The sequence below is a fragment of the Panicum virgatum genome, chromosome 7N, assembly GCF_016808335.1.
Source record: "Panicum virgatum strain AP13 chromosome 7N, P.virgatum_v5, whole genome shotgun sequence".
NCBI lineage: Eukaryota > Viridiplantae > Streptophyta > Magnoliopsida > Poales > Poaceae > Panicum > Panicum virgatum.
In genome coordinates, this window is record NC_053151.1 from 47,398,146 (window position 1) to 47,467,488 (window position 69,343).

At 48.0% G+C, this 69,343-nt stretch overlaps 6 protein-coding genes, 1 long non-coding RNA gene and 1 pseudogene across 9 annotated transcripts; 3 read left to right on the forward strand and 5 right to left on the reverse strand.

Annotated features, from left to right (window-relative positions):
* Positions 1-2,844: 2,844 nt before the first annotated feature.
* Positions 2,845-9,724, reverse strand: LOC120681770 (annotated as a pseudogene). The gene is made up of 10 exons (XR_005678079.1): positions 9,381-9,724; positions 9,031-9,260; positions 8,817-8,871; positions 8,010-8,386; positions 6,563-6,822; positions 6,150-6,466; positions 5,845-6,068; positions 4,932-5,757; positions 4,609-4,850; positions 2,845-4,286 (listed from the first exon to the last, which is right to left on the reverse strand). The product of XR_005678079.1 is annotated as an ABC transporter B family member 19-like (transcript).
* A 13,376-nt stretch (positions 9,725-23,100) lies between these two features.
* LOC120681353 (microtubule-associated protein RP/EB family member 1A-like) lies at positions 23,101-25,017 on the forward strand. Its single transcript, XM_039962854.1, has 6 exons — positions 23,101-23,312; positions 23,524-23,592; positions 23,727-23,813; positions 24,426-24,532; positions 24,619-24,740; positions 24,959-25,017. The coding sequence occupies exons 1-6, from the start codon at positions 23,193-23,195 to the stop codon at positions 25,015-25,017; spliced, it is 564 nt and encodes a 187-aa protein (XP_039818788.1). The 5' UTR covers positions 23,101-23,192.
* A 9,122-nt stretch (positions 25,018-34,139) lies between these two features.
* LOC120682861 lies at positions 34,140-36,586 on the reverse strand. Of its 2 annotated transcripts, none has more exons than XR_005678625.1 (3): positions 36,010-36,586; positions 35,286-35,922; positions 34,140-34,258 (listed from the first exon to the last, which is right to left on the reverse strand). It is a non-coding gene; the product is annotated as an uncharacterized LOC120682861 (long non-coding RNA). The 2 variants fall into 2 exon arrangements; XR_005678624.1 differs by lacking the exon at positions 34,140-34,258 and having other exon boundaries at positions 34,528-35,389; positions 35,785-35,922.
* Positions 36,587-42,591: 6,005 nt separating this feature from the next.
* Positions 42,592-45,816, forward strand: LOC120680644 (V-type proton ATPase subunit D-like). Its single transcript, XM_039962147.1, has 2 exons — positions 42,592-43,778; positions 45,443-45,816. Exon 1 carries the CDS (start codon positions 42,944-42,946, stop codon positions 43,751-43,753), a length of 810 nt encoding a protein of 269 aa, XP_039818081.1. The 5' UTR covers positions 42,592-42,943; the 3' UTR covers positions 43,754-43,778; positions 45,443-45,816.
* Positions 45,675-50,693, reverse strand: LOC120680643 (glutamyl-tRNA(Gln) amidotransferase subunit A, chloroplastic/mitochondrial-like). The gene is made up of 10 exons (XM_039962145.1): positions 50,055-50,693; positions 49,342-49,653; positions 48,484-48,663; positions 48,270-48,364; positions 48,110-48,185; positions 47,366-47,443; positions 47,162-47,255; positions 47,036-47,085; positions 46,768-46,881; positions 45,675-46,332 (listed from the first exon to the last, which is right to left on the reverse strand). Exons 1-10 carry the CDS (start codon positions 50,595-50,597, stop codon positions 46,249-46,251), a joined length of 1,626 nt encoding a protein of 541 aa, XP_039818079.1. The 5' UTR covers positions 50,598-50,693; the 3' UTR covers positions 45,675-46,248.
* A 2,246-nt stretch (positions 50,694-52,939) lies between these two features.
* LOC120682599 (3-oxoacyl-[acyl-carrier-protein] synthase III, chloroplastic-like) lies at positions 52,940-57,864 on the forward strand. Its single transcript, XM_039964564.1, has 8 exons — positions 52,940-53,412; positions 54,110-54,258; positions 55,504-55,640; positions 56,197-56,299; positions 56,387-56,505; positions 56,693-56,757; positions 56,844-57,060; positions 57,129-57,864. The coding sequence occupies exons 1-8, from the start codon at positions 53,219-53,221 to the stop codon at positions 57,348-57,350; spliced, it is 1,206 nt and encodes a 401-aa protein (XP_039820498.1). The 5' UTR covers positions 52,940-53,218; the 3' UTR covers positions 57,351-57,864.
* Positions 57,865-66,946: 9,082 nt separating this feature from the next.
* Positions 66,947-67,672, reverse strand: LOC120683944 (1-aminocyclopropane-1-carboxylate oxidase 1-like). Its single transcript, XM_039966033.1, has 2 exons — positions 67,403-67,672; positions 66,947-67,310 (listed from the first exon to the last, which is right to left on the reverse strand). The coding sequence occupies exons 1-2, from the start codon at positions 67,655-67,657 to the stop codon at positions 67,041-67,043; spliced, it is 525 nt and encodes a 174-aa protein (XP_039821967.1). The 5' UTR covers positions 67,658-67,672; the 3' UTR covers positions 66,947-67,040.
* Positions 67,673-68,633: 961 nt separating this feature from the next.
* Positions 68,634-68,975, reverse strand: LOC120681355 (gibberellin 20 oxidase 5-like). Its single transcript, XM_039962856.1, has one exon. The coding sequence runs from the start codon at positions 68,973-68,975 to the stop codon at positions 68,634-68,636; it is 342 nt and encodes a 113-aa protein (XP_039818790.1).
* Positions 68,976-69,343: the final 368 nt, after the last annotated feature.

Below are 69,343 nucleotides of genomic sequence, written 5' to 3' on the forward strand. Positions count from 1 at the left end.
GACCTGCGGGGGTCCGGGTCCTCGGCCACAGGTGCTGAGCATTTCCACCTCTGGGACACGTGGTGACACCGGACCCGCTTCCCGCTCGGGGACGGGTCCGGGATCGTTGGTCCGGTGAGATGGAGTCGGACCCCAAGGGTCTGGCGGCTCAGATCCTTAGGGCATAGTTACGGATAACTACGCGAGTCTTGGCACAGTATGAGTGGGTACCCCAGCTGCAGGGTACCGACAACTACTTTCATATATATGCTTTGCTAAAATCTTATGGGTTCCATATACACGATAAAACAATAAAAACAGACAAAAAAACCATTCTTTGCCGTGTACAAAAACCAAAGCACACGACAAAGAATGGCTATGGGCCTGGCTGGAAAACACCTTTGCCGTGTGCTAAATCCAGGGCACACGGCAAAGGCGCCTTGCCACCGTCAGCTGCCGTCGTCTCCTTTTTTTTGCCGAGTGTCAAATATTGCACACGGCAAAGGCTTTGTCGTGTGCCCGATAAAAAACCCACAGCAAAGAAGACCTTTGCCGATGCTTGGTTGTCGTGGGGCTTTTGCCGTGTGCTACACACGGCAAAGCCTTTGCCGTGTGCAAACCGAGCTTTGCCGTGTGTTTTAGGCACACGGCAAATAGCCTGTGTCCTATAGTGTGTGCGGCGGGGACGCGTGCGCGCTCAGCTCGGATGACGGATCGCCATCGGCGGCGTGCTCACCGATGGAGACGACGGGGCTGAAAGCTAGCTAGTTGCTCCCGGCCGTGCCGGGGGCGTGTTAGAGCAAGGATAACAACGTCGCCAGCAGCGGGCGAAAATAATGACCGGCGTGGCAGCAATAAATGCTGCAACAGTAAAGGTAGCAAGCGGTGCAGTGCATCCAGCTAGTGCGCAGCGAGCGCAGCAGCATAGCGAATGGGAGCTGCCGCGCGCCCATCCGCCCGCTTTGCGCCGGCGACTTGTAACTCGCCCGGGCCCATTTCATTCTCTTTCTTCATTTCTCGCTCCTCCACGTTGGATTTAGATAACATGGCTGTTCATTTCTCCAGCTGACTATGTCCTATTATACTTGCTCTTAGCTGGCTGGACGGAGCAAAATAAAACAAGGGAAAATTCGATTCATGCCACCACAACTCCGTGAAATTGGGTGTCATGTTGAAAATCATGCCACTCAATGGCGTGATTTTCAACATGAGATCCAATTTCAAGAAATTGGTGCGGCATGGATCCAACTGACCCATAAAACAAAGCGCGTGTGCCCAACGAGAGCGTCGCCGCGAACTTATTGGCGTACGTACAGGTGCTGCGTGCATTGCCGTCGATCGTCCATCGCTAGCTGTACCTGTACGGCGCACGTATGGGCGCTGCTCTATTCACCATTGATCAGGATCGTCTTCTCTGCTATTCGTGTACGTGTCCCAAGGAGAATCTCCAAGATTTGTAGCACTGTGCTGTGCATGTGTTGGCGTCAGGGATAATGGAGCACGTACGAGTATAGAAGGCTTTGGTACGGTAGAGTATGTCCGTGCATGTGTGATCAGCGCACACACTGTACTGCCTAGCTACAAAGTACAAACCGGGGCCCCGTCGTGATACGCGACGTAGTACGCACCACGAGAGAGACCACCCTACCAAGTGCCAACTCATTAGCGTAACCAAGCGCGATTCGCTCGCCGGAGCCTGTAGTGTAGCAGGGCGCGGCGCTGAGTCCACCCCCGTCTCAACCACCGCCCGGGAGGCCGGGACCAGTGGCCACGCGCTGCTGGGGACTTGGGGAGGCCTCGGCTTCCGGCCTCCCCGTCCGTCCCCATCCAGCCGCGGGCGGCCGCGTCGCCGACCTCCGCCGCCACAGTGCGGCGGACACCGCGCGGATCGGCCGAAACAGTCGCCGCTGCAGCAACCCGCCGCCAACCGGCCGGTCAAGCGGCCGCCGGAGCCCAGCCCCCTCCCCCATCAATGCGCTGAGCCCGACCGCGCGCTGCTCCGCCATGCATTCCGTGCGTACGGGCGCCGCACCTCCCAAGTACGCCGCGCACAGGGGGAACCAAATCCATGGCGCTCATCCGATCCGGCGGGCCCGCGGCGTCGTCGTGCCGTGCGGCGGGCGACGGAGGAGCCCCACGCACGCACAGCGCGCGCGCGCCAGGTTACGTTGTTACGTGCCACCTACCGGAGGAACCAGGTGTACCGGCAGGGTGCGTATGGCGACTGCACAGGTACTGGCACCGGGCGTACGGCTGCTACGACCGGCGCCCCCCGGCGGCCGGAGGAGCTCGACGTGCCAGCGGCCGAAGACGCCTAGTTTGGCTGGCACGCAAAGTGCAGGAGGGCCCACCGAGCCTTCATTAATTGCGGGCCCAATTGTGCTGTGCTCAATGATTATAGATGAGCGGGCAGTGAACAGTGGAAAATTAAGTACGGTTTTTGTTTTTTTAGTGTAAGTACGGTTTTTGTTGACGGTGTATAAAGACCGGAAACGGACAAATCAACTTGGACCCTATATTAATATTAGGCCCACAGGATGTATAAGCAACCTTTCAGCGTATGGGCTGAGATGGGCCTCTTGGAAAACACAATGTATGGGCCGAACTCTGCTGCCTCCCCCCATCCCATTTCCGGATCGACCCTAAAAAAAAAATCCGGATCGAGCCGCCATGCGGCCATGCCCGCCAAGAGGACTGGCGCCGCCGCGCCATGCCCGCCGAGATGCTGACGTTGGCTCGGCTCCGACTGCGACAGTGCTCGGGGATCATACGACCTGCGGCCTCCGCGCAGTTAAGGAATCTCGATTGATTCCACTCCAGAATCACATCACCATTGATTTCACGACGCACCTAAAGAAGAATGCGGGAACAGAAAGGGGGGAGTTAACAAAAAGAAGAGTCGCATCGTACATTCCGGGGAGAAGATACAGATCGCAGGTTCCAAGTTTAAGCTTGCGATCGACAGCATTAAGAACATACACGGTTGCCCTAGTATCTACATCCGCACGACCACCGCCAACCGAAAAAATTCTGGCCATCCCAGTCTCCAAAACGAAGGTGTCATCATGTATTAATCAGAGGATGCGCCTGCACTTCGCCGTCAGACACGGTGGTGCTGCAACTGCAGCAGCCGCGAGTACGCGCCCTCCGGCCGGGTCAGGAGCTCCGAGTGGCTACCGTGCTCGACGATCCGCCCGTCCTGCACCACCGCGATGCGGTCCACGCCTCGGATCGTCGAGAGGCGGTGCGCCACCAGGACGGTGGTCCGCCCCTTCATCAGCCGCTCCAGCGCCTCCTGCAGCACGCACTCGGACTCCGTCCAGGGCGCTTGTTGCCTCGTCCAGCAGCAGGATGGCCGGGTCCTTGAGCACTGCCCTGGCGATGGCGATCCGCTGCTTCTGCCCACCCGAGAGCTGCACGCCACGCTCGCCGACTGCAGTCTTGTAGCCGTCAGGAAGCTGGCTGACGAAGCCGTGGACATTTGCTGTCTTTGCCGCCTCGATCACCTCCTCCTCGGTTGCACCATCCTTGCCATATGCAATGTTTTCTAGTATGCTCGCTGCAAAGAGGACCGGCTCCTGCTGCACCAGGCCAATCTTGAGCCGCAAGGACTTCAAGTTCAGCCTCCTGATGTCCTTTCCATCAATACTAACTTTTCCCCCAGTCGGATCATAGAATCGCTCAATGAGAGCAATGACAGTGCTCTTCCCTGAACCGCTGGCTCCGACTAGAGCTTGGCTGCGCCCAGCTTGGATTTTCAGGTTGAAATCCTTGAAGATCTGAATGTCCGGGCGTGCTGGATAGGCAAAGTCCACATGCCGCAACTCAATGTCCCCTCGGATGGCGGTGACACGCTCCGACTCTGGATCATCAGGCTCAATTCTTGTTGCCCTGTCGAGGATGCCAAAGATGGATCGGATCGATTCACCTCCGCGGACGATCTCTGGGGCTAGGCTCACTGTCTCAGCTACGGAGTTGGCAGTCACCACAAGGACAACAAAAACCTTGATGACCTTGGAGAAGGTGGATCCATGTGACCGGACGAGATGAGAACCATACCAGAGAATGAGCGCTTCTGAGGAGTACAGGCAGAGCTGTGAAAGGCCAAACAGAAGACCTGATGTCTGGCTACGTCGAAGGATTTGCTGCTCTGGTATGCGCAGTTCATGGCTGAAGAGTGACAAGATCTTGCTTTGAGCGTTGAAGGCAGCCACGGTGCGGATATTGCTCACTCCTTCACCTGCGACCATACTGCTCTTGGCATGTGCCTTTGCTGTGTCACCAGCGAAGCCCTTCATTGAAATTTGCTGAAAGCATAAAAACAAACAACATTGTCATTTTAGACACATGAAGTTGCCTTCATTCTACATTTCCTACACAGCTGAGCAAATCTAAGGATTATTCTCATTTTGACAGATTTTTCTAAATTAGCTAATATATGTTCTTATGGATGGACTTAGTATATTGGGTGCATGGACTTAGTATAGATGCACTAGTATATTAAGTTTTAATAGCTAATATATGTTCTTAGTATATTGGGTGCATGGACTTAGTATAGATGCACTAGTATATTAAGTTTTAACAGTGAAAGGAAGAGATAGATCACTGAAGGGTAGACCAAGAAATTACCTGGGCAAAGTTGGCAAGCACAAGAAGCGGGAAAGTAGCCAGAATAAGGAGTGCCACTCTCCATTCAATGATAAAACCGACAACGAATGAAGTCATAAGGGACGTCATGTTCTGCAGGATGACTGATATTCTCTCAGCTATAGCCGACTTCACATCTGCTGCATCGACTGCTAGACGAGCAGCCACAAGACTTGAGTTGTTTTCTTCTTCGTCAAACCAACCCACTTCATTCCTAAGTATTGCTGCAGTAAACACAGTCGTTATTCATACTATATTCAAGTTAGCACCACAAAAACAGATTGTGGAATGGAGATGATACATACCGGATAACATCATCCTCCTTACCCTGGTTGTAAGATTTTCTCCCATGATGCTGAAGAAGTAATGCTGCACAAGATAAGCAACAACAGCATATATGCCTGTGCCAATATAGATGAACACATATAGCTTTGTCTTCTTCTCCATTTCATTGGGGTCCCTGTAGTAGAACACATCAAGCATTTCACCCATAACAATGGCAAATGTTGGACCAATAAATCCTGAAAGGACAGAACCAATGGCGCCCAACACAGCATAAGGCCATTCAGGAGCATTCAATTTCAGGAGCTTCAAGAAGTAACCACGTGGTGCTGGGTATTTGCGGTCATTATCTGCATTGGAGATCATCTCGATGCGACCATCTGCTCCAGTACTGTACTGATAGCTCAAGTTCCTTAGACTTCCAGACCTCAGGCTAAGAGATTTGGTGGAAAGTGAGCTTGTCAAGTGCATCGATCGTGACCTGCGGGTAGATGCACCTCCAAGATCCCTATTCCACGTTGATTCCTGAAAACGGACCAGGGAGGCATATGCTCCAGTGCTGCCTTTTGCTAGGAGTTCATCATGTGTCCCAGTCTCAACAACTTGGCCTTGTTGGATCACAGCAATCATGTTCACGTTTCTTATAGTGAACAGACGGTGGGCAACAACTACAGTCGTCCTCCCAACCATTAAGCGGTCAAGAGCTTCTTGCACAATGCTTTCTGAGTCTGCATCTAAAGCGCTGGTAGCTTCATCAAGGAGCAGAATCTTCGGGTTCTTCAGCATAGCACGAGCTATCGCTATACGTTGCTTCTGACCACCAGAAAGTTGGATGCCTCGCTCACCTACCTGTGAACAATATTATGATAAAGTTAATATTTGTTGATTACACTCAACTACATGCACAGAGGGACAGAGGGAAAATATTAGACACACCATTGTGTTGTAGCCATTTGGAAGAAGAGATATGAAACTATGAGCATTGGATGCAGTCGCTGCAGCCTCAACTTCTGCAATAGTGGCATCTGGCTTTCCATACAGTATATTCTCTAGGATAGTGGTTGCAAAAAGAGCAGGTTCTTGGTTTACTAGACCAATCTGATCTCTCAGCCACCTCAATTGGAGTGTTTTTATGTCAACATTGTCAAGCAAAACCTGGCCTGCAATGCAGTGAAGTTTAAGTTGGATCTATACATTCACAAAGTGTAAAAACCAGACCTCTGAGGCAAAGCATTTGTTACCTTCATTAGGATCATAAAACCTTTCTATCAAAGCCACAACAGTGCTTTTTCCAGATCCACTGCCTCCAACGACCGCGACAGTTTTACCAGCAGGGAAGAAAAGAGAGAAATCCCGAAAGATCATAACATCAGGCCTTGAAGGATAACTGAATGTAACTTCCTTGAATTCTATGTTTCCATGGACCTCAGCCAACCACTTCCCATCCTTGTGATCGTTGACTATAGACGGTTTCTGGCGAATGACCTCAAGCAGTTTGTAACCAGCAATTTTCCCTTTGCTGAAGGCTCCAAGGTTTGAGAAAGCCTGCCCAAGGCTCCTGCAGAAACAAATGAAGCATTTATCAGCTCATGGACAGGCGAAAACAAATTAAACAGAATCATCATAACATCAACATCCCTCTTTTCTCACTTACATGCCACCGACAATTGCAGAAAAGATTGCTGTAAAAGCATTTCCACCATCAGTCTGCCCATTCCTGATGAAAACACCAGCATACCAGAATACCAATGCCCAGGACATGCATGCTATCCCATAAGTACATCCGATCCCAAGACCTTTAGCCATCCCAGCTTTGTAACCGAGCTTCAGTGTGTTCTGAATCGCCTCAGAATAGGAATTGAGTGCTTTGCTCTCTCCAACAAAAGAGTAAACTGTTCTTACTTGGGCAATTGCCTGTTCAAGAATGTTTCAGTCAGCATTTAAGTAGAATAAACTACTTTTGTATAAATTGCAAGATGGTTCAATAGACAGTGCCAAGCAAAATAATTTGAACATTACTCGATAAACAAATAACACCTATTGCTGGTAGCAACATAGTTGAGAGAAGTACTCCATTATAAATAAAAGTTAAATTGCGCAAATCCTAAGGCAATTGGGATTTGCGTAGGAACATATATGTAGTTTTGTTCTATAAAAGATATATGTGTGGTTTCCATATGGAAAGAATCAAATAAACAAAATCATGCACACGCTTTCTTGTTACAAACAGTTGATCATCTGCATCATATGGCTAAAAATTGTAACTGAACTCCCATATTCCTCTAACACTGCATGCTACATGTTTTCCAGTGATTGTCTGTTACCCACAACAGAATCAGAAGATCTTATTATCCCAACAAAGTTGCATCACTAGATTTTATTCATACAGGGCACCACAATTGACACCCTGCATAAGAGAGATCGCAGTGGAAACTGCACGCAGAACTATTATGCAGAATTTTCCAACCCTCTGCTAATATTAACAAGTAGGTCAACAGTGTGTTCTTCACACAACAACTTAAAGTCACTTTGTTAGGCTTAGGCATAGCATGCCAAACCTTCTTACTTGGTAATAAATTATTAGTCAGGAAAAAGTCTTTTTACTATTTTTTAGTGAGCCATCAGCCTAGTGCAAATAGCCACTCCTGATCAAAATCCATATATAGAGTCGTAGAAAATGGGGCGACAGCACCACAACACCAAAAGTTGAGCACTCAAGTCCCGTGGAAAAGAGAGAGCAGCAAGCACTGCCCCACCAAGTATTCGACTGGCTCATAGGATTCCCAAAGCATACAAAGTTGAAAAAGAACAAATCGCATGTTGGTCAGTCCTCTTGCAGCATAAAAACAAGATTTTTGGCTCCTAATCAGCAGACAGCACCAATAAAGACTACCTACCCACCAGTCCAATTCCCCCACAAGTCCAACCGCGCACTACGGAAATATATAGACTAATCTAACATGAACACTTATCCATCTAACATGAACACTTATCCAAGAGAAATATATGTGATGACACTAAGCAACAGTGCAAAGAATAGCAGCTGCCAAGTTCCACACGGGAAACACGACAGGAGGCAAAGATGCCAAAGAGTCTGTTACCTGCTCCGCGACGACGCCGGCATTGGCATAGGACTCCCGGCTCTTGGAAGTGAGGCCGGTGAGCGTGTACGCGTACAGGCCACCGGCAAAGGCGATGGCGGGGATGACGGCCACGCTGAGCAGCGCGAGCCGCCATGCCGCTACGAACCCCACGACCAGCCCGGCCAGGAAGGTGGCGATGTAGTGGATGAAGTTGCCGACCTTCTCGCCGATGGCGTCCTGCACGAGCAGCGTGTCGGTGGAGACGCCGAACACGATGTCGCCCGTGCGCGCGTCCGTGTCGAAGAACCCCACGTCCTGCCGCAGCACGGCGTCCAGGTACGCCTTCCGGAGCGCGATCACCTGCCGCTCCCCGGTGTACATCCAGCACGCGATCTCTGGAAAACGAAAGAGTGCAGCTTCAGCCAGTGTGCAGGAATGAAGAATGTGCTGAATGCACAAGGTAGCAACTTGAGTGCCGAAGGTCGCAACGCCATTGTGTACGGATGCAGCAGGCACGCCGCCGGCACCCGGCATGGACGCCGGCGAGCTCGCTCGCCGGATTCGTCGACACGAAAACGAGACAAACATGGTACAGTTGTAAACTTTTCCCCGTCTGGTGTGATGTCGACGGGACTTGTGTCGTGAGTGGGGTGGTCTTCGAGATGCCCCACCGGCCAGGACCAGATCCTATTTCGCAAATAGGCCCCTGTACTCCACTACTAATGCTTGAAAAGAACCTTGGTGCGTCGGAGAAGACAGCAAGTGATGGGGAATCGTACGGAACTCGAGGGGGTGGAGGAACAGCGGATGGATAGAGGTGGTCACCTGCGTAGGAGGAGACGCAGACCACCAGCCCGAGGTAGACGAAGTAGAGCGCATACTGCAAGAGAGGACGAATCGGTCTGTTAGCACCATACACACTGCTGAGTTGCGACGAGAAACGGCGATCTCGGCGGAAGAAGGCTTCTATCCGAGATAGACGGCTGGTAATGGCAGGCAAAGCTGTTTGAGTGAGCGAAGGGAGGAAGAAAGTACGGACCTTGGCGACTTCGTCGGTCATGGTGCGGAGGTCGGTCTGGTTCTTGCCGAAGCCGTTGATGAGGTCCCCGAACAGGAGAAAGAAGAGCGGCATGGCGGCGCCGTGCGCCAGCGCGCCAAGGCTGCCCGCCGCCATGAGCATGAGATCCCACTTGTCGGCGAACCAGAAGAGCTCGTGGAACGCCACGGCCTGGTCGACCCTCTTCTTCCCGTCCCCCGCCGCATCACCCCCTCCCGCGCCAAGGCTGCCCGCCGCCATGAGCATGAGATCCCACTTGTCGGCGAACCAGAAGAGCTCGTGGAACGCCACGGCCTGGTCGACCCTCTTCTTCCCGTCCCCCGCCGCATCACCCCCTCCCCCTGCTCCGTTCGCCGCCTTCCCGTCCGCCGCCGCCGACTCCGCCATCGCAATGCGCTCCCCCGCCCGACCTCGACAGTCGACAGCGCGGCTCGCCGTCCGCCGCTCTCAGGCCGCCGCCGCGGCGCCCTGAGGCATTGGAGACGGCGTCGCCGCTTTTGCTTCTTTCTTGGCCTGCGGTGGCCGGTGAGGGCTGCAGAGCGAGGAGGGGGGAGTGTGCCTGCCTGCCTCGGCTTCGCCTCGGTATCGGTGACGTGCAGGCGAGGTTTGTGGGTTGCGGTTGCGGTTGCGGTGGTGGTGAGCTTTTGTGTTCGGCGCTGCGGTGGTCAAGTCAGAAGCTAGCGCGGCGTCGGGGGTAGGAGTGATAAAGGCCCTGTTTGGTTTACTGCTAGTACTACTTAGCACACATTTCCCGAGAAAAGAATCTTCAATGCATGGAGAACTAAATGAAGTTTATTTGCAAAACCTTTTCACGGATGGGTGTAACTTTTCACGACGAATCTAATGATAGTAATTAATCGATGATTGGCTACAGTGATGCTACAGTAACCATCCTCGAATCGTACAGTCAAAGGCCTCATTAGGTTCGTCTCGCGAAGTAGAACACAGCTGTGGAGTTAGTTTTGTAAATTACCTTTATTTATTACCCTTAATTATTGGTCAAATTTTTTGTGCTACTTGTGCTAACCTAAACCAAATAGGGCCAAAAGAGGGGAGGCAGTGCAGTGTGGGGCGCGGGGTCATGAGGCAGAGGCGGCAGAGCCCAGCTACGCTCACTTGCGGTGAGCTTTACCACCCGCTCTCCTCTTTCGGCTCAGCAGGAGCAGGATGCAATTTGAATATGTTTAACCTGACTGTTAGTCCTACGGCAGTTATTATATAACGGTAAGGACAAGAGTTACATACAATGGCGTTGAAGTAGGGAGATGCATCAGTTATAAGATAGTACTATTGAAAATTGAGCTTGTTTAAGGTTGCATGAGATGATGTTATATGGTGGTGTTAAGTAGAAAAACGGATAAAAACAGAGTATGGGTGTGTTTAGTTGGTGAAAAAGTTTGTGTTTTGGTACTATAGCACATTTCATTGTTATTTGACAAATAATATCCAATTATGGACTAATTAGGCTTAAAAGATTCAGCTCGTGCTAATCAGTTAGACTGTGTAATTAGTTATTTTTTCAACTGCATTTAATGCTCCATGCATGTATTCGAAGATTCGATGTGACGGGTACTGTGTGAAATTTTTTGTAACTAAACAGGGGCTATGCATAGGCTTGAGATGATGTTATGTGATGATATTAAGCAAGGAGGCTATGCAATAAGGTGGCATGAGATGATATCACAGAATGATAGAGTAAGAAGATCCGGTCGTCATGACGCGCGGCCCGAAACAGACCATGCAGTGAGGTGGCACGAGATGATTTCGTAGTATGCGTTTTTTCTAGAAATATGTTCATTGTACATGTTGCTGGTATATTTTTCCTCTTGGTAACATAGATATTTCTTTCAAAAAAGGAGTATAGGTATTTATTGTCAAATATCAATAGTATTGAACTCACCTCCCATTTCTTTCTTAGGCATATAACATCTTCGAGATTGATGGACAAAAATGATACACTCTAGTTTTGCAATGCTTATCTAGCTCACATGCCTAAGCGGCTTATTAAATATTTTATATTATTTAATAGAATGTCATATCATTAGATACATCAATATGTCTTCTGTATCTAATAAAGTTCATTGAAATTCTGAACAAACATTGTTTAGCAAGACAATTTTTAGATATATCACAAATAGGCCCTGTTTGGTTCCATTCTAGATTTCCTAGAATATATATTCTAGCCTCCGCATGAAGAACCAAATGAAGTCTATTTGCAAAACCACTTCAAGAATGGGTATAACTTTTCGCGATCAATCTAATGACGGTAATTAATCGATGATTAGCTATAGTGATGCTACAATAACCATCTTCAAATCACACGGTCAAATGCCTCATTAGAATCTTCAAGATTCCTAGCGCAGGGTTTTGAAGTTGGTTTTGTAAACTGACTTTATTTGACACTGTAATTACCAGTCAAAGTATTACTATTCTTTTGAAAGAACCAAACCAAACAGAGCCATACAATCCAACCAAATATAAAGTAGTTACCGTCTAAAAATATTTAATACCTGTAAACATTTGGGTGGTGACATAAATCGATCACCGGACAACGGTCATACTCCACTGCAACGTGTATACCTAGGTCAGCGAACAATCAGACGAAAGAAAATCTCGTTGATGGGCCCGGCCTGTTGACCTTGACCGGCATCCGTAGCTCCCAGCAGCTGAGCAGTGAACCGTGAACGGCGCCTTGGGGTCACTGGCGGTGACAGCACCCGATGCCGAGAGGGGGGCGCATGGGGAGGAGTGAAGTAAAATAAAGAGGTGAGAGAGAGGAAGAGCCGGTGGACCAGCCCCGGAGGCCGGAGCAGTGCAGAGCAGCACAGGCAGGAGTCTGCGTGCCCCAGAGGCACAGGTCGCTTGCCTCTGCCTGCTGCTGCGTCTGCGTGTGGCGTTGCGATTCCTCATGGCGCTCCGCCCATGTGCCATGCCTGGCTGCCCTCCGCTCCCCTCCCCGCCGTTCGGTCCCGTTTGGGTCTGGGCGTCTGGCCTATCCGCCTATGGCAACTCGGCGAGCCTGCAGCCCCGGCTGGAGTGGGCGGCTCTGCGCGGCCGCTGCGGCGCTCGAAAAGCTGCTCGGCGTTGAAGGCGGCCGCCGGACTGGACGGCCAGCGGCCGTGCCCCCCGGGTGGCTCCGGTCCCGCCGAACGGAACGGGAGGCCATTATTGGCTGGCGCACGGGATACTCGGCCGGCCGAGTACCCGGGCTGCTGCATGTGCCGCGGCCGCACAGGCCCCTGGTCCTGGGAGCCGTTCGCTAGAGCCGGTCGTGTTGGTGGTGGTGTGCCCGTTCGGTCGTAGTCTAGAGGCCTGCCCTAGAGAGAGCCGTTAGCTAGCGCACTGTGGACGACGATAACTCCCGGTCGTCCGATCGATCCAATCACGCACGGTGGAGGCACGCGCCGCCATCAAGGCTAGACGGACCCGCTCGTCCGCCGCGAGCCCTCGCCGTCGACGGGGAGCACGGGAACAGCTCGAGAGGTCGCCGTGCGGCGAGCGCACGTCTCTGTTGCGGCTTCAGTTGGATGGATCGCGTCACGTCGGATCACGATCATGCTCCGGTTTACCGACGGAAGACAACACGTACGGCACCCCGCAAGTTGCGTGCGCCGAGCCGAAACGATGAACATTGACGCGACCCTGAACCTGGAGTTGAGCTTCGTAGTCGTAGCGAGCTACTAGAGGTTAGAGCTGATTGATGATGGCGGCTCGGAGAAAAAGCGTGCCCTCCACCAGTTTGCACGCGAGCAAAATAATGGGGGCGCCACGTGGGCATAAGTGTACTTTACACTAGACTAATCGCCAAACTCCCAATCAGAGTGTGAACCCAAACTTTGACAGGCACTGAAAGGTGATACTGATGCCGTAGAAACAATGGCCACGGCAGCTCCAGAATATAATAATGACTCAATTTATTTCAAAAAAAAATAATAATGACTCAAGCTTTCATTCAAAAAAAAAGAGGAGAAAGGAAATAGTGGCATGGCACGATAACGAAGAGAGGTTTAGTAAATGTGCGTTGTACAGCGAAGGCGAGAAAAGATGAACAGCCGCCTTCTTTCCTCGCTCCGAGGGATCTTTGAACCGGACGAAAGCAAAATTTGACACAACACTTAGCACTCGCTCGCTCACTCACCGCAGCAACTGACGATGGAGACCCTTTTTGACCGTCCGTGCCATGCGTGTGGGCTGATCGGTGGACGACGTACATGGAGTCACGATTCGGATTTGGTTTCGTCGATCAGGACGCTGACGGCGGCTACGTTAGCATTTGGCAACCGGGCCGTGCTATTCCTCGCGGTGACAGCGATTCTGGCCTGTCGAAATCACCAACCGGTTGGTCCGTTGGTGGATCGGTGATCGAGTTGCGCTTCCAGCACTGATTTTTTTTGACTGCGCGCTAGCATCACTGTTGTTCGGTGTTGAGCAGACGTGGGTGCCTTCATGGCTTCAGCCCTTGTTTAGATGCAAGCACTTTCGCTTGTATTTGGTAATTATTATCACATTATAGGTTAATTAGGTTCAAAAGATTTGTCTCGCAAATTATAAACAAACTGTGTAATTAGTTATTTTATTTATTTATATTTAATATTTCATGTATGAGTTCAAAGATTTCATATGATGGAAAATCTTATAAAATTTTAAAATTTTGAGTGCATCTAAAAAAGGGTCAGTAGGAGTAATTTACAAGGGGATAAAACCGGCAGGCGGGCGTTTCGACCGAAGACAAAAGGGCGGTGAAATAAACAATAACCACCCGGCTGTGCAGGATGGCTGTGGCAGAAGTGTCAGATTGCAGAAATGATTGGAGCAGCCGGCAGCCACCAAATGATTACTACTACTACCTCCGTCCTAAAATATTTGATCATTCGTCTTATCTAAAAAAATATATAAAAATATTATTTATTTTATTATGATATGTTTTATCATCGTATATATTTAAAGTATATCTTAATTGTTTTTTATTTTTTTTTCAATTTTTTTGAATAAGACGAAAAATCAACAAATACTTATATTTTGGGATGGAGTTAGTACAAAATTTCCAACTCAGTGACAGTATACATGCTGCGGCACAGTGGCATCTTGTGGAGGGCCTCGCTTTCAGTTTGTGATCGTCATTACACTGGGTCAGTGCCCCGCATGTTTCCGAGCTGCTCATCGCCACGCTTTACAGGGAAAACCAGATACGCTCATGGATAAAGCCTCTTTCTTTTCTTTCAGGTCATCAAAGGGTGGCGATGGCGATTGAGGAGTAAACAAAAGGCTGTGGCGCTCCGTGCGCGTCCTGGACGACACACGACACCCTGCCTGCCTCCTCCTGCTGCCGCCATCAAAAGCAAGGAGCCGATGCGATAGTTGGGCCCTCCTTTTGGGAGGGCTCCGGCTCCACACACACTGTAGCAACATTGTAGTGCACTGTAGCCGTCCGGAGACCGAGCCGGTGGAGTTTTTCCAGCTCCACCGGCTCCACTTGTTCTCTAATTCATTTTGGGTCTTGATTTGCTACAGTGTTATTTACTATATCGTGGAGCTGGAGCCGTTTTGGGACGGAGCTCTCCCAAACAGGATCTTGTCGTGACAGGACTGTCCCAATTCCTTTCCGTCCCCTCTCCCCTGCCCCTGAACCCCTGTCCCGTGCAACTCCTCAGGACGTTTCCTGGATCGCCTATCTCCCGTCGTCAGGGCTGGCTGCTCAGCTCAATGGGTGTTTAGTTAGTGAAAAAGTTTGGATTTGGGTATTATAGCACGTTTCGTTGTTACTTGATAATTAATATCATTATATTCATCTCGTGGGAATCAGTTAGACTATGTAATTAGTTATTTTTTCCAACTTTATTTAATTCTCAATGCATGTGTTTGAAAACTTGATGTGACAAATACTTTATAAAAAAGTTTGGGAACTAAACGCTGCCTCAATTGTGGCTCGGATACTTCTCGGAACCCACTCCCATCGTGTGCATCTGCTTGGAAGTTAGCAGCAAGCCAGCAACAAAGCATACGCTAGCATAGCAGTACAGCACGAACGATGAGAAAAGGCGAAGCATTTTGCAATAAAGAAACGCTCCGGTCATGCGCTTGACAGCTTCGTGCTGGGCAATCCTCCACGATTCGCAGAATGTTTTAGGGCCATTTGATCGATCTGTCCAGCTGCCCTGCCGCACGCTTTCCTCGTCACTCTGAGCTCTCCCTCGAGGCAGGAAGCACAGCACAGCCTGGCTTGCCTTCGTAGTTCGTACGGTAGCTTTAGAGAAGGTGACCCCCCGTGCATGATTAGGGTTTGTGGGAGGCATGATCCTCCGCCGGAATGAGATGTTCATGGCTGGCCCCCCTGCGATGTCGAGGGTTAAAAACAAATATTATAACAGGTTGTAAGCAGACTAAATGATGAGGTAGAGGAGAAAGAAGAGGAAAGAGAAAAAAAGTGGGCTGTACAGCCGACTTCGACACAAGAATCAAGAAATCTTGTTAGAGAGACATGTTGGCTATATATTAATGATGGAGGACTAAACTACTATACGAGTAGTCTAAGAGGTAGGCTATAAGAATCTTACAGCCAATAGTTGACTAAAATATTAACCTTGATCTAAGAGCAAATATAATGATAGTGAATCAGCAGGCGACTCACACATCCACATCAGCTTATTCCAACGTAGAGGAGGGAAAGAGAGAATGAAGCTGCCGTCTCCTGAATCGCCTGCTCAAAGCGGGCGCAAGCGATGCATGCAGCTACAATTGGCTGCTGCCTCTCCTTGTAGTAGAGAATCGCATTGATTGAAGTGGGGCCCGCCACTACTGCTGGATGACTCTGGATGAGATGGCGCGTGAGTCGCCGGCGAGCGAGCGATTTTACAGTCTTACATGAAATTTTAAATGAAGTCTATTTGCAAAATCTTTATAGAGATGGGTGTAACTTTTCGCGACGAATCTAATTACAGTAATTAATCGACGATTTGCTACAGTGATGCTATAGTAATCATCCTCTAATCGCACAGTCAAAGTTTTTATTAGATTCTTCAGGGTCACTAGTGCGGGGGTTCTGAAGTTTGTTTTGTAAACTGGATTTGTTTGACACCGTAATTAGTGATCAAAATGTCACTATTCACCTGAACGTTACAAAACTAGCGCGAACCAAACAGGTCCAAAAACTCCGAGCCGTGACACCGCCAGGCGTGCACGCTTCCCCACCGCAGGCTAGCTAATTGTAGATGTCTAGCATCGTCATAAACTAATCAGAGGGACCGAGACTGGCGACCAGAGGGGGGTGAATGGGAGCCGATCAAAATTTCTTTCGAAATCGATCCGTCGGCCTATATCCCGAAAATCACGACAAGCCCTCAAACCTAGGATATGAGAGAATAGCTATGGACTAGCTATCTCTTTGCAAAACGCCCTAGAAAACTAAGCGGAAACAACAGCGAGAAAATCACAAACAGCAGGGTCACTGGACCAGACCGGTCTGACCGCTTTCCCTGGCCGGTCAGACCAGTTGGAGCGGATTTGAAATTTCTGACCGGTCAAACCGGTTGCTCCGACCGGTCAGACCGCCTCTGTCCAGAGCAGAGTTCCAGCCCGCGAACTCGAGGTGATTTCAAAAATTACACGTTCAAATCATCACCAAATGATCTCAAAATTTGCAGGGAGGTTCCTGGGATAGATACGAACCTCTCCACAAAAAGAATCAACCAAAAACACAAAGGATCACAAGAATTTCGTGGGGGGAAGAGGCAAAAGAGGGTTTTCCAAAAACTCCAAAAACCTCAATCCGAGGGACTCGTGATTCTTGGAAGTTTATCTCTAGGCTAGATGGTTGAGAAGCAATTCACGGAGTCCCTAAATCCACCAAAAGAAAGATTTGATCCCAAAAACCACCAAAAGAGAGGAAATCAATCTATGAACAAAAGATGAACGGGAACACAAGAGAGCTGCTCATAAGGGTCCTCGATTTCATTCAAGTTCATCGTGATTTACAGAGGAATTCACCTATACAAGAGCTAGACCTCCACCCATTCATCAACCCTCTCAAATTTGTGGAACTAGCTATAATCTAGACCACTATTGCCATGGAGACCTCGGCCTAACCCTAGAACAGAGAGAGGATCAAGGAAAAACAGAAAAGGACTCGTGGCTTGGAGGCTCACCTGTCCAAAGGGCAGGTGAGATATATATATCCACCCTCAGGGGGGCGACCGGTCAGACCGGTTTCCCCAGACCGGTCAGACCGGTCCCTCCCAGATTTGACCTCCACCTTGACTCATACACTAAAACGCTCGTAGAGGCAAAACCGGAAAAGGTACAAGATCTCATCCAATGGCGGAGTTTCTTTCTTCGACTCGAAGCCTTCTCCGCGATGCCGCCACGTCGATGAAGATGCGGTTCGCGGTTTTGGAGGGTCCGCGAAACCCGGGTAGGTGGCCGGTTTTGAGAAAACCGCCAAAACTCCACGCGCGGGAAGATTCCCGCCTCCACACCGTGGCCCTAAACGTCGTTCCCGCCTCGGCCTTCGGACGGCACTAGACGCCGCCCGACGCCCGTCACCTCCTCGCCCGCAGCGAGGCCCTATACGCCGTCGACGCCCGTTCCTCCGCCAGTCCCGAGACCGACGCCCGTGCCTCCACGACTTGGCATCTTCAACCGCCGTCCGCCAGCTTGGTTTTGTGGCGCAAACCAAGAAACCCGTCATCCACCGGTGCTTGCGCCTTCGATCCAGGAGTGGACGCCACAGCTGCCGCCCGGCCCGAGCTCCGGTCCCGGCTGCCCTTCACCGTTGTCCACCGCACGGTCCATCACCCACAACACCTCTACGGCAGCTCTCCGTCGACACTCGACGCATGTGTACCTGCAACCAAAGACCAAGTACACGATCACACCGCATTGTTGATAATTCACTCATCACATACAGGAGTGACTACTGCTCATTTCTCATAATCGCGGCTAGCCCAAAAGATGATGGATAGACAGCATCATTGCGCCTCCGTCAGACATATGCAGGCTGCTTAAGATAGGGTGAGATTGATTGGTGAGAAGAGTCTGGAGCAGGAGCCCTAGATCAGGGGTAAAAGTTCAGAGATCTCGCGGGAAGGAAGGAATCACTTGCGTCCAAGTTTTTTTTTGCACGGTAACCGAGTGTTTACAAACACACATGGCCACGGGATTTCAGGGCAGAAGCATGGCCGCATGGCCTGTTGATTGTTGGGCTGCAGGAGCAGGAGGCCACTGTGCTCGAGACTGTTCAGATGAGGCAGGTGCAGTGCGTGCATCCAGTTTGTTTGGGGGAGGGGAGGGCCGCTGTGTTCTCTGTTTCTGTTCCGTGCTCGCGAGAGGCGTCCGGCCTGCTCTGCCTCTGCCTGGGCCGCACGGCGCGGCGCGGGCCCTGGCGAGCGTACGCTTTCTGTTCTCCGTGGACGATGAGACGAGGGAGCAGGGCGAGCGAGGTGATCGATGGCGCGCCCTGCTCGACGCAACATGCCACCCCAGTCCGCCGCTTGTCCGCACTCGCCGTCCTCGGATTCATTCAACCACTCATGATCTCGGATCAGGTTGACGCAGGATCCTCATCATGTTTAGCGCCGCGCTGGTTGTGGCGGCGAGCAGCTCGCTAGTCGCGATCCGAGTGGAACAGTAGCTCGCTCTACAGCATCTGCTGCATCTGCGTTGCCTTGTCGGTGTGACTCGGTAAAAAAGCCCGCGGCAGTAGCAGCCTGTTTGGATTGGGGAGTAGCACACGTACCACAAATTTTTACCAATAATTAAGAGTACTAAATAAAATCAGTTTACAAAATTAATTTCACAATTTCTGTGCTACTTCGCGAAACGAATCTAATAAAACATTTTGACCGTATAATTAGAGATTGGTTACTGTAGTATTACTCTTGCCAATCATCGATTAATACTGTCATTAGATTCATTACGCAAAGTTGCACCCATCTGTAAAAAAAAATTTGTAAATAAATTTTATTTAGTATTTCACGCACACAAAAAAAATTAGCGCGATTAGCGCAACGGAAACAAACGGGCCCGATCGACTGCTCGCTGATGCTTTGAGCCTGCGACCCATGTACCCGTTGCAGTGCCGGCTACGTATCCCGTTGGAATAATTTGCAAGTGTGCGGCGCGGCGCAGCAGAGAGTGCGTTCCTTGAACACCGCGTCTGAAACTCTGAACAGCAGAACAGAAGACTGAATGCGTGTTGATTCCGTTATCATCGATGATGAGGCTGGAAACATTGGGGGTGTTAGTTATTGAATTTTTTTTATTCAAAGGTCACATCCATTATTTGATCAGAGGGTTTTTCAGCCACTAATTAAAAAATTAATTTCAAAACTCGCTTGGAAACCGCAAAACGAATCTTTTGAGGTCTTTGATCGCATCATTAGTACATGTGAATTACTGTAGCACTTATAACTAATCACGCATTAATTAGACTTAAAAAATTCGTCTCATCGTGTACATTCAAACTGTGCAATTAATTTTGTTGTTTGACTATATTTAATATTTCAAGTATGTATTCAAAAGAGAGATAAAAAATTTTGGGAACTAAACGGCCCCATTGTAAAAGAGCAATCGAGACCAGTGCTGTAGTATTAATCGAGTGTCGGCCATGATCTATGATGAGTAATCACGGTGGACATCGCATCAAGGCGCTTCCAAAAGTTGCAGACCAGACTGTTTTTTCTGTTTGATTTGACCGACTCTGACTCCTTCCGTAGCATGGAGCCCTTCCAAAAAAACGGGGTCTATGAAATGAATCGGGCAAGGAGGAATGAGAGAATGCAAATTTTTGTGACACGGAAATTTATCTCGTGATTCGATTAGTTACAAAAGCATATTTATATTCACATTGTTAAAGTACTCATAAAGAGTATTTCTTTTCGACAATCAAGTCTCTTCCGAGGACACCAACTCCACGGTCACCTTGATCTCGGGTTCCACTAAGGAGCTTCTCCACCAAGGAAGAGGTCTCCACGTCCCCCGCATAAAATTTGTCGTCGCCGCTCCACACCAAACCGGAGGATTGAAGACGTGCCGGCGAGTCACCAAGACTCCAAGGATGGCCGGCTCACCGAGATACATATTTGTTCACTCAAGAACCAGCTCACAAGGTACACAACCTTGCCCACTCACTTAAGAGCTAATCTAGAACTAAATCTAAAGATGTGGTCAATGTACTCTTTGGTTGGCTTGGAAATGTTATTCAAAGTGTCTAGGGTCTTTCTGAACTCCAGCAAACTTCAAATGGCCAGGGAACTCATATATATAGCCCTCCAACTTGAACTAGTCGTTGAGAGCCGTTGCCACTTTTTCTGCATAGGCGTCGGATAATTCGACGGTGACTGCCTAAGGGCGTCGGATCATCCGACCCCACTTTGATTTCCCCCGTAGCCGTTGCAGTTTAAACCTTTACTGACCTCATTCATCCGATGTGTTTATCCGACGGCCTACAAACACTGCTTCGGATTATCCGGTACAACTATCATATTTGAATTCCATCCCAACGACGCTTGATCATTGCTTCTGTTCATTAGTCCGACGCTTCTTGAACTGCCACGTCGGATCATCCGACTCTGAAGGGAATTTTTCACCTGAGAAAACACATGCTCTCTGGTACATCATCTGACCATTAATCCGACCCATTTTCTTTAGGTTCGGATAATCTGATCCCACAGTGATTTCTCAGTCTTTGGAAACATGTTCTCTGCAGAATGCCACTATTCAAAAACCAACCCTGCTTCGACTGCGTCGGATAAATTGGGTGCTTTGATATGTTTATCTGACCCATGGCATTCGGATTATTCGACCCCACTGAAACTTTCTGTTTTCTTGTTGCATTTGTCCAACTCGTTGTAGCGGTCATTTGGACACCTCGTCGGATAATCTCTGCTGTTTCACTGTGACTTAATATCTCTACGTTGGGTTGGACACCTCGTCTCAACGGTGCATTAGACGTCTTGTCTTGTCAGTGCATTAGGCGTCTCGACTCGACGGTGCACTAGACATCTCGTCTCGCCGGTGTATTGGGGCATCTCGTCTTGACGGTGCATTGGGCGTCTCGACTCGACGGTGCATTGGACATCTCGTCTCGATGGTGCATTGGACGTCTCGGATATGACTTAGACGTCATCCAAGGGATCTAAGAAATCCTACAATTATGATTTTGCAAACTCGTTAGTTCCATTAATTATGTTGTTACACGATCACCAAAATCATTTAAAATGACCGTAATGGAGCCATAGCCATCTAGGAACGGCGTTCAGGGAGAGGAGAGTTGCATTACATCGAACTCGACGGGACCCGTCATGCATGGAGACGAATGGAGGAGTGGGAACAGTCGTTTGCCGAGGCAGGCGTGCCATGTGTACACTGCGTCCTGTGGCCTTGTCATCCTGCATCCTAAACGTAACAGTGGAGTGTAGTGGTAACCTGTCCGTGTCTTGGCTGTCTGCCGTCTCTGTACATGTTGACTGACTGTTGCTGTTTCTGATCGGAACATTTCGGCCCTCTTTGGCTCTCGGGTGGATCACAGGAAAAGGATAGGAATTGAGAACCGCAGGATAGGAAAGCAAGCTCGTTCCTCTGGAATCATTCCTTTGATTTGTCTCGGACACAAGCCACCACGCGCCAGCCGCGACGAACATGAGGTCCGACCAGATTTTTCTTTCTCTGCGTGCACAGTTAGAGCAATTCCTTTCCCCGTCGATTTCCTCCAGAAAGTTTCCCGTGAAACCAAAGACATGCTGACATCATCAATCCCAATCCTACCCTATCCTGTGTTTGCCCTCCGTTTCGCCCGTGAGCCAAAGGAGGCCTTCAAGAGTTTCAGAAACAATCCACGTACCGACCCAACTCCACGAATATTCGCAAAACCAGCGATGAGACACAAGGCCCAGTACTCCATTCTTCAATCTCACCCAGTCCACCACAGTCCACTTCCAAGTGGGACCGTGGCCCTTCTCATCTCCTTGATCGATCATTCCCAGAGGTTCGCAAGCCGGCCCACCAGCATAAATGCGAGCCCATCAACGGCCCCCTCGACACGACGAGGCCACCACCGCGACCGGGCTCGCCAGTCGGTGACTCGACCTCACTGGTAGCGGACCGGTGCTCCAGTAAAGTGGGATCCAGCGATTCAGAGCCGGACCCGCCCGCCAGCGGGAGAGGAGAGCGCCGCGTCGATTCGTGCGCGCACGCGACGGGAGCCCGTAAATGGTAGCCGGACCCACGGCGCCATTTCGAATTTCGGGGTCCCGTCACCGCCGCACCAACCCCCCAACGTTCGTCGCTCCAAAGCCTTTCAAACTGGCCAGGGGCCGCCACCAACGGATCTGGGCCTGGGGTCAGGTTACTTTAAGGTCCGGTAAACGGACACGAGCAGAGCTCCACAATCCAGGCGTTGTTTTGGGTGTGTTTAGATCACTTTGTATTTACATTTTTATGTTTTTGGAAGAAATTTTTTAATATTTAAAATATTAAATGTAGTTTAATCACAAAACTAATTATAGATCTCGTCTGTAAACTACGAGACGAATCTAATGAGTCTAATTAATCCATCATTAGAGCATATTTACTGTAACATTACTATAACACTTTAGTGTCTAATCATGTCATAATTAGTCTCGTTAGATTCGTCTCGCGATTTACAGTCCATTTGTGTAATGCGATTTATTTTTTGACTACATTTAGTACAGCATGCAAGCGATTTACAAAAAATTTGCATTTTGCGTTTTGGGATCTAAACAAGCCCTTAGTTGTAGGTTGTAAAATTTTTGAAAGAGCATCTTTCTATATTTGAAGTACTAAACATGGACTAATTACAAAATAAATTATATTACAGAACTCGTCTGTAAATCGCGAGACGAATCTAACAAATCTAATTAATCCGTCATCAGAGGTTGTTTACTGTAGTATTACTGTAGCAATTTAGCGTCTAATTATTAGATTCCTCTCACGATTTACCGGCAAACTGTGTGATGCATTTTTTATTTCGCCTAAATTTAAGTCTCCTTGCGGAATTTTTTTTTTGGAATTTTAAACTTTGCAAATAAAAGGGGCAGACGCAAACGCCCAGTCGCCCAGCGCCGCCGTTTCGCGTGGAGGCGTTTCGAAAAGTTTGTTTCGCAGCTCGCGACCGAGGGGGGAAGCAGGCGATGGCGGCGGCGGCGGTGTCGAGCATCGGGATCATGGACGGCGCCTATTTCGTGGGGAGGGGCGAGATCCTGCACTGGATCAATGCCACCCTCCAGCTCTCCCTCGCCAAGGTCGAGGAGGTCAGGCCCCTTTCCTCAATCCCCATTTTATTGGCCACGCTCGGTTGGTTTGATTTGTCAGGTGGTTAGGGTTTTGATCTGTTCGCGAGTACCGTGATCTCTTGTTCGCGCGAGAGGAAGAATCGAGGATTGCATGGTTTGGAAACGGTTGGATGTGTGGCGCGGTGCGGAATTTTGTGTTGATTGGTCGTTTGTTCTTCCTTTGCTGCAGGCTGCGTCGGGGGCGGTGCAGTGCCAACTGATGGATATGGTTCATCCCGGAGTGGTGCCGATGCATAAGGTTTGATTTCGATGCTGCTCCCTTCTTTTTCGTACCAGCTTCTGACTTAATCGATCTGTACTGTATTTGGGTCCGGACGCGTGGTGTTAGGTTGTTCAGTTGATTGTACCACTGTATTTTGTGCGTGTTTGCAGGTTAACTTTGATGCGAAGACCGAATATGACATGATACAGAACTACAAGGTTCTTCAGGATGTGTTCAACAAGCTGCGCATAGTCAAGGTACTGACTGCCAGCCTTTTGATTGCGTGCTTGATGCATTTCGATCTGTGTAATGTGCATATGATATTCTCTTGTGTTTGCCATTGGGAAAAATATGTGTGCAACAGTCAGGCTTCTGTGGTAGCTTATGTTCCAATTTGGAATGGATGTCTGTATTCTGTAAGTGAATGCTGAAAGGGATTTAGCTCTTCTATGTGTAAATTCTTGTCTGCAGCACTGCTTTTTGGTTGGGTGCAGCACACGTACAAAGTAGTGTGGAATTTGGCAGACTTGCATGATGTTAGACGACATTGACACAAGTACCATTTTTTAATATAAATGTGATCAGGTGGTGCTAGATAAAACGAACAAAGGTAGTAGTTGTTTCCATTGTTAATTTTATGGGGAAACCTTATATATATCAATACAGTACCAGGGACATTACCTTTTTCATCTACTTCCACAAAACCATCAATAACAAATTTATGGTACGAGAATGTTAACTGATTTACAGCTCTTTTTTCTAATAAGAGCCAAGAGTGCTTCATCTGTGTTATGCTACTCTCATTTCTAGTCATTTTGCAGCATAGAAGTTCTTCCTTGCTCTGGTATATGACTATTTTTTTCTTGCAGAATATTGAGGTCAACAAGCTTGTTAAAGGACGCCCATTGGACAACTTGGAATTTCTTCAGTGGTTGAAAAGATATTGTGATTCTGTAAACGGTGGAATTATGAATGAGTACGTGTCTTGAATCTTGATTATGTCGACTGTAATAAAAAGTTGCCCCTTACAAAGGTATTGAAAAAACTGCCTTCTTGTTTCAGAAACTACAATCCTGTAGAAAGGAGATCCAAGGGATGCAAAGAACGTGGTTCAAAGGGTTCCAATAAGTCATCTAAATCATTGCAGGCCAATAGACTTTCTGGTGGTGATTCAGCTGATGGAGGTGGCCAAGGCGGCTCTGGACACCCGGGTGCGAGAGGCGGTCCAGGAGGCGGTCCGGAAGCACTAGGAGGACCAGCGCGCGGGAGCCCAGCGGATCACTGACTGGGCGGCCGAAGCGAGCCTCGCACTGGTACCATTTGGGATGAGCCCAATCCAGGTGGCGGAGCCGCCAGCTTCGATAGCTGACACCCTCCCAGTGCTGAGTTCTGCCTCGGATAGGCTCCATCGTCTGGAGCCAGTCCTCGCTGGTCAGCTTGAAGCCGAGGGTCGCGAGCTGATCCGGATGGTGGCAGAGCACATCCTAACCTACCTCCAGAGCCATGACCCGGCCATGTCGCTGGCGCCCGTGGTCAATGGCCCTGTAGCTGAGACGGAGGCCGCCGCTCGGGACAGCGTGCGAGAGGTCGTCGACTTCGTTGCCGCCTATTTCAAACGGGAAGCTGCGGACCCTTGAGCTGGGCATTGTATCTTTTCCTTTTTGCACTATCTAACAAACACTGTATTAGTTGAAATTTTTGAAATAGAAGAAACTTCAACTTAGCTGTTTGTCAGTTGTTGATTTGCGGTATGCAGCACCCCGGCGCCCTGGCCCCCTGGCGGATAGGTTCAGTTGCTTGGACCTGTCTGCCACCTGAGCCGTAGAAGATTCTCCGGACCTCCTTGGGCATAGGGCTGCATAGTTTGTAAGACGAGCAAGCGCCTTGTTCCCTATGTAGCATATAGAACTACAGGGAGAAGAATCAAATTCACTTATACAGTAGCAATGATACTGCAACTTAGCTGTTTGACGCATGCTGAATCCATTCATGATGTCTGGGACGAAGCGGATGCTCCGGGCCCCCTGGGAGATAGACTCAGTCGTTTTGAGTCTGTCTACCATTGAGACTGGACCTTGATCTGCATGAAGGGTTTGAAGCGGATGCTAGGACCCCCTGGTAGGTAGGCTCAATGGTTTGAGGCTGGCTACCACCAGTCAAGACTTAACCTGTGTACCACTTCAAATTTACAGCTTAGTAGCAGGCCCGCGGGACTCATCCCTGACTAGTGCCAGGCTGGTACAAGGTCCGGGGCTCTAGATGCGCAGGTCCAGGTTGCTCAGTGCTTGTCACAGAGTGGTGGAGTGTGTAGGCTTAGGGTACGGGACCAGGCTAAGGCGCTACACAGGGCTCCGGACAATTCCAGGAAACAGCACGATCTTCCCGGACCTGGCATCATTGTCCCAGGCCTCTCGCAGCAGCGGGCAAGGTCACTTTGTTGTACTCGATCCTTTGAGATATAGGACTGGACATGCCGTGTTGGACTTAGGAAACCAACTCTTGAGCTGGAACGGGGTCCGAGCCCTTAATTACTCGGCTCCAGGTACTAGAGTACTTGTTACAGGGTGGTGGAGTGTGTAGGCTTTTGGGTACGGAACCAGCTAAGCGGCTACATAGGACTCCGGACCACCCCAGGAAACAAGCACCCGCTCTCCAGAATAGGTCCCTTGGGGTCTGGACTCCTCTCCAGCAGCAAGAGGGTCCGGATCTGTACGGTAGTCCAGCAACTCAATTCAGATCTTAGTTGTAGCAACAAGGGTAGAGGTCCCCGCGGGGGTTAGAAAAGTAAAAACTTGAGAATCGGAATGTGAATTTAAATTTTGACATAAAGACAGAACTGGGAGAAATTATTTCCTTTGCAATCTTGATGTACATGGCTTGCGCGATGGATGCCAGAGGCCGGGTTTACGAGGTCGGACCTCTACCGTTCTGAGCCGCGCGTTAGCCAACGGTGCGATGGATGCCAGAGGTCGGGTTTACGAGGGTGGCCCCCAACCGCTCTGGGCCGCACGGTAACTCTATCTTATTACAAAGGAAAAGATTATTTTCCGGCTTTGCCTAGGTGTAGAACTTACGCAGATGCTCTATGTTCCATGGGTTGGGCAGTGGCACTCCATCTTCTGTGGCGAGGCGAACGCATCCGGGCCGGCATACCTCTGTAACCCTGAAGGGCCCCTCCCAGCTAGGGGAAAGTTTGTGGAGCCCTGCTCGGCTCAGGATCTGTCTGAGGACGAGGTCGCCAGCCCGGAGCTCCCTACTGTACACGAACCATTGATGATAGCGCCGGAGCGCCTGGTTGTAGCGTGCATTTCGGATTGCTGCTCGCCACCTTCGCTCATCAACGAAGTCCACGTCGTCGCGCCGCAGCTGTTCCTGCATGGGTTCATCAAAGGCCTAGACCCGTGGTGAGCCCAGGTGAATTTCTGGGGGAAGGCATGCTTCAGCCCCGTAGACCAGGAAGAACGGAGTCTCCCCGGTGGCTCGGCTGGGTGTGGTCCGGTTGCCCCATAGTACGCATGGAAGCTCGTCAACCCATTTGGCACCATGCTTCTTCAAGCAGTTGTAGGTGCGGGTCTTGAGTCCCCTGAGGATCTCTGCATTCGCTCTCTCAACCTGTCCATTGCTGCGGGGGTGTGCTACGAACGCAAAGCATAGCTGGATGCCGATGTCCTCACAGTACTCTTGGAAGAGTCTGCTTTTGAATTGGGTCCCGTTATCCGCGATGATGCGGTTTGGGATGCCAAATCTGCTCACAATGGACCTGAGGAATGCGACTGCTGATTTCTTAGTGATATTCACCACAGGGATAACTTCCGGCCACTTGGTGAACTTGTCGATGGTGACATAGAGGAACCGGTACCCGCCGACAGCCCGGGGGAATGGCCCCAGGATATCCACACCCCACACAGCGAATGGCCATGAGGGCGGAATCATCTGCAGAGCTTGAGCCGGGGTGTGTATTTGCTTTGCATGGAATTGGCATGCTTTGCAGGACCTTACCAGCTCAGCCGCATCCTGGAGTGCTGTTGGCCAGTAGAAGCCATGCCGAAAGGCCTTGCCAACAAGCGTGCGAGAGGAGGAATGACTTCCGCACTCGCCTCCATGGATCTCTGCGAGCAACTCGCGGCCCTCTCCCTGGGAAATGCACCGCATGAGGACACCGTTGGCGCCACGGCGGTAGAGATCCCCTTCTACCACCGCGTAGCGTTTAGCCAATCGGACTATGCGCTCAGCGGACACATCGTCATCAGGGAAGATGTTATCTTTCAGGTAGTCCCGGATCTCGGAGATCCATGCATCGGGAGCTCCCTGAGTAGGTGGGGGTGGCTCTGCGAGGTCACTAGGATCCTCAACAGGGCACACGGCCCAGGTTGGGCACCACAGGTGGAGTGCTGCCGGGACCGTTGGCTTCGAGGTGCTAGCTTGATCTAAGGATGGATTCGGATGTCTATTCGAATGTCAGATTTTTGGTCATTTTTCTTCGATTATGAACAAATAAGATGTTGAATTTACTATGTAAATTCATAGTCTTGTACTTAACATTGATCTTGTAAAGATTCAAAAAAACTAAACCTCAAATTTATCATATATATTCTCAAATAATAGATATAAAAATTCGAATACGGATCGGATACGGATACGAATCTTTTTTCACCTTTTTAATTGTAGGGAGCAAATAATACATAAAAAAATTTATACAAAATTTTATTCTTATGTGTAATAATATGCTTGATATTATAAAAAAAAGATTAGCATAAAATTTTAAGCATATCTATTTTAAAATATTAAATTTGTTCAAAGAATTCGGATGTTTAGATCCATCCCTAGCTTGATCCCCTTCACCCAGCTCGACAGGCTGGGCGGTGGGTCTCAGCAGCCGTCTTTCGAAGACACCCTCGGGCACGGATGCCCAGGTAGATGCTCTCGCAGAGAGATCATCTGCTGCTGAGTTGTGATCGCGGGGAACGTGTTGTAGCTCCAAGGCGTCGAAGTCCTTCTCGAGCTTCCTCACGTGTATGAGGTATGCCGCGAGCTGGGGATTGTTGCAGTTGCAATCCCCTCGGACCTGTTTGATGATTAGCTGGGAGTCCCCCTTCACCAGAAGCTGCAAGACCCCCAATGAGAGGGCTTGCGTCAGGCCAAAGATCAGAGCTTCGTACTCCGCCATGTTGTTGGTGGCCTTGAACTCCAGGTGCACCATGTACTTCAGCTGATCTCCGTTTGGGTCGATGAGGACCACACCAGCTCCGGACCACTTTTCACGGGCGGACCCGTCGAAGAAGAGTGTCCAGTGGGGCTCGGTGAAGACTGGTGCCCTGATTTCAGGCTCCGGGGGTCCAGCGTTGACGACCGGACCCCCAGAATTGCTTGGGGAAGGAGTCCACTCCGCTATAAAATCAGCCAGGATCTGGCTCTTGACTGCATGGCATGGCTGGAAGTCCAGTTGGAACTCGGCCAGCTCTGCCGCCCACTTGGCGATATTGCATGTGGCGTTGGAGTTGTGCAGGATCGCTCTTAACGGGTAAGAGGTCACTACGACAACTCGGTGTGCCTGAAAGTAGTGGCGCAGTTTCCTGGACGCAATAAGTATTGCATAGATAAGCTTATGCGTCTCAAGATACCTGGCCTTCGTCTCGTGGAGGACTTCACTGACGTAGTAAACTGGCTTTTGGACGGTCCGGACCCTGGTTACCGGGTCCGGCTCGCCCTTATCCACCACATCAGGTTCTTGGGCCCCCAGCGGCTCTGGGTTCCCACTGGCACAAGGCTCCTCCGGACCCCCTTGTGCGGGGTCCGGGGCTTCAGGCAGAGGTGAGGCTGACGGGCCCCCGTGTCCGGGGTCCGGCTCACCATCTTTGGCCGGGGGGACCCTGGTGTCCCCCTGGCGAGCTTGCTCCGTCCTTTCGGCGACCAGCACCATGCTGACTGCCTCTGCAGACGCAGCAAGATACAGAAACAACGGCTCACCGGGCTCTGGAGCCACTAATACTGGCAGCGAGGTGAGGTGCTGCTTCAGTTCCTGAAAGGCCTGTTCAGCCTCTTCGGTCCAAGAAAATGGACCGGACCTCCTCAATAGTTTGAAGAAGGGGAGGGCCCTCTCAGCTAGCCTCGATATGAAGCGGCTAAGAGCAGCGAGAGATCCAGTAAGCTTCTGGACGTCCTTGATGCGGCCAGGAGGCCTCATCGCTTCGATCGCCTTGATCTTGGCTGGGTTTGCCTCGATGCCTCGATGTGAGACCAGGAAACCCAGCAGCTTCTCTGCTGAGACGCCGAAGATGCACTTCTCTGGGTTCAGCTTCGTGCGCGTGGCGCGGAGCCGGACGAAGACGAGGGACAGGTCCTCCACTAGTGTCGACCCTACCTTAGTCTTGACCACAATGTCATCGACATAAACCTCAACAATATCTCTAATAAGATTATAGAAGGTTTTGTTCATAGCTCGTACAAACGTGGGTAAGGCATTCCTTAGATCATACTGCATGACAATGTAGCAATAAAGCCCATCTACTGTTACAAAGGCAGTATGCTTCCTATCCTCTCTAGACATCTGAATCTGGTGGAAACCAGAGTATGCATCTAGAAAAGACAAAAGGTCACACCCGGAGGTGGAGTCCACGATCTGATCGATACGCAGAAGAGGATAGGGGTCTCTAGGACATGCCTTGTTGAGGCTGGTGTAGTCGATGCACATCCGGAGCTTCCCGTTGGCCTTTGGGACGACGACCGGATTGGCCAACCACTCGGGGTGGTGGACCTCCTCGATGAAGCCGGTGTGTAGGAGCTTATGGACTTCTTCACGGATGAAGTTCTGTCGCTCCACGGACTGCTTCCGAGGCTTCTGGCGCACCGGCGTGGCGTCGGGGTAGATCCTCAGATTGTGCTCGATCACTTCCCTGGGGATCCCGGGCATCTGTGACGGTTCCCAGGCGAACACGTCGACATTTGCCCGGAGGAAAGCGATGAGCGCGTCTTCCTATTTCTCCTCCAGGTTCCCCGCGATGCGGGTGGTCTTGGTGGAGTCCGCTCCAATCTGAACCGTCTTCACGGGAACATGGTCCGGATCGGACGGTTGGACCCTGGGAGCCTTAGCAGGCGCCTTGGGTTGCAAGGTGGATGGATCCTCCTTGGAACGTGCAGCCTCTGTCGTCAGAGCATGCAGTCTCTCAACTGCAGCAACGGCAGCGGTGCGGTCGCCCTGCACGGTGAGGACTCCGGCAGGGGAAGGCATCTTCAAGACCAAATACCCATAATGAGCAATGGCCATGAAGCGGTAGAGCGCCGGCCGGCCAATGATGGCGTTGAACGGGAGGTTCACTTCCGCAACATCGAACAAAACGCTCTCTGTGCGGAAGTTCTCCTCGGTCCCGAACGTGACCGGCAATGTGATGCTCCCCAAAGGGAACACCGGATGTGGGCCCACTCCAGAGAATGGGCGAGAGGGAGTCAGCTTGGACTCCGGGATCTGCAGCTGCTTGAACGCTGCATAGCTGATGACATTGAGGCCAGCCCCACCATCAATTAGCACGTGGGAGAGCCTTACGTTGGAAATGACGGGAGCGGTGACTAGAGGTAGTACACCAGCTCCGGCCATATTCTCCGGGCAGTCGGATGGCCCGAAAGAGATGGTGGTGTTCATCCACCTCTGGTGCGGCGCCGCCTTCGGGACCCCCGGCTTCACCGAAAGGACCTCCCGGCGAAGGGTCTTCACGTCCCGTCGGGAGACAAGCTCCCAGCTTCTGCCGTACATTACGTACAGCTTCTTGCGGCGGTCGCCGTTGTCGGAATCGGAGTCGTCGTCGTGGTAGACGCCCTTCAGCTCTCGAGCGGGGGATTGGTACCCCAGCTCTTTCTCCCCGGCGGCGGCCCCGCTGTCGGAAGCCTTCTCCTTGCCAGCCCGCTGGCGAGGAGGGGGTGAGCCGTCTTTGGAGGACTGCTCACGCCGCCCACTGACCCGCTTCGCGAGCTTCTGGATCTCGCGGCAGTCAGCGGCGCTGTGGCGAGCGGTGGGATGCACTGGGCATGAACCTCCGCTTCCACCTTGCGGGCGAGGGCGTTTGCCATGCGCATTCTGGCCCCCAGCCATTGCTGCCGCAGCCGGCGCTGGCGCTGCTGCTGCAACGGGCGAGGGCGTTTGCCATGCGCATTCTGGCCCCCAGCCATTGCTGCCGCAGCCGGCGCTGGCGCTGCTGCTGCAACGACTGGTCCGCCAGATTGCGGTTCCCCGCGATTCCGGTTCTTGTTCTTCTTCTTCTTGCCACCGCCCTGAGCAGTAGCACTGGAGCCGCCAGCCTTGGCGTCTCCGTCTTGGGGGGCTGAGTGCCATGCACGGCCCTCAGAGGCCCTGGCACACTTGTCTGCCAGGGAGAAAAGCGTAGTGACGCTTTCCACCTCGTGCGTCGCCAGCTTCTCGAGCATCTTCTCGTCACGTACCCCCTGGCGGAAAGCAGTGATAATAGATGCATCTGAGATACGAGGAATGGTACCCCGTACCTTGGTGAAGCGCGAGATGAAGGCCCGGAGCGTTTCTCCGGGTTTTTGCCTCACGGCGTGAAGGTGTGCCTCCACACCATGCTGCTGGTACGCACTGGCGAAGGTCGCTGTGAACCTCGCACAGAGCTCTTCCCAGGACTGGATCGTCCCAGGTGTGAGGTTCATGAGCCAGGTCCGGGCTGGCCCAGACAAGGCTACATGAAAGTAGCTTGCCATGACGGCACCGTTACCACCAGCCGCTGTGATGGCGGTAACGTACACCTGCAGGAACTCCGACGGGTTAGTGGTACCGTCGTATTTTTCCGGCAGGTGGGGGGCGGAACTTGGATGGCCATGCCACTGCGCGGAGGTGCTCCGCCAGCGCAGCGCAGCCCACCCCAGCAACTGGTGCGCCTGGCTGTATCCGGGCGTTCACCGGGGGCTTGGGTGCTACCACGTCCAAGTCGGCGTTGAGGTTGCGGCCCTCAATGTTAAGACGGTGCTCTCGCGCCCTCTCAACGGAGACGCGGGCATCCTCTCCCGCGCGACGGCGGTTGAGCTCCGCCCGCAGATCTTCTGTTCGTGCACCCCTCACGGTAGGGGAGCGCACGGACGCCGACGCACCGCCCTGACGCTGGCGGTAAGGTACCACCGCGTTGCCGGGCGGGGGTCGTTGCCCAGTCCTTGCAGAACTGGGGAAGGCCTGAACCAGGTGGAGGAGACGGTCGACGTCATCCCGCCACTGCTTCAGGGCGTCTGGCGAGGCTGCTTCAGCCGGGGGGTTGCGAAGCAACTCCCTAGCCGCTACCAGCGCTCCGCCGCTCGCATCTTGTGAGGGGGCCCTTGATGGGCACCCTGACTCTTGCCGGCGAGCAGCGCGCGCCGCCGCCGACGGTGGCTGCTCCGCAGGCACAGTTGCCCCTGGAGCAGGAACACGAGGGGCGTGTGGCGTGGAGGACGCCACACCCTCCGTCATCTCTACGTCGTCCACACGAACCATGGGGACGAAGAAGAAATGAACTGCGACCAGCTAAATGCCCCTACCTGGCGCGCCAAATGTGGTGGTGCTGCAAACCACAGCCGGGTGGCGGAAGGCACCCGCCCTAGCCCAGAGGGTGTGTACTCGGGGGTTAGCTAGTCCCAGTTAGATCTCACTCAAGAACACGATGAACACAACAAGATTTAGAATGGTTCGGGCCGCCGGAGCGTAATACCCTACGTCCACTGTGTGTTGTATTGCCCTCCCACGAGAGTGAGAGAGTTCGCGAGAGCTTGTGTGTCTAGAGAGCCCGTAGTGCGCAGCGAGCGCCTCCATTTTATATCTCAAGGGAGGCGCGTACATGGCTGTTGGGTCCCCGACAGGTGGGCCCAATGATGTAGTATAAAATAACGTACTGTTTATACATTATGGCGTCGCAGGCAAAGGAGATCTCTCTCCTGGAATCCCTCGCCTGCTCCTGGAGTCCCTCGTTCATCATGTCCAGGCGCTGTCTTGTCGGGACGATGCCAGACGTAGCTAGTGGCGTCGCCTGCCATGTAGCTGAACGGGCTGTGTAGCTTGCGGCGTAGGCGGCATGATGGAAAAGTGCCGTGCCGTCGTATCCATTTAATGCTGCAGACGGGCTCTGCGCGGGTGCGGCACAGGCGGCTGCACTGTGCACCTTGGTAATACGCGGTGCACAGTGAGGCCTGACAAAGGTTGTCCCGCGTGCCACGGCGATAGTGCACGCCTCAACCACCCGCATTAAATGCGGTAGGTGGGCGAGTCTCCTAGCGGAGGACTCGCGCACGAGCCCGCGCCCGTGCCTCCGGGACACGTGGCGGCTCCGGACCCCCACGCGGTAAGGGGGGTCCGGATGGACGCAGGAGGTCCCGGACCCCTATGGGGGGTCCGAGGCCTCGGCTGTCGGCTCGGAGCTTCCCTTCCTTAGAGACACGTGGTGTCTCCGGACCCATCCCCAGGCAGGGAACGGGTCCGGGGCCGTTGGCCTGGTGAGGAAAGAGCCTGACCCGTGGGGCCTGGCTACTCCGTCCTTTGCGCGCAGTTACGGATAACTACGCGGGTCCTGCCTTGCTGCAGTAAGAGTGGGTATCCCTGCTACAGAGTACCGACAATATGAACCTAACAAATACCAATAAAATCTGATAGCTATCCTCATTACTGCATAATTACCTGGTTTGTCGTACATGAAGAAATTCCATCATGCTTATCAAGTCTTAAAGCTGCAGTTTCCTGGAATCATTTCAACATGAAACAATTGCGTAATACTGTACACATAAATTAGAAGATATGGAGGGGTGTTGGTGGAATAAAAAACCATTACTGTTACCATGACTCTGGAAGCCAACTTCACACCTTTAGTAGCTATCATGCAAAAATACAATAAAAAAGCCAGCAGCGCCGCCACAGCCAGTTCCAGCCAAGCACAGAGCAGCTCCGGTGCGCCGTCGGGGGATGCAGGCCGGCGCAGGCTACTCAGGGGCGACGGGACCTACTCGGGGGCGCCCAACCTTACTGTGGTTGGTAGGCCCCATCGCGTTGCGCTATATAGAGGGGGTGGGACCCCACGGCTCGATAACCTAAGTTTGCTGCCGCAGTCGTCCCCACCTACAGCCTTAACCCTAAGCCGATCTAGAGAAGGTGCGCAGTGGCGACAGGAAGCTCCCCCGACACTCCTTCTCCGATGAGCTCCACCACTCCCGTCGCCGGCCAGTGTCGGTGGCGACCCGAGGGCCACCACACCCACGTCGACCCTCGCCACCGCCGAACGCACTCTTCACCGACCCGGAGTTCGTCACCGCCGGAGCCATATCGACCCCGAGCGCCGGCAACTCCGTCCCGCCTCCCACTGCCGGCGGATCCGGTCTGCGCCTTTCCCTTCTCACTCATTCTTGTACTAGAAGTAGGAAAGAACCTATGATCTACTTGTATTCATGTCAAGAAACGTTTCCCCATGTCCGATCTAAGTGCACATAGCACGATCCTTGTGTAACCCTAGAACTCCAGAACTAACACTTTGTGCTGCAATTTCCACAAAATCAAAAAGTCAGCATGCATGGAGAGACCCAACACTTTTCACTAAACTTAGAAAGATAACCTGACGGTTTTGTGCTAAATATTCAACATCCCTATAACGTTTATTTTAGGATGGTCAGAAAAACAACTATATACAGGATGCTTTGGGTATTTTTGCTGCTGGTGCAGTGCTGATAGCTCTTCAGGCAACAAGTTTCTCAAATTTATTAGAAAGAGGGCTTACAAAAATGCTGGCATTCCTAGAAGTCATTGCCTTGTCATACTCATCGATTTTCTCTGTCTTCTTGAAATGGTATATCCTTTGCAACCAAATAGATGTGAAACAATCTTGTCGCCGTTCGTTCAAAAAAAAAAAAAGATGTGAAACAAGCATTAGAAAAATAATCTAGAGAAGGATAAGTTAATTCATTCTTTCACCATCGTCAATGGAAGGGAGGTGCATGTTTTTTTGTTAATCAAATAATCATGAAGAAAGATTCAATCATAAATAGAGTACTACCTCCATCCCAAATTACAATTAGTTTTGATTTTTCTAGATAAATATATTGCTACACATCTAGATGTACACTATGTCTAGACACACAGCAAAAAATATGTATGTAATAAAGACAAAGCAAATTGTAATTTGGGACGGAGGGAGTAAGAATGACCTTATCCAACTTTGTTTACCAAACAATCGTGACCATAGAAATGTTCAACTACAAAATAGAAGTAACACTGACCTTTTCCAACTCATAGTGCTTCGCAAATATCTCCCGGAAAAGCTTGACCACAAATGCTAATGGGCTCCCCACAGATGCTAATGGGCGCTGCTTGAGTTTGAAGAGTTCCGTCTCCATACGGAACGCCGACCGGGCGGCCTGAAATTCAGAAGAAAAAAAAACGTGTTCGATTAGTTGTTTCAGACAAGAACCAAATGGAAACTCCACTCAAGCTGCTGATGATACCGTGATAGATCGACGCAAGCACGAGAGTACTGCTACCCCGCGATCAGAAAAACAAAGAAAATCCACTCAAATGATAGAACAATGCAAGAAGACGCACGAATACGTGCTTCTCCCGATCAAAAAAACAAATAGATCGAGAAGCACGTCTGCCTCTACTTGTGGTCTGACTCAAGGAGTTGTAGGCAAACTTTTACGTCGCCGTCGGCGAACGGCAGGCCGCCGCCGTCGTCGCTCTCTCCCGGCGCCGCGGCCGCCGTGCCCACCACCACCGCCAGCCGGCCACCCTTGGAGGACACGATGCCCGCAGGCGGCGCTCCTCTAGCACCGATGATGCCGAAGCAGCCGGCCGCGGTGCCCACCAGGCCACCACCACTTCCAGCCGGCCACCCTTGGAGGCCATGACGCCCGCAGGGAACTCCATCTTCCCGTGACGGGGCGACGCTCCTCCAAAACCAGCCAACGATGCCAAAGCGGACTCCTGCTCCGGTGAACGCCCTGGCAGGGGACTCCGTCATCGAGATGAGGCTCACCATGGCTACTCCGACCCTACTCTTGTTGTTGGCTTTAGTTGTGTGTGTTGTAAGGGGCTGAGGGCTTGCTTTATAGAATTATAGTAGGTGTACGCGGTGGAACGTGGAAGACCGGACAGGGGAGGGGAGTACGAGTGGGAGAGGGCGAAACACCTTTCAACGGGCATGGCTACTCTTCTTTCTTTTTGTCTTCACGTTGATCTGGTAAAGTTTTTGAGCATGGGAAAGTAAAAAAGCATGTCACTGCCCATAAAAAAAAAGCATTTCACTGACCGTCTGACTGACAGACGTGAGGAAACAATGACTGTATGCCATCGCACATATGTATAACATTATTATGCACGCTTTGTTTCACCAAACAAGTTGCACAAAACAAGTTCACCAAAACTACCGTGAATAATGACATGCATGTGTTAATTAAAAAGAAAATGAAAACCTGACTGGCAATCGGCAACACCCCCACCCAATCTTCTATTTTTGTAAGCACATGCATCGCCATGCGCGTGTAGATGCAAGTAACTAGCTAGACGAAGGAAGACTAGGAGAGGCCCAAATCCGAGGCAACAGAACACCAACACCAACACCCACGTCCGAGCATCGCTCAAGTCAGGTAGTTTTGCTTTTTTCCAACGGACCTTTTTTCTAAAGTAAGACCAGCAGCCTTTCACCACCCGTTTCCGTTTGATCTTTCAAAACCATTGGCAAAGAAAAGAACTTGGGATCCTTCTTCTTCCTGTACTGACAGGATCAGCCTTGATCTCTGTGCAACTTGTCGCTAGCGGCCACCCCATGGGAGACACCGAGACAGGGAAGAGACGCACGCAGCCATGGCGAGGTGCAGGTAGCCAAAGCAACACGCTTCACGAACAAGTTTCTCTGCTCCGTCTTCCGTGCTGAGACTGATTGGGGCTTGTAATGCTTTTGGCTGCCATGAATCTGTTTGTCTGTACTCAGTACACTACATACACAGGTGGTGCAGTGTGCAGCCCCGGCCTAGGGCCGGCCGCCTTGCATTGGCCAGGCCAGCCGCTGGTGGTGGACACGAGTGGTGAGACGTGACCTAGCTTGGCGATTGATGCACGCACGACATGGATGGGTACGTGTTGAAGAACCCCAATGCAACCAACACCCGCAGGCCTTCGAAGCACTAGTCCTTGTGATCCGGCAGTCCCCCCATTCTCTTGGCCGGCCTGCAATTTGCCAGAAATCATCTGCACTGTGCTGTAGCCGGCAGGGAATCTGAACGTCACCTGAACCGCTGAACCTCTTTTTTTTATTTGAACAGGACACCCAAACGTTTGAATGGAAATCAAGCGCACCACGATTTCGCCGGTGACCTTCGTCCAGTTTATGCCGCACCACAGCTGGTCGATGCACTCGATCAGACACGAAATCGGTGATCTCAATCTGTTCTTGGGATGTTGCATGTTGCAAAAAGAAAAAACACAAATAAACTATGTTGGGAACAGAGGTGGCCCTAATACCCACTAAGCTGAGTATCTACACCTAAGACACACTAACTCACTCTAGAGTCGGTTAATTTTTTCAATTTCTAGCTATTTAGTGTATGAGGTCTTTTCAATAGCAGAGCCGCTTTCTCGCTTCCGGGTGGCAGAGCCTACTAACATATGACCCTGACTTTCGGGAGGCAGAGCCTTCCTACAATGAAGCTCGGACCCTTTGTGATCTCGAGTGACAGAGCCAACCTACAATAATCACAACTTATACAATAAATACTTAAAAACTAGGAGATTAACACTTACAAAACACTTGCTTTATTACAACACAATAATATTACACAAGAGTACACAACACACCATCTCTTTGTGACTATCATAGCACTCACCCTTCTCATCTATCATACTCTTGGATAGATGGCATGACAAGGAGGGGATCCTCTATTTATAGGCCAAGGCAGATCATAAGATGGTGACATGTGTCCCCCTTCTAGAGAATTCTTAATTTTATTTATTACTAATTCTAGAGTACTTCATGAAAAATATCTTTTTATTGCCTTGTAGAGAATACTCTAGAAGGTTGTCTTGCATTCTTTCAACATAGAGAATACTCTAGAAGGTTTTCCTTGCATTCTTCCAACAGACTATTCATTCATTTTTTTGGTCAAAAAGGTGATTTTTTTTTGTTACATGTGATGTGACCGTCTAACTCCGTTTAGAGGAAGAAGCATGGAGGTGAGTTATCGCCCATGGAAGCCAGCACGGAGCCCCTCGGCGCATTGATTAGTCCCTGACTTGCCCGATCACAACTTTCTTCCAACTGCCTCTGCCCATGGGCCATGGTTGCTCCGCATTGGGCAGTACTAGCAAATTAGCAACAGTACTAGCAAGCGTTGGACAATAGAAGATAGTTCCAAACTTGCTCTTGTTTATCGCACAAGCTAAGTTGGAAAAGGAGAAAACCTACATAACTTCATATACCATATGCACTATATGCTCCAGTTTTTTTGTTGATGAATGTTATCTTCTTTCATACGAAAATTAGGCCATACTAGGGATGTTCAGGAGCTGCTGCGCTTGCATGGTTACCCGGACCGTTCGAAGGAAGAAAAGAAATTCAGGTAACGTCCAGGTGCCAGCTGCCCTCCTGCTGCGAGGTGGTCCTGTCCAGATTCTCTTTTGATTTCTCTGATTTCTGGCGGTCAGAGAGACAGCCAACCAGCAGACGATCATCTGGCCTGTGTGTGCACCAGAGCTCTGTCCCCTGGTAATCACAGCCGCATGGCTGTGGTGGTCACAGCAGCAGCAACCAGTGGCGTAGTCAGGAATTCATTTTTTCCATTTTGGGAGGGCCAGGCAGACGTGGGTGCTGCTGCTGTGACCACCACAGCCATGCATCGCGCTGTGCTACTGGGTGTGTGCCGTGGAGCGCCTTTGTTTGTACTCGCCGTGATCGCTCCTGCTACGCCCGTGCAAAAGAATTTATGAACGCTTAAAACCTAACCACAAACCAAACATAATTGGCAAAATTACTTGATGATAAACTAATAATTATTTTGTCAACGTAGATTGTTTAGAAGGGTTGCTATTGTTTTGTCTCCAAGCGGCACGCGCCGCGCCTGCCATGAATGAATCAGAGGAAACAGTGGGGGGAGATGAAGGAGAAAAGGGAAGAAGGGGAAAGAGATAGAGAAAGGGAGGAGTCACATGGGTAGGACCCGCCATGTTGGGCATTGACTGTGAGTTGGGTGCGGTCCGGTCACTCGTAAATTCATCATTGGGCTATCATACCCAGGGTCGTCCCTCTCATCAGAAACGGGATTCTCAGTTGCCACTGCTCTCATGTACCGGTGAGCCGGAGTCATGTTGCTTCACCCCTTGCGGCATGCCTACCCTTGATGCTGGCACTCTCATGTTATCGTCGACACAACAAGGTCCACATGCCGCAAAAAAACATGTCAACTAACACACGGATGAATCAGATGGATGGTGTTCTGTCTAGTAACGTTTTTATGCCAAACAGCAGAGAAAAAAAAGAATACTTTACCAGGGATATAGGTTAGGACTTAGGACCCTTTCATGTCTAGTGACCATTTGTGAAACAAATGATATTGTAAGTGTAATCGCCTTCTCCATTGTAGGCCTCAGAAGCTGCAAGACCCAGATTAATTGTAAAAGATTACAACATAACAAAATGGGCGGGAGGAGGCTATGCATAGAAAAAACAATGTACCCTACCTCATATATGTTGGAATTGTTGTTGATGAGGACTGTCCTGAATTTTTCTTCCAAATTGTTAATATTCTGCTCATACTCGTTCCAACTGTTGCCTGTGTCCTGGACTAATAAACTGTAGTTCGACGAGCCATATTCAACATAGTTAACACTTTCCAGAGCATCCTTAACCAAGATGTGGCTTATTGCGGCCACACCCTTGAAAGCACCAAGAAGAGAAAATACAGACTCATGATTAAAGTTCTTATGATATGTGACCTCTGCCAACTTAACAAAGACGGACACATACATCGTGAGGGTCTGCATTTGAAATCAGAAAGTCATTGCACGTTTACGCACTACAATTTGAGAACTATATATCCACTTGAAACGTAGTAACGAGTTACCTGCTTTGTTGTATGTAAAGAAATTTCATCTAGCTTATCAACTCTTAAAGCAGCACTGTCCTGAAATTATCTCAAATTAAATGAATTAATTAGTATAACACTTGATATACACGAATTAGAAAAACTGGCGTTAAGGGAAAACAAGTCAGTGCAATTACCATGATTCTGGAAGCCAACTTCACACCTTTTGTACCTAACATGCAAAGATGTAGCGATAACCCTTTAGCTTCCATTTCCTACTACTCCGACAAAAGTGGGTCAGGTTGTTTATCGGCTTACAAATCTATCTAACCAATTATCATGCAATTAAAATATTTGGTGTCCCTATGACTTCATGATCCTCGAAGAGTTATACTCCCTCCGTCCTGAAATATAAGTCATTTTGTTTTTTTCCTAAGTCAAAGTAGTCTACGTTTAACCAAATATATTTATAGAGAATAATATTAATATCTAACATGTTAAATAAGTAAATTATGAAAATATATTTCATAATGATCTAATTATTCTCATTTGACATTCAAAGGATTATTATTCTTTCTTTTCTATAAACTTAGTCAAACTTAGACTACTTTAACTTATAATAAAATAAAATGTCTTATATTTCAGGACAGATAGAGTACACAATAAGAATAGGGAAGCTACGAAAAATAATACTTCTTTACAGTCATCACCCTACATTGGAAAAATTTTCTTGCTGGAAATAATAAATCTCTTTAGAGTTTTACTCAATAAATAATAAATATATTAGGAAGAGGCCTTACAAAGATGCTAGTGTTCCAAGAAGTCATTTTCTTCCAATATTCACAAATTGTTTCAATCTCCTCTCGGAACAGCGCATCCTTTAATTTGGAAACCAATGGATCAAATAAAAGCATTAGGGGAAAATATATAGTGTAGTAATGAACAAAAGGATAATGCATTGCCAAAGTATATATGATATTCACGGCCGTGAATTATGAATAAAAAAGATTTTTTTTTGAAATGAACCAGGCAGAAGAGCTGCTGATTATATTAAAAAGAAGATGAAAGCTCAAATTGAATAAGAAAGATTCAACCACAAAATAAAAGTAATACCAACCTTATCCAATTCACAGTGCTTCTTTATTTCCTCATCAAACATTTTGTATTGTTCATTGGTCTGAATTGAAAAACATCAGCAAATAAAAAACCACATAGAATGGAGACTAAGAGTTAGGGCATAACACGGGCAGTTAGTTGAAGGCAAATTGTTTTTTTTTTGAGAATGGAAAAAACATTCCATTAAACATGAGCTCCAGGTTTGTCACCGGAGACCAACGGAATTACAAATTCTGGTACATGGTCCATGAATATTTTTGAGGCATCCGCGATCAAGCTAGCATCATAGGTAGCCAAATTGTCTGCAACTCGGTTACATGCTCTATTACAAACGGAGATTACAGATTGGTTTTACCATGCGATCGTCGTCCGGTTCTACGCCGAAGGGCCAATCGGCGGCGCCTTTGCGAGCACCGGTTGCGTGACGGTGACGGTCGCGCAGGCGGGGAGCCGCCCTGCCGCCCGCGAGCCAGTGGCCGACGAGCGAGGTGCTTCTTCCTCCTTGCCTGCCGAGCGCCGGGACAATGCGAAGAGAAGACGATGCACGGCCGCCGCGCGCCAACGACGACATGGACACGGCCGGAGCGTGGCCATGGCGGACCCAATTAAACTAAGGCTGGTTGTTGTTCTTTTTCCTTTTCTTCGTGGGGATCGATGGCTGTGCTTTTTCTGATATTTATTTACGTGAGTGTAGGTAGGTTTGCCCGTTCGTGCTACGACCTGAACACGGCTTTGTTTCTTAGTTGGACTCTTTGATTGACTACTATGATGGGCAACAAAGCATAGACCTGTTAATTACCAGGCTAGGTCTAGGTGTTGGACGAAGCAGCGCGACCATAGCCACTAAACTGAAATCTCAGTTCAGGGAAACAACAACTAAACTGGAGATGTGCACAACACCAATGATGCCAGCTCGGCTGGGTTGCGTGCGTGAGGTTCTACTGAGCCGTTTCGTGTTGGGCCACCTGCACCTTTGATCGCGACAGAAAAACGGCCCAAATCCAATCCTATCGACCCAGCAACGAGTCGGTTTTCCCAGCCCAAGTGCGTACGGCGGGCACAAAATTTTCCCCAAAATCCACCACCACCATCTGCATCTGCATCCGCCTCGTCGCCGATCCAACTCGCCTCCACATCGATACAGCGAGCGCCGTGTCCCCGATCCAACCACACCACGAGTCGGCGCGGCCCCGCGATCCCCTCTCCATCTTCCTTCCTCAGATTCGCGGCGATCTAGCCGGCGGGCGCGATGGCGGGGCAGAACCAGCGGCTCAACGTCGTGCCGACCGTGACGATGCTCGGCGCCATGAAGGCCCGCCTCGTCGGCGCCACCCGCGGCCACGCGCTGCTCAAGAAGAAGTCCGACGCGCTCACCGTCCACTTCCGCGCCATCCTCAAGAAGATCGTCGCCGCCAAGGAGTCCATGGGCGAGACGATGCGCGCCTCCTCCTTCTCCCTCGCCGAGGCCAAGTACGTCGCCGGCGACGGCGTCCGCCACGTCGTCCTCCAGTCCGTCCGCGCCGCCTCCGTCCGCGTCAAATCCCACCAGGAGAACGTCGCCGGGGTCAAGCTCCCCAAGTTCACCCACTTCGTCGACCCCGCCGCGGCCTCCGGGGGCCCCTCCAACGCGTCCCCGAGCCTCACGGGCCTCGCCCGCGGCGGGCAGCAGGTCACCGCCTGCCGCGCCGCGCACGTCAAGGCCATCGAGGTGCTCGTCGAGCTCGCATCGCTCCAGACCTCCTTCCTCACGCTCGACGAGGCCATCAAGACCACCAACCGCCGCGTCAACGCGCTCGAGAACGTCGTCAAGCCCAGGATCGAGAACACCATCAGCTACATCAAGGGGGAGCTCGACGAGCTCGAGCGCGAGGACTTCTTCAGGCTCAAGAAGATCCAGGGATACAAGAAGAGGGAGATCGAGCGTCAGATGGCCAGCGCCAAGCTATTCGCGGAGGAGCAGCTCGCCGAGGATCTCGCGCTCAAGAGGGGCATCTCCGTGGGGGCTGCGGCAAATCTGCTCGTTGCTGGAGGGGAGAAGGACGACGACATCATCTTTTGATCATGGTCGTCGAATTATTCAATCGGTGCGTAGAATCATCAATGCCTTGTCATCTTATTTTGGATCTGGACTGCTGCTGTAGTTCCTTGGATTGTACTAGTATATCAATCGTGTATTGCAGTTAATTCTTAGATTGATACACGTTACCTTCCCTAAGATGTGTACATGATGTCCAGAAGTATTCCTGCCTCTGATAATTCACCTGAATTATAAGTAGCTGTTCCTATGTGCACAATACACTTGCAGATTGGTCATATTGGTTGTATTCCTGCTTGTTCATCTGAATTATAAAGTAGCTGTTCATTTATTTGAACTCTAGTGTGATGTTCGTTCATTGAAACAAGATACCATTGCACTTCATTCGGAAACTATGCTTACAATTTAGGATTTAGAAACCAGATCTTCACTCCATAGTGTTTCGATGTGAATGACCATTGGTAATTGAGATTCCCTGAGCTTCCTATCATTAGGTTCACCAAGATATGACGTATCCTATTAAATCAGTAGCAATAAGTGTGATAGGCTATTGTAAGCAGATTAGCAATTATCTTTAGTACAAATTAGCAGCAGTATAGTTCCAACTTCCAACTTCCTGGTGTTCATCGCACAAGTTGGGAAAAGAGAATACTCCCTCTGCTCCAAATTGTAGGTTGGCTTGTCTAAATACATAGTATAGACATAGCTTATATCTAGGTGCATAGAAAAATCTATGTACCTAGAAAAGCCAAAATGACCTATATATAACTTGGGAAGGAGGGAGTGCCATAGAACTTCGTATACTCCATATATGTCGTAATGTTGTAGTTTCTTGTTGAAGAAGGTTATGTTTCTCAGAAAAATTAGCTTGAACTGTTGAACATCCTGTATACTATTTATTGCTCCAAAGCATAGAGGGAGATGGCAGTGGTGGAACTATGTTTAGGGGGCCGTAGGCCAAAGGGGGGTTTTGGAACTCCCTTAGTAATTGAAACTCCTTGATGCCATTAAATTGATGTTTATCAAGTAAAAAATTTGCACATTAGAGGGGGGGGGGGGGGGAATGCCAGCCCTGGCCCCTTGATTTTCCTTCAAGCTCTGCCACTGCGAGCTAGCAGAACATGATGATATGTCCTAATAGAGAAGGGAGGGCTGGGAAGGATTGTAGCACCAGCATTGCACAAATAGTTTTATCTCGTTCCTAATTTAATGTGATAGTGTAAGACATCAGGGTAAAGTTTAGGGTGCAGGTTATGAAGTACACCTATGTAACACAGCAACCTTGATTTTAATTTTGGTTTATGAACACCTGCATAACACTGCAAGTGAATTCTTGAACTTTGAAGGCCGGTTCAGTTTAGCTTTGTAAATTGAAGCTACTCTACTCCTGTTAGTTTGCTTGAACTCAAAGTCCGTTGGACACAGTGCTTAGTTAAAAGAAAACAAAATCAAACACAAAAAAGACTGAAATCAACACATCTTAGCGTGTGAATTCTAAACTAGGCTAAATACAACTATAATGAACATGCTAATAAATCAATCACTTTGTGTGGCATGTGTGTGCTCCCCACTCTTCTTTCTTACTGTGGCTTGGATGATCTGATCAAATGCATCATGCAGTTTTTACTTTTCAAATGCACACAGATGTAGTCACCACACATGGAATTAGTCTATTCCATTCTCATATTTTTAATGGTTCGCTTTTCCTTGCAGTGGTGGAAACAATAAGTTAATGCTGGAGCTCCAGAATTGTATCTGTTTATAGAGTGATGGCGGTTTGTTTCAGTGATGAGTAGTCTGGAGCCTGGTCATCCAAGATCCTGAATAATCTGTACTTTGAAACCAAATATTGCCAATGAACTTTAAAGCACGGAGTGGTTATGTGCAGCTGGTGTAGTAAATTCAATTGTACTGTTTCTCCCCCTGCGTGTTCATTATAGTTGTATTTATATTTATTGAGAGGTGTGTGCCGAATGCTGTAAGCCTGTACTACATCTACTCTGAAGTCGGGGACAATGTATTTGCTTCTGGATGTGCACCATTGTGTGTACGCAGCGTATCAGCCTGCTTCTGGCAATTGATCTGTAGAAGATTCTGTTCCCCTGGTTTTCGCAAAGCTGCTGCCAAAGGAGATCGAGTTTTATTAGCTTCCCGCCTATGCTGACAATTGGCCCAAAATAATGGTCAAGCATGTGCATATTCATATTGCTGATCATGCCTAATGGTACGGCAGCACTCGCTCGCTGTCAGAGGTGTATGATACAACGTATATGTGCGGTGCGCTGTTTGGAGATGTAATCACATGGGTTTAACTGTCTGTTTCACTCAATCATCAGCAATTCCGCGAGGAAAATATCTAAATTCTACTACATGCGTGCAACCAATTTCCTCAGTACTAGTATACCACATGACAGGTCTCAAAACTTGTAAGAATGGACAAATGGGCCTTCAAAACCCGTGACTGTGTTAACTGCTTGTTTGATAACTCTTAGTAGGGCAGAGAGAAGCCTTTATTGCAGCTAGCGTTCTGCCAACAACGGAGGGACAAAACTGAAATTCTGCAGTGTCTGCTCAAAGATGTGTCCTACTCTCAGCAAATTCCCCTGGAGAAAATGGAAGAAGTAATAGTTAGGGCTTGTTTAGATCATTTTGTATTTTGCATTTTTGGAAGGGAATCTTCAACATTTTAAGTATTAAATGTAGACTAATCACAAAACTAATTACATATCTCGTCTGTAAACTATGAGACGAATCTAATGAGCCTAATTTATCCATCATTAGAGCATGTTTATTGTAGATTCGGGATTTACAATCCATTTGTGTAATGCGATTTATTTTTCGAGTACATTTAGTACACCATGCAAGTGATTTACAAAATTTTTGCATTTTGTGTTTTTGGATCTAAACAGAGCCTTAGTGAGTTATCCAAAAGAAAATCGCTATGCTTGAATAAAGGTTCATGAACAGAAAGTGGAACTGCTCAGATCTGAAACATCAGAGGAATCTCCAATATTATGTCAGCATCAGCACAATGTTACCTCACTGAATGGAGATCCGATCATCTGTAGTCCAACTGGGAGCCCCGCAGCTCCACCTTCAACAAATCCGCAAGGCACAACCAATGCAGGAAGCCCAGCCAAATTAACATTCACCTATATAAGTTGTGATTTCAAACCCTTCAGATTTCTTTTTTCTACTATCATAATGTTGCAGATCGAAGATAATTTCTTGTCATCAGGTACTTTGGAAGAGATTCCAAAGTATGTACAAGTCAACATCAACAAAAGAAAAGAAAGTATTGAATACCGTCATGATATCTCCAGAGTACATTGCTAATGGATCATTTATCTTTTCACCTGCCAAAAAGATTTGAATTATCAATCCTAAAGAAATCAGGGAAGGGACTATACTTATAAGCAGATTACAACATACCTATTTTGTAGGCTGCTGATGACGCAGCTGGTGAAATAAGAATGTCATATCTTTCCAAAGCACCTTTGAAGCTTTCCTTAACCAGTGTCCTCACCTACTACAGTGCATGAACTTTACTATTTTTTTGTGGCATAGAATTGCATAGTAAGTGGTAAAATAATTTAAAGACAAACATTGAATTGGATGTCACTGCTCTGCAGTTACCTGTTGTGCTCGTTTGTAGTATGCATCATAGTACCCAGAAGAAAGGGCATAGGTTCCCATCAAAATTCTCATTTTGACCTGGAAACAAACAATCAAAAAAATGTGATGTAACTCAAAATGAAAACAACCATTTCAAACACAAAAGGTTCAAGCACTACCCAATACTACGGATCCAATAGCACGCCATGTGAATATAATGCAATAAAAATATGTGTTAACATTCCACCTAGCGCACTGTTAGCAACAAGACATGCCCAAAATGGGCAGACCTACATGGACTAGCATCAACATTTCCACACAACACAAGTTTACAAGTGTAGCTCACAACAGCCGAATGTGGCTTTAATTTCTAAAGCTATGCTTAAAAAGGGGGCAGATATGTCTTCTAAATTAGATAATTTTCTAGTTGATTTTTGCAAGAAGAGCGGAGCACTTAATTGTTTTTTTCTCATCAAACCAAAGATTTAGTGGCTATCCAATATCGTATCGTAAAAACACTAAGAAGAAAAGGCATTCAGACAATTTATGGACAATTTGGCTAGCCTCTGAGCTGCAAGGACATGGGGCAAGTGCATAACTGTACACAATGTGACAGCTCGGCTCCTAAAGTCATAAGCAAACTGGTCACTTAGCTAAGATGCATGACTACATCTGCAGTGACATCATCAATAATGTTGAAAAGACAACTGATGAGTATACTAGTGGAGTTTGGTCACAATATATTAATAACTGAGAATACTGCACCTCATGACCCAGACCATTAGCCCGGGACTCTCCATAAATCTCATTCAGGTCATCAGCAGAAACCTGCCTTCCATACCTGGAAATGGTGCTCTAAAATATAAATCCTTCAAGACTGCGAAAATACAGGGAAAAGCATTAGGTTTAATTACAGCAAGATCACCTGATACCATCATAGCGTGATAGATTAGAAGAAGCTTCAGATGATGCTAGTATATAATATGCTGGTAAGCCAAGAGAAAATGAAGGGAGTGAAACCTGAAATACGATAAAAGACAAAAGTCCAGTAAAAATTTCTTTCAGACATCCATTGTAAAAAAATAAAAAAATACACTTCTTTATTATTATATATTTAGGAAAGAGGAAAAATATCAAACCTCTTCCACCACAGATCCCAACCGTTCCAGGTGTGAAGCAGCATCCTTGATTGACGATATGACTCCAGTATCCACACCTTCTCCAAGAGTTTCTTGTATAATCCCAATTCTCAAACCATTTAGTGGTTTTGATTCAAGTAAATCTAGAGAGACCAACTCTGATGCATAGTCTGGAACATCCTGAATAAAGTGACCAAAGAGATAAAGTTCAGCAGCAACGAACCAAACTTTAATGTTTGCCTTCCTGCATTTTTCAGTGCTAATAGATCATGATCCAATTGCGGAGGTGTAAATTTGAAGAAGGATAAAATCAGGTTTAAGGAGACAAACATGCAAGCCTACTGTACGTTTTTTAAAAATCTTTTTCCTGATAAAAAGACTAGTATAGTCCCTCTGCCATCTATGTTTAAAAAGACTAGTATAGTCCCTCTGCCATCTATGTTTCAATTGTTTTGGGATATTATCCTATAGTTTGTTTTCCAACAAAGGGAAAATCACCATGGGGTGCTTTTTCTTATCTTACTAATAAAAACACGGAACATTTAGGTAGACAAAAGCACAAAAAAGTGGTCCTTATCATAAGTTCAAAAAACTGTGGGCAAGGAAATCAAGTCTGCTGTCCAAGCCTAGAACTAATCCATACAACCCAATGAAGCAAAGAATATTTGTGAAGTCACAGACTAATAGTTATTGCATTGCCTGCCAACAATAGCAATAAACATCAGGTTCAACTTTCAACTATATCAACCTAAGCATAAACACAATGCAAGTAGTTCCCAATCAACTCACACGAGAACGTATTTGAAATGGAATGCAAAAGGCAAATATAGTTTTAAGGTAAAGCCACAGTTTCTTTACCTGCAAACTGCTAGTTGAATCCATCTTGTCATGGCCAGCAACAACAGATAAGATGGTTGCAGTGTCAAAAACGGATGAACCAAAGCATCCCACAACATCCAACGATGAAGCATAGGCCATGAGGCCAAAACGAGATACCCGACCATAAGTTGGTTTCAACCCCACTACGCCACAGAATGATGCCGGTTGTCTCACACTTCCACCTGTATCACTTCCTAGTGACACTACACATTGCCTAGCAGAAACCGCAGAAGCAGAACCACCAGAGGATCCCCCGGGAACACGTGAATCATCCCACGGGTTTGTTGTCACCTGCATACCACCAGCAATATCTGTCACATCACCATATCAACATGTTAGCACATGAATGCTATGTTGAGATGGAAAAGATTCCAATTCAGGTTTAATTCCTCTTTGGAAGAAATTTCGACACTTCAACATCAACAGTGGCACGCAACAAACCAACTACTTCTCTTAGAGCTGCCTTGCATTAATATGGCCCTAACATTGTCCTTGAACCAACCACAAACGTGAACAGAGTTTGGCAGCGTTACAAATATTTTCGTGTCATTGTTTGTTACAACCAACGTAAAAAAATCATACTTGACACTTAATTTCAATATTTGAGCCCGAGCCATCCTCAGCGGCAATGCTTCAAACGTAAATGCTCCCCGTAAAAATGGTATGAGAATCCGGTCCCCAATCGGCCAAACCTGAAACGCGGAGCCCTCGGTGGTGCTCCCCATGCCGAACTCGTCGAGGTTCGTCTTCCCAACCACAATGGCGCCAGCCTCCCGCAGCCGCCGCACCGCCGTGGCGTCGTACGCCGGCCGGTATCCGTCAAGTATCCGCGACCCGCCAGTGGAGGGCATGTTGGCGGTGCAGAGGTTGTCCTTCACTCCCACCAGCACTCCAGCGAGCGGCCCTACAGCATCCTTCTCCCCGGAGGCAATCCTCCGGTCGAGCTCCTCCGCCTCCCGCTCGGCGGCGGCGTCCGCGACGTGGATGAAGCTGCGCAAGCTCGGCTCGGTGCGGCGGAGGCGGGATAGGTACTCGGAGGTGATGTCCGCAGCGGTCCTCTCGCCTGAGAGCAGGGACTCGCGGATGGAGAGGATGGAGGATGTGGCGGGGCCCGGGGCCGAGGTCGTGGCGGGAGCGGATTGGACGGAAGAGACGGCGGTGAAGCGGCGGCGGGCGGGAGTGGGGAGGCGGCGGTGGGAGATGAAGAGGCGGTGGGCCTGGAGAGGCGGCGGCATGGCGGCGGCCGGCGGGGAGGTTCTCCGGCCGACGCCGGCGTGCGTGGGTTTTGGGGATTGCAGATGAGGAGTGGGAGGGGGAAGATGCGATGCGAGGATTTGGGATTGGGATGGGAGTGCGCGACGGTTGGATTGGAGCCACGTGGAACAAGAAGTGATTGAACGCCGTCCGATCACATCAGGAGTCACGGCAGGTCAATAGCCAACGCATTCGTCTTTCCTCCGATAGGAGGGATTTGACATTATCTTTTTCTTTCTCATTCCTGTTTGCAAATGATCTGTACCATATTTACTGTGTTTCATATAATTAAGTTACATATTTGACCGTTAGTCATAATAATGTCAAAAAATTATGGATGCAGAAAATAATTGCTTCAAATACTCGTGTGTTCTTGAAATAAACTTACTTCCCCGTCCCAAAATAAATGCAATTCTATAATTCAAAATTTGTCTCACAAAGAATGCAATTTTGACCTACCAACCACAAAACACAAGAGTCTCCGAAAACTTCTTACACAAAAGACAAGTCAATGTCTACATTTTTTATTTTTCCTACAAAAGACAAGGAATAATTTGGTAACTTGCACTTAGCATTGGTTCCGGTTCTAGAATTATATTTATTTTAGAACGGATGGAATAAATTATTTTGATTTATAATTTGACGACCTAGTATCAATATCTAAGGAAAATAACATCAACCAGGGCAATTATAGAGGCTTCTCATGATCAAATGTCATCAATCATAGGGACGAACTATATGAATTTAGTTTGTGGATCACACCAATTAAGGTCCTTGGTCTCACCTAAGTCAAAAATGCACATGAGTTGTTAGATTAGATGGATGTATTGGTACCTACCCTCGAACCATTAGATCTAAAGGTGCCTATCTCAATGGGACTATGCATGTTTTCCCCCTTCACACAGGTTGATGGTCAGATCCAATGTCTTCTAAGCTGATTTCTATCACATTTTTCTCGCTAGATGACTTTATGCTAGGTCAATACCATCTACTATGTAGAATTCTTGAATTCTGACGGTACCACTGGTGCTGCTCATTTTAATACATATTTTTTGGACTGCATTTTTTTTAACATATTTCGGTTACCCTTGTGAGAAGAACATGCATCATGCCATCATGCATCCCTAGCATACATTGATTGATGACAGGCGTCCCCCCAGTTTCCCCTTCCACTCTCTTCTCGACGCTACAGTAGAGAGGAGGTGAAAAGAGAGACGACCGCCTCCGGGGTCGATCCCGTCGGCTCCCCTGCCTCTCCGACGACCACGCCGGTGCCGGAGAGGGAGGGGAGCCGGGGGATTCGATTGCCGGCCTTGTATAGGGTAGACTTCTTGTAGCCTAGGCCTAGGGTTTGCTCGCCGTCGACCTTGACGACGGAGCTTAGGTTTCCGGCGATGGTGGCGCGGCCTCCCCGCCAGCGAATAAAGCTTCTGCAGGACCTCTCTGACGACGATGGCGTGGTCGCTCGTCTCGGTGAGGTGGTTGCTTTTGGATTTTGTCTTCTCTCCTTCGCCTTTTGTGGATCGGGGGCCTCTTCGTCTCTGGCGGCGTGGCTGGCGGCACTGGAGGTTTTCCTTTTCTCGGAGGTGAAGGTTTGAGAGCTCTGGTCCATTCTCGTGCCTTGAGGATGGATCTTTTGTGCTCCCCCGGGAGCCGCTTTTTTCGGGCTGCCGGATTTCCCTTCCGGTCGGTTGGCTTCGGTGCTTCCTTGGTGAGCCGATGCGGATTTGCTGCTGGGCTACTGCTGCTCGTCGATGGTGGTGCCAGCTTTACCGTTTTGCATCTTCTTGGGTTGATGTTCTTGATCGATCTGATGCAGGGGTGCTCTGGTTCGCATGGGAGTTGGTGTGATTGGGATGTTGGACAGGGGAGATTGACGACCGACGTTCTTTCACCGAGGATCTCATGCGGTTTACCATTTGGTGTCGCTTCCCTAGTCTGGTTGCGAGGCGCGGATGATGATGCTGCGTGCTGGAGTGCTGCTTCTCGGACGAAGAAGAGACACAACTGGGAAGATCAAAGGAAGAAGAAGAGGGTCTTGGTTGTAATTTCTAAATTTTGTAGGGACCCTTTTGCAAAAAGGGGAAGCACTGTACTTGATCATGTTTTCATGTTAATGTAATGCTATCCTTTCTCGCAAAAAAAAACATACATTGATTGATACATCCCTTGTGAAAAACGCTCACGGGAGTAGAATGCAAAACAGTGGCACGCCCGCAGAAGGCGAACGCGTGCAGCTTGGGTTGCTCCACCCATAGGCCCTAGATTGGTGTGCGCGAGCGCAGGAGGGGGGGAGGGGAAGAGGAAAGAAGCCATCAGCCACATCGCCCTCCCCTTATAAAACCTCCCTCACCTGGGGGCGGAGCTTTCGAAGCTCGCCCAACTCCCTCCCACCCTCGCAACCATCACCGCCGCCCACCGTTCCCACCGCCGCCGCCTCTATATCTCCTCCCTTCCCCCTCGCATGCCCCGCTCGTCGCCGCCACTTCCCCCTATTCCTCCTCCTCCTCCCGCCCCCAAGTGAACCGCGGCTGCCTCCACCGCCGCCGCATCTCTTCCTCCCGCAGCAGCCGCCGCCGCGAGATCTCCGGCTGCCCGCGCCATGGTCGCCGCCTCCGGCCTCGCGCTGCCGCGGGCGGCCGCACCCTGCCCGGCGCGCACGCGCGCTGGCCTCCGCCCCGCCTTCCTCCGATTCGTGCCGCCGGTGGCGCTGCCACCGCAGCAGCTCCGGTGCTGCGCGTCCACAGTCGACGATGGCGTGGTGTCCGCAGAGGCCTCCAAGCCCCGCCTCCCCAGGTAACTCCGGTGCCTCTACCCATCTATGAACCCCATTCAGGCAATGGTCGGGCTGTCGTGACGCGATTGCGGAAGGTGGGATGCGATTTTTCTGGCCTGCTCTCGTGCAGACGGTGTGATTTTCGTGTTATTCGTATACTCTATACTGGCTGTGCTACAACCGTTTATTTTTGTGGGAATGGTGTGATTGTCACGGGATATACTTATTTTGGCCTTCCCTGTTTTTCTTGCCAAGGTTGGCACCAACTGCATGAGGTAGCTCTGGGACTTGCTTTTCTGCACGTATGGGTTATATGTCCTTCTTATGTTCGAAATCCAGTAGTTCCATGTAGGCTGGGTGTCATAACTGTTCCGGATGTTCCATCCCTTTGCTCTGACGGTGTCTGTAGCTTAGACGCGTCAAGTTGTTAGTGTTACCGTGTCTCACCACTCACTGGAATAGGCCACCCTGATGTATAAACTAAAGTCGACAGTAGGCTATGGTTTCCCATATTATTGACCGGGATCTGCATGTAGTCAGCTTACTCATTAAATGTCATGGTGATTGTTGCTATCTTTGTAGCCGCCACTGTATGGCAATACTTGTGTTGGCCCAACTGTATTGCCAGGATAAATTCTTTTATCTGTGCTTTTTAATCATAAAGCCTACAATCTCCACCTGTCAGATGACCTGTATTAGATGAATGAAAAATTGCAGAGTGGTTGGTATGGGCTCAAAGCTTGTTGGATGCGGATCGGCGATCCCAGCACTTAGCATTTCAAATGATAACCTTTCAAAAATAGTTGAAACGTCAGATGAATGGATTGCGGCTCGAACTGGGATTCGGAATAGGCGAGTTCTTTCAGGTAAATATGTTTCTGGCCTCTTTTTAATTCCCTCAATTAAGCAAAGCAACCAAGTCAGGACTCAGGATAGTTGTGTTCCCCAGATTGAATATGTACAGCTTATGTTCGTTGTTATTCATTTTTGGTTGAGTGATAACTGATAACCGCTTAAAAGGCGACATGTCCAGCAACTGAGTGTAGCAGAGATGCGGATGTTGCGGTGGTTTTGCGGGCACACAAGGAGGGATAGAGTCCGGAACGAAGTTATTCGGGATAGGGTCGGAGTGGCACCAATTGAGGAGAAACTTACCCAGCATCGGCTGAGATGGTTTGGACATGTCCAACGAAGGCCTCCTGAGGCGCCGGTGCGTAATGGGGTTCTTGAGCGGGTCGATAATGTAAAGAGGGGTAAAGGTAGACCTAAACTGACGTGGGATGAGTCGGTTAAGAGAGACCTTAAGGATTGGAATATCTCTAAAGAGATAGCTTTGGATAGGAGCGCTTGGAGACTAGCTATCAATGTGCCTGAACCTTGAACTTATTTCTTTCGGGTTTCATCTCTAGCCTACCCCAACTTGCTTGGGAAAAAAGGCTATGTTGTTGTTGTTGTTGTTGTGATAACTGATAACCGCTTGTGATGTGTGCAAACAGTCACTACATAATTTTTTCTTCTAGAAGTAGGTGACATGGATCCCTACGATTTTATTCTGTCAAAACACTTCCATTTGTTCTATGTGTGAAAATTATAGAGATTATATGAACAAAAATAATGAGATTATATCAAGTAAAAATACAATGGTATCAAGCCTTATTATGTTGCCTGCTTTTCTTAAAATCTGCATAAATAAATGCAGTATTTTTTTGTGTGGTTTGACTACTGATCTGCATATAACCAAATAGGCTTGGGACAGCATCTAGAAGAGTTCGTTTACCGTCCCTTGGAGTGGTACCATTGATTAAAACATGAGGTACTACAAATTGGTACTTTAGGGACAAAATATGGTATCCTTTGGTACTTTTCCAAGGATTCTGAGAAACATCAACCCAGAAATTGATTTCTGTCTACATCGATAGATCCCAACAGAAAACTGTTGGTAGTTGTTGTAAGTTTATGTGGTATTACTAATCTACTAAATATGTGTGTAATAACATTTAAAGCTGGTGTCTCTGTCAGCTGGAAATTATATTTTATTATCACAGTTTTAGGTGCAATAGGTTCTTACTTTTGCTTTATTACCTCATGTTTCTACTTTCCAACGTTGACAGGAGATGAAACATTGCGGGGGCTCTCAATACAAGCAGCACAAAGGGCACTTGAGATGGCTCAAGTAAAAGCTGAAGATGTTGACCTTGTTCTCCTTTGTACATCTACTCCAGATGATCTGTTTGGAGGTGCTGCTCAGGTATCATGCGACACATTTTAAGCATTTGTACATTTATTATTGTTATAATAAATACTGCTGTTTGGATTTTGTTTTCCATACACAAGAAGCCTCATATGGATCTTAGAATGGTGAAGCGCGCCTCTGCAAAAGAGTTCAAAAAATATTGCTTAATCTTTCGAAATTAAAACCAAGTATCCGGAAATGTTAAATGCTAATGTCAAGCTATGCGCATTATTAACCATAGCCAATGGTCCTGTACTACTTTTTTTTTTTCAATTTTCTGCCAGCATTATGAAGCTACTGCCCATTTATGCTTTCAGTGGACACCATCCTTTGCTTGAGATCCGTGTCTGCTTTATACTTTTACTGTATCTATCATAAACCGGGCCTGTGAAAGGGTATGATTTTCTTGTTATACACTATTAATGAATTTGTTATTTATAACTGCTTGTATTGTCTTGTTTTCTGTTCAGTACTATCAGCATGTTAAGCAGCGAATCTGTTTTTGTGTTTTCTTTAAAGAACATCAATTCACATGCATATATTTACAAAATCATTTGTATAATGCAAGTAGGTGCTGACGGAAGTGGGGTGCACAAATGCATTTGGGTTTGATATCACAGCTGCATGCAGTGGATTCATTGTTGGCTTAATCACAGCTACACAGTATATCAAAGGTAATTCAGTATTAAATATTTAGTAGTTGGTTCAGAAGCTCTGTCAAAATCCGTATATCATTTGGGTAATTCATGGTGTTGTTGTAGGTGGGAGTGTTCAGAATGTCCTTGTAGTTGGTGCAGATGCTCTTTCAAAATTTGTAGATTGGACAGACAGAGGTACATGCATCCTTTTCGGAGATGCTGCCGGTGCTGTGTTGGTTCAGGTACAGTTTACTTCCTGTGTAAATATTGCTATTCTTCCCCTTTCCCAGTAAATTAGTTAATGTTCCATGGCTAAATCTGATTGAAACATAGATCGATCGTTGTTCAGTATAAACACATAAGGCACTTTTATTTACAAATCTTTCTGCAAATTCTTTTGTCCAACTTCTTAATTTCAGAATTTTGCAGGCTTGCAGTGCTGATGAAGATGGCTTGCTAGGTTTTTGTGTTCAGAGTGATGGCAATGGACAAAAGTGCGACTTCCTTTCAAAAATTTTGAGATACTGGCAGTCCATGCTAAGTACATGTTGGCTTACTTGGTTTCTCTTAATTTACATAGGCACCTAAATGCTGTAATGTCAAATGATGAGTCGATCTTGTCCAATAGCAATGGTGTTCCTGGATTTCCACCAAAGAAGGCAACCTACTCATGCATTCAAATGAATGGAAAGGAAGTTTTCCGCTTTGCTGTACGATGTGTGCCGCAGTCCATTGAGAAGGCTCTTGAAGAAGCTGGTTTGCCTGCCTCCAGTATTGATTGGTTGTTGTTACATCAAGTGAGTGTCCTTACTAAGAATCTACTTTACATGAAGCATTGCTGTTCTAAATGATCTTCTATGTCCAGGCTAATCAGCGGATTATTGATGCTGCTGCCAGTCGTTTAGATATCCCATCTGACAAGGTTATTTCAAATCTTGCTAATTACGGCAACACCAGTGCGGCATCCATCCCATTGGCATTGGATGAGGCTGTTCGCAGCGGCAAGGTGAAGACAGGTGATATTATTGCGGCAGCAGGTTTTGGAGCTGGACTTACCTGGGGTTCCGCCATTGTCAAATGGGGCTAATTATTCTATGTGAAGTCGTGAACCATGGCAACAGATGAAAGAGATTGCTTCAAAGGCTCTGCATTGGCCTCGGGGCCCCTATATTTAGTGTTTCATTTACCCATTTCTCTGTGCAACATTTTTCTTCCGCATCTGTCAGTCTTTCTTGCACATGAAAAATTAGTGGCATTTCTCCATATTCGTCTATTCCTTTGGCTCGTTACACAGCTCAGTTTTCCATGTGGCTAGCAGAAAGCTTGTAATGTAGATCGCGGTAGTTTTGAGTTGATGGAAATATTTGCATTTTGCATGGAGATGACAATGACGCCTACAGAGGAGGTTACACTGTAAAGTTGATGGGCCAATTTTGTTGGGGAATTTTACTGAGCTATGGTCGTCCTTGTGGCCCCAATCAATAAGCATGTACAATGAGAGATTGGCATATGATGAAGTAGGACGATGCACGGTATATTTTGTTTTGCTTTTGTTGTGCTCCATGCGGTAAAGAAATAGAAGTGACCTTTTGGGTTGTTCATTGTTACTACATCAGATTGGCACAGAAGGAATAGCATTGCGTGAGTTTCTACCTGAATTGAATTGTTGGTATTGGAGTTCACTAGGCTTTTAAACGTACTGTGATACAGATAAGCTCATAAGCAGCGGAAGTTTCATTGAAGATCTGTCAAAAGCCATGTATCGAGTAGTAGACTCAGGGATATCCGCAATTCCCTGATTTGGCGATATCATAGCTCCCCCTCAACTCAAAAGGCATCAACATAATCCCAGCTTCTGCTACTCCAACTAGCTGAAAAAGCTACAAGCTCCCCAAACAGACCTGCTTTTCGCGTTATGATGAACCTCCCCACAAAGCTGTCGCCGTCGCATCCCACACTAGTTCTAGGGATTTATGCATAGGGTTTTTAAGATTGGATTTGATTAGTTCCAAATTGGATGAGCATAGGTAGGCGCATGGCCGGAGTACTTGTGTGTTGCTTATTGGAGTAATTTTAAGATTGGTTTTGATTAGTTTATGGCTGAAAATTGGATGAGCATAAGTAGATGCATGGCCGGAGTACTTGTGTGTTGCTGATTGGAGTAATTTTGATAGTATAGATGTACAAAGGATTTGAAACCGGGTCGCATGGGTGAAAGCCAAGTATCCTAACCGGACTGGACGACAATGAATTTATGTTCATGGAATGTCTCAAAACATTTCTCATTTAACTCTTGAGTAAAGTGCATCCACCATACATGAAGTTGTATCATTGGGTCACTTTGATCCAACAAATTGCAAACGTTGCATCCACCATACACCAAGTTGTTCGTTGTGTGCAAGTACGGTCCACTATACATCAGAAGTGCGTATTCTGCTAACATAACATGCTAGAATAACGTAAGGGGCTAAAACAAAACGTTGGCATGTTGTAATGAAACCTAGACTTAATGTGCAATGGTAGAACCTACGGAAAATTTGCAGCATAACTTCCATTATCATTGTTGCTAAAGTAGTTGTGAACTGGTGCTATCTAATTATAAAGCTTGGCAGTTTGATAGGATTCAAACATATATACTGCATCCAAAGGCGAGACATCTTGACAAGAAATATGCGAAATGTAGTGTACCTTGGATCGTCAAAAGTAGTAAAAATTTCTAATACCACATATGAAGGCTAATGTTCAGACTCGCCGCCCATTGTGAACCACGAATTGCTTTTTTCTAGTTGCTGGCCGATGCAAGCAGCTGATTTTGCTTGATTTTTAATTGGATCCGGTCGTCGGTGGCTGCTAGCTGCTTCTTTAGTCATCAGTTTTGGTTCTTTCTTTTTCTTTCTTTTTTTTTTCTTTTGACAAGATTTCCCAATCCTATAAGCTGCTTTATGCAGGACACGGGAAATATATCCACTTCCCAAAACATAAATCTACTTATTCCCTATCCCAAACATAAAAATCCAAACATTGCTACTTCATCTTAGCCCACAAGGTGGCAAAGAAATTTTTAAGTAACCATCTTGGACCGTACATTAGGTATTTTGCAACTTGATGTATCGAATCGTATTGTTATGTTTGCAACTTGTTCGACCAAAGCGAACAATGATACAACTTCATGTATATATGTTGCATGTACTTTACTCTCAACTCTTCCTACTTAATCACTCGTGTAAGGAAAATGGCCCTATTAGGCCATTGTTTTGTGATTTTGGTGATTCAGTAACAACACAATCAATGGGACTAATGAGTTTGTCAAGCGAACATTAATAGTCAAGCGAACATTAATAGATCCCAGGGATGAAGAAAAAACGACAAGCAAAACAAAACACAAAGAAAGAACTCAAAGAAATATGAATTGGACGAGTTCTAAAGAAACAGTGGCACCGGATACACCGGTGACACTGCACCGGTCTAACCGGATGGCCATCGGATACACCGGTGCTATATCACCGGTGTAATGGGCCGAGCAATGCCTAGGTCAGGGGAGAAGATCAAGTAGCACTGGTTACACCGGTGATGCTAATTTAGGGCATCGGTGCAACCACCATGTCAGAGAGCTTGTTTGGCGTGGAAGTGAAGATTCTCCAGCACCGGATGAACCGGTGGTGCACAAGAGCGAGGCACCGGTGTAATGTCAAGGCAGAAGCTGAATATTTCCTCAGGACCGAATGAATCGGTGATGCACCGGTGTAAGGGACCGGTCTAATCGGTGACAGCCACGTCAGCTGTTAGAAGGCCAACGGATAGCGCAGAGTTGTGAGTGACCGGATACACCGGTGCTCTATCACCGGTCTATCCGGTGCCCTCGCAGAAAAGTGGCCAACGGCTCTTAACGGCTCTATGGACTTGGAGGCCTATATATGTGATCCCCCGGTCATTTGAAGATTGCTGGAGTTGCTACAAGTCTCAAACACACCCAAGAACATCTCCAAGCCATCCAAGTGCTTATTGATCATATCTTTAGTCCTTAGCACATATTTAAGAGTGTTAGTGCTAGGTTAGCTCCTTAGAGAGTGAACAAGCAAGGTTTTGTGTCTTTGTGCTCTGGTTCTTGAGTGAACCAAAAGAAGATTTCGGTGCGCTGGCACCTTGGAGCATTGGTGGCTCGCTGGCACGTCATCGACCCTCCGACTTGGTGTGGAGCGGCGACGACAATCTTATGCGGGGGACGTGGAGACCCCCATCCTTTGTGGAGAAGTTCCTTAGTGGAACCCGGGATCAAGGTGACCGTGGTTGATTCTGCGGAAGAGACTTGATTTCCGAGAAGCGATACTCTTAGTGAGTGCTTCAACAACATGGATGTAGGTGTGCCTTTATGGCTAACCGAACCACGGGATAAACACCCGCATCGAGAATTTGCTTTCTCCTATCCTGCTCTTTAAGCTTCCGCATTTCATACTAGCAATTTCTGTGCCTTTACTTTCATAGAGTAGTTTCTTGATAGGAAAGCCTATAGGTTGCTAAACTCTTTTGGGATAGGGATTTCACACTAGAAAAATCTTAGTTGCACATATAGATAGCATGTTTTAGTTTAATATTGTGCAATTGAGTTGGAGCCAAAGGTCTAGGTTTTAAGTTGTCTAATTCACCCCTCCCCCTCTTAGGTTAGAGCACGGTCTGATCGCTTTCAATTGGTATCAGAGCCGGGACTCACATCTCTCACAAAGAAATCCAATTCCATTGGCAATTTGTGTTTACCGGCTCACTTGATCGGTTAGGCTTCACCGCCTAGTGAGTTAGCTCTTTTGGGAAGGGATGGATTTATTAGGACATCCTTCACGTTTCGATAGCACGGGTTTCCAATGATGGAAGATTTTAATGCAATCTCACCTCCAAGCAAATGGCATAAATGTTTGGAGGGTAACTAGTGAGGGAATGAAGGGTAATAGTCAACAAGAGAAGCAATATGATGCTATAGCCAAATGTGCTATTTTAAGCTCTCTTGGTGACAATGTGTTCAACTGTGTGTTTGCTTGTAAAAATGCTAAGAATTTGTAGAAAACTATTAGTGAGAACCATGAATGAGCCTCATCACCAACAAATGAAGGTTGAGAGGAGATTCAAAAAGAAGAGAGAAAAGATTGGGGTTCATTAGCTCTCCTAAAAAATGGGCCTCATCACCAACAAATGAAGGTTGAGAGGAGATTCAAAAAGAAGAGAGAAAAGAAGGAGAAGAAGCCCAAACACGAATCATTTGCCATCTTTGGTGAATGGGTAAGCGGTGGTGAAGAATCAAGCGCAAGATCAAGTGATGAATCAAGCAAGAAATTCATCACCCGCACTAATATGGGATCATCATCAAACACTTACCTTATGGCCAAAGGTATGGAGAGCGATGTAAGTGATGATGACTCCGATTCTCCTTCATATGAAGAGCTTCTTGAACTAGTTCATGAGCACCAAAAAGTCATAAAGAAGCAATCAAATGAAATTGAAAACCTTAATGCTCTTAATGATCTTAATGCTATTTTCGCTATAAATTATGAAAATTTGTTATGCAAATTCAAATTGCTTAGCGAAAAGCATGAAGAGCTCAAGTTAAAAATTAAGAGCATTAATGATACTAATAGTGCTTTAACTTCTTATTTTGATTCAATTGATAAATTTAATCTTTGCAATGAGAAATACCATGATGATGTCCTTATAGAATCATGTGATGATTTTATTGCCAAGGAAAATGATGAGCTCAAACAAAAAGTACAAAGACTCATGAAGGACTTGGCTAGACTAAAAGGAAAGGGCATAGAAAGTAATGTCCAACCTTCTCAAGATAACCGTGATGACATGGTGAAGAAGCTTGAGAAGAAGTCCATCGTGACTTTGTCTTAAGTGCCATCAAGAAGGCCACAATTCCAACAATTACCCTCAACCAAAGAAGAAGCTTTCGGATGAGAAGAACAAGAAGAAACTTACTATCAATAGTTCTCTCATCTACACCAAGCCCAACCGGAGAAACAAAAGCTATAACACCTCCTATGTGATCAAAAAGAAAACCAATGGCAAGGTGGTTGATCACAAGGTTGGGAAGCAAACAAGGAGTTGGAATCACTCTATTTAGGTGCCCAAGGATGTCATCACCAATATGAAGGGGCCTCAAATGGTGTGGGTTCCAAAGTAAACTTGAAGCCCAAAATTGGCTAGGGGGATTTGGAGACTTGGCTACCTAGAAAATTAAGGATTCAAACTAAAGAAGCTAAGCTGGCATCTTGGACATTTATTGCCCAAGTCCCCCATAAGATAATGGTAGCTAGATTTCAATTCATGCATCATGTAGCACCATTGTCCTTGCTAGGTTGTTTGCATTGAATCACCTAGTGTTATATATGGTGGGTTGTTTGTGTCATGACTCTAACCCATGAGCAACCTATATGGTTTGATAAGTGTTTAGAAAGCTACACAAAGTTACCCTTCATGGTACATGGACTTTATGAGGTATGTGTTTCATTTTTGTACCATGAGCACAAGTTATAGGGTAAACTTTCTATTGTTGTTAAAAACAATGTGCATACATTTAGTTAGTGATTCGAACACTAAATGCACACATCCTATAGTTTGTGATTTTAGAGACTAACATGTTTTCAAACTTATCTTTTGTAGTCTCATATTGATCCATAATCTATTGAACACAATTTTTATATCTAAGTTCATAGACTATATGCTCATGCATTTGCTCACCTTCGTGTACCAAGTGTGTTTGGCCTCAAAGACTTTCAACTGGTATTCAATTCTAATTGGTATCATTTGACACAAGTCATTTTCAAATTGGTACATGCAAGGTAACCACCCCCGCAGGTATGCATGGTCTTTAACCCCTTCAATTGGTATTTTTGTCAATTCTTTATTATTTTAGGGCTACCTCCGTGCATGATATGATCTAATCTTTCTTTTTCAAATGTCTAGTTGTGCATATGATTTTTACATTATCATTTTATGCACACATTTTGTGGAAAGTTTAGCTCATGTCATGCTAGTTTCATGATTTTATGATCCACCTTAATAATCACTCAATTGGTATCTTCATTGATATCATACAATTGGATCATGATTCATCGGACTAACTCCCTAGGCTACTAATTTTTTCCTTTTGAGCTATTTTGATTTGCCAAGTCTTTTTAGGTGATTTGATTCCAAAGGAGGAGAAGTTTGGATCAAAACAAGGTGCAAATGAGTATCTTCCTAAAGGAGAGCAACTTTAATTCCAAAGGGGGAGAAAAAGAAGAAGTAGTAAATATGGGGAGAAACAAAGGGGATGATGGATTTAGGGGGAGGCCAAGTCAACACTGGATGATGGTAAGCATCCAAACAAGTGTAAGTGGTTCAATTTTTTCAATTTTTGTAAATTTTATGCTTTCTTTGATTGTGTTGTCATCAATCACCTAAAAGGGGGAGATTGTAAGAAAAATGGCTCCATTAGGCCATTGTTTTGTGATTTTGGTGATTGAGTAACAACGCAATTAATGAGACTAATGAGTTTGTCAAGTGAACATTAATAGATCACAGGGATGAAGCAAAAAGGCCAAACAAAGCAAAACATGAAGAAAGAACTCAAAGAAACGTGAATTGGACGAGTTCTGAAGAAACAGTGGCACCGGATGCACCGGTGACACTGCACCGATCTAACCAGTTGGCATCGGATACACCGGTGCTATATCACCGGTGTAATGGGCTGAGCAATGCCCAGGTCAGGGGAGAAGATCAAGTAGCACCGGTTACACCGGTGATGCTAATTTAGGGTATCGGTGCAATCACTATGCCATTATTCAGAGAGCTTGTTTGGCGTGGAAGTCAAGATTCTCCAGCACCAGATGAACCGGTGGTGCACAAGAATGAGGCACCGGTGTAATGTCAAGGCAGAAGCTGAAGATTTTCTCAGGACCAGATGAACCGGTGATGCACCGGTGCAAGGGACCGGTCTAACCGGTGACAGCCACGTCAGCTGTCAGAAGACCAATGAATAGCGCAGAGCTGTGAGTGACCGGATACACCGGTGCACTATCACCGGTCTAAACGGTGCCCTCGCAGAAAAGTGGCCAACGGCTCTTAATGGCTCTATGAACTTGGAGGCCTATATATATATATGTGATATTCCGGCCATTTAAAGATTGCTGGAGTTGCTACAAGCCTCAAGCACATTCAAGAACATCTTCAAACCATCCAAGTGCTTATTGATCATATCTTTAGTCCTTAGCACATATTTGATAGTGTTAGTGCTAGGTTAGCTCCTTAGAGAGTGAACAAGCAAGGTTTTTGTAACGAACATGGCACCATTTATGCCATTTTGAGTGATTTTGGTGATCAAATGACAACACAACACTTGGACTAATATGATTGTTAAGATGACCATTCTCAGGCTTTTAGGTTCAAGTGATGACAAAGAGAAAGAGAAGATAGGCATAGCAAGGCCCGAAGGGCTGCCCCTCGCGGGTCTCAGGGCAGCGCCCTGAAAGCTCTTCGGTTCAGGAGCACCGGAAGAACCGACGCCAGGGCATCGGAGCATCCGGTGGTAGTCGGAAGAACCGACGCCATGACACTTTGGTGCAGAAGGGAATCGAAGCCAAGTCAGCCTTTAGGCACCGGTTGAACCGACGGTCCAAGAAAAGGGCATCGGTGCATTGGTAGTCCTTTGTACCAGAGACGATGTCAAGTGCCCAGAAGAAGTTTCTTCAGTACCGGTTCAACCGACGGTGCATCGGTGCATACCACCGGTGTAATGACGTCAGCGTCCAGGAGAAGATTCCTTCAGCACCGGTTGAACCGGTGAAGCATCGGTGCAAAGCATCGGTTCAACCGGTGGTCACTGCGTCAGCCGTCAGGAGTCCAACGGCTACTTCGGGTTATGAGTGACCGGAAGAACCGACGCTACCCCTGCCAGAGGCATCGGTTCTTCCGGTGATACACAGATTTTCAGCTAACTGTTGGAGCAACGGCTACAAGACTTGGTGACCTATATATACGCCTCACCCCGGCCATTTGAAGTTTGCTGGAGTTGCTGGACATCCCATACACACCCAAGAACATCTCCAACCACCATAGAGCTTCATTGTACATCATATAGGCTTAAACACACTTGTGAGAGTGCTTAGTGCTTGTAATAGGGATTAGTTCTTGCGAGAGCTCCCTCGAGAGAAGTCTTGCTGCGGCAAGCAACTTGTGATCCGTCGTGTGACCCTCCGTCTTGGTGTGGAGTGGCAATGACACTTTGTGCGGGGGAAGAGAAGGCCCCTTCCTTGGTGGAGAAGCTCCGTAGTGGATTTCGGCCGGGTGACTGAGAGAGACGGTGGCGGTGCACGAGACTCGGTGTCTTGTGGGCACTTGCCTTTGCTTGCCGGCATCGCCATTGGTGGCGTAGTGCAAGACGGTGATCGGAAGAGCCTCGGTGTCCCGTGGACGTAGGCGTTTGTGCTGAACCACGTTACATGACCGTGTCTACTCGGGAGTTTGCATCCCTCTTGCACTTACCTCTTTACTTACCGCATTACGTTTCCGCATTTACTCTATCTTGCGTACCTTTACTTTCCTAGTTAGTATGATTAGGATTGGCTAGGTTGCAAGTCTTTTAAGAGTAAGTAGAGAGTAGCATAGATAAACCTTAATCATAACTAGCATGTATAGGACGTGTTAGGTTTATCTTATGCAAGTAGTTTGAGCCCTAGGTTAAAAAGCGATTAGCGACCCTATTCACCCCCTCCCCCTCTAGGGTCGGACACCCCGGTGATCCTTACAGTTTTGTGCCTTTGTGCTCTGGTTCTTGAGTGAACCAAAAGAAGATTTCGGTGCGCCGGCACCTTGGAGCATTGGTGGCTCGCCGGCACGTCATCGACCCTCCAACTTGATGTGGAGCGACGCCGACAACCTTGTGCGGGGGATGTGGAGACCCCCATCCTTTGTGGAGAAGCTCTTTAGTGGAACCCGGGATCAAGGTGACTGTGGTTGAGTCCGCGAAAGAGACTTGATTTCCGAGAAGCGATACTCTTAGTGAGTGCTTCAACAATGTGGATGTTGATGTGCCTTTGTGACTAACCGAACCACGGGATAAACACCCGCATCGAGAGTTTGCTTTCTCCTATCCCGCTCTTTAAGCTTCCGCATTTCATACTAGCAATTTGTGTGACTTTACTTTTATAGAGTAGTTTCTTGATAGAAAAGGCTATAGGTTGCTAATTTTTTTTTGGGATAGGGATTTCACACTAGAATAACCTTAGCTGCACATATAGATAACATGTTTTAGTTTAATATTGTGCAATTGAGTTGGAGAAAAAAATCTAGATTTTAAGTTGTCTAATTCACCATCTCCCCTATTAGACTTAGAGCACGGTCCCATCGCTTTCAGCTCGCCTCGGCCTTCTCACTTCCCAGCAGCGGCTGTCGCTCTACACTCCCGCGGCCGCGACTCTGCGTTCTCACACGTCCTCTTCCGCTCCTGCCGCTCTGCGTTTCACGCCCTTTGCCGCTCCAAGCTCCAAATCGGAGGTCATGCTGCTTTCTCAAGATCGGTGATCTATACGATTTGTAACAACTCCAGGTGGATGGTGGGTTTGGAGCAGTTGGAAGCAATTTGAGATCTGCACTTAGCATGAAATGGTGCTGTTTGCTGGATAACATTTTTCACATTTTACAGCCCCAGTTTTTATTCACATTTTACAGTCCCAATTTTCGTAACAACAACTTCTTAGCAGACCGTGCAGCTCTTATACATTTGTGCGATCGAAACCGATTTCCCAGGCTAGATAGCATAGTAGGTGATGTTGTTGTTGTGGATGACGTCCTCGGGCCTGGACGGTGGATTGAGCTGGGCCCTCATCCGCCTCTGCAGGTACTCGTCCAAGACGAACCCCCTGTAGCGCGGCGCCTCGCCGATGTTCGTCGTGAACTCCGGCAGCGGCTCGACCCACTTGTCGCTGTGCAGGCTGAAGAAGAAGGCGAACGAGTGCATGTCCACCGGCTTCCTCACCACCCGGTGCATCGGGCTCTTAAACTTGTTGTTGGTCAGCACCTAACCACCAAACGTCCGTTTGATCAGATCAAAACGACGACATGATCTGTTCTAGCTTGGGACACTGCTGTTCTGTTCTGTACTCTACATACCTTTATGATGTCGCCGATGTTGACATTGATGCTGCCGTCCAAGGGCTCCGCCGGGACCCACTCGCCGTCCTTGAGGATCTCTAGGCCCCCGACCCCGACGCCGTCCTGGAAGACGAAGGTGATGTAGTTGCCGTCCTCGTGCGCGCTGAGGCCGTTGTTCCCCTCCTCCGTCGCCGGGAAGTAGTGATGCGCCGCCCTGAAATCGAAGCTGTGGTCACCGTTGTAGCCGCTGAGGAAGCCCGGCGGCAGACCCATGCACTCGTTCAGGACGTCCTGGAGGAGCAGCCCCAGCTCGGTGAACTTGAAGTAACACTCCTCTACTGCTTCCCTGAATTTGTACGTGGAGCATTCGTCGATCGGGAAATTAATTAATAAAAACCTTCTACAAATTCTGATGAAAGTCGTACAATTTAGTCGTGCGAATTTATATGTAGAGTAAAATCCAATCACCAGTCCCTAAACTTGTGTCGCTGTATCATTCCGGTCCCTAAACTCACAAATCGACCATTCAGGTCCTCAAATTTGTCCATCTATGTTATCTCGGTCCATAAAGTTGTTCCACTGTGTCATCCCGGTCCCTAAACTAGAAAATCAAACGTTTATGTCCTCAAATTTGTTCAATCATGTCATTTCGGTCTCTAAACTTGATTTTGAGTCTCATATGGGTCAAAACAAGATGATGTAAAATCTATATATAGAAAGTAATTTATAATTTTTTCGTATGAACTTGAATGAAGATAAATTTTATATCAAAATGGTAGCCCTCGACGTAATCTACAATTTTGTAGTTGAAATATTTTTGAATTAAAACTGTTTAGGGTCTCAAAATTAATTTTGGAACTCCAAATAATTTTAATTCAAAAACTTTTAAACTGCAAAGTTGTAGATCATGTCGAGAGATACAATTTTGATATAAAGTTTGTCTTCATTCGAGTTCATATGAAAAAAGTATAAATTATTTTTTGATATAGAGGTTTTAGGTCGTCCGGTTTGGACTTAGATGAGACTAAAAATCAAATTTAGGGACTGGAATGACACGATTGGATAAGTTTGAGGATCTAAATAGATGGTTTATAAGTTTAGGGACCGGAATGACACAACCAAACAAATTTGATGATGTAAACGATCGATTTACGAGTTTAGAGACCGGAATGACATATTCGAATAAATTTAGAAACCGGTGACGCACTTTACTATCATATGTATTTCGACCGACCTGAATCCGGCTGGCTCAGGGGGGGTACTCGTTGAACCCGAGCTTCGGATCAAACATCAGTATGGTCTCGAGCTTGTCGGCCGAGTGCGCCGGCTGCGGAGCGTAGCCAGCCGGGACGGGCGCCACGGTCCCCTCGGCCTGCCGGGCCCTGACCTTCTCGTCGACCGGCAGCGCGAAAAACGCGGCCGACAGCTCGAGCGCGCGCCATGAGCTCGGCCCATGGTTGACGACGCTGAAGCAGCCGTGCGTCCGGCACGCCTCGAGCACGGCCTCGGTGGCGTGGGCGCGGCCGCCGCTGTCGTCCTCGGTGAAGAAAGGCGCCAGATCCACCACAGGGAAAGCGCCGCCGGCCGCCATGTCTCTGTCGCCTTTGGTTACACGAATGAGAATTGAGATGCCACAAACGTACATGAGTACTTGAGTAGTGCCATTTATATTTCCTTTTCTATCTCTCGTCTCTTGCCCCCTCCGCCCCTCCCCTCGTCGCCCCATGAGCAACTCCCCCAACTAACCCTGGCAGCTTCCTTCGTGCGAATACAAAAGTTCAGGCATCTCGCCCCCAGTTGTTGGTTCGTTCCTGGAAAAAAGAAAAAGAACGCCACGGGCCGTGGAGCCGCCGCGCGCTGCTGGCCGCCATGCCTATCTGAAAGGATCGTGGCCCAAGAAGGGGGGGTTGAATTGGGACTTTTTCGAATTTCTAATCAGTCCTTAACCTAAACTAGTAT

Bases quoted from the DNA above. Each gene is read 5' to 3' on its own strand.
- LOC120681355 (XM_039962856.1), bottom strand. From the start codon at position 68,975: ATGGCGGCCGGCGGCGCTTTCCCTGTGGTGGATCTGGCGCCTTTCTTC.
- LOC120680643 (XM_039962145.1), bottom strand. From the start codon at position 50,597: ATGCCGCCGCCTCTCCAGGCCCACCGCCTCTTCATCTCCCACCGCCGC. The intron at 48,186-48,269 runs GTGATCTTGCTG...CACCATTTCCAG, and splicing joins TCACGCTATGATGGTATCAG to GTATGGAAGGCAGGTTTCTG. The intron at 47,444-48,109 runs GTGCAGTATTCT...GTTTGTTTCCAG, and splicing joins CTAATGGTCTGGGTCATGAG to GTCAAAATGAGAATTTTGAT.
- LOC120681353 (XM_039962854.1), top strand. From the start codon at position 23,193: ATGGCGGCGGCGGCGGTGTCGAGCATCGGGATCATGGACGGCGCCTAT. The intron at 24,533-24,618 runs GTACGTGTCTTG...TTCTTGTTTCAG, and splicing joins AACGGTGGAATTATGAATGA to AAACTACAATCCTGTAGAAA. The intron at 24,741-24,958 runs GTGGCCAAGGCG...TGCCTCGGATAG, and splicing joins TGGTGATTCAGCTGATGGAG to GCTCCATCGTCTGGAGCCAG.
- LOC120682599 (XM_039964564.1), top strand. From the start codon at position 53,219: ATGGTCGCCGCCTCCGGCCTCGCGCTGCCGCGGGCGGCCGCACCCTGC. The intron at 54,259-55,503 runs GTAAATATGTTT...CAACGTTGACAG, and splicing joins GAATAGGCGAGTTCTTTCAG to GAGATGAAACATTGCGGGGG. The intron at 56,300-56,386 runs GTAATTCAGTAT...GTGTTGTTGTAG, and splicing joins AGCTACACAGTATATCAAAG to GTGGGAGTGTTCAGAATGTC.
- LOC120683944 (XM_039966033.1), bottom strand. From the start codon at position 67,657: ATGGGTCTGCCGCCGGGCTTCCTCAGCGGCTACAACGGTGACCACAGC. The intron at 67,311-67,402 runs GTATGTAGAGTA...TTTGGTGGTTAG, and splicing joins ACATCGGCGACATCATAAAG to GTGCTGACCAACAACAAGTT.
- LOC120680644 (XM_039962147.1), top strand. From the start codon at position 42,944: ATGGCGGGGCAGAACCAGCGGCTCAACGTCGTGCCGACCGTGACGATG.